At 36.3% G+C, this 72,089-nt stretch overlaps 3 protein-coding genes and 2 pseudogenes across 3 annotated transcripts; 1 reads left to right on the forward strand and 4 right to left on the reverse strand.

Moving 5' to 3' along the window:
• Nucleotides 1-10,865: 10,865 nt before the first annotated feature.
• Nucleotides 10,866-12,341, reverse strand: LOC126720223 (uncharacterized). Its single transcript, XM_050422544.1, has one exon. It carries the CDS (start codon nucleotides 12,339-12,341, stop codon nucleotides 10,866-10,868), a length of 1,476 nt encoding a protein of 491 aa, XP_050278501.1.
• A 7,792-nt stretch (nucleotides 12,342-20,133) lies between these two features.
• On the reverse strand, nucleotides 20,134-23,528 carry LOC126720313 (probable serine/threonine-protein kinase PIX13; annotated as a pseudogene).
• Nucleotides 23,529-25,318: 1,790 nt separating this feature from the next.
• On the reverse strand, nucleotides 25,319-33,833 carry LOC126720224 (probable serine/threonine-protein kinase PIX13; annotated as a pseudogene).
• A 4,542-nt stretch (nucleotides 33,834-38,375) lies between these two features.
• Nucleotides 38,376-44,252, reverse strand: LOC126720315 (acetyl-coenzyme A carboxylase carboxyl transferase subunit alpha, chloroplastic-like). Its single transcript, XM_050422647.1, has 11 exons — nucleotides 43,892-44,252; nucleotides 43,715-43,789; nucleotides 42,648-42,755; nucleotides 42,367-42,527; nucleotides 42,096-42,210; nucleotides 41,840-41,994; nucleotides 40,494-40,545; nucleotides 40,354-40,422; nucleotides 39,833-39,910; nucleotides 39,579-39,746; nucleotides 38,376-39,538 (listed from the first exon to the last, which is right to left on the reverse strand). The coding sequence occupies exons 1-11, from the start codon at nucleotides 44,237-44,239 to the stop codon at nucleotides 38,642-38,644; spliced, it is 2,226 nt and encodes a 741-aa protein (XP_050278604.1). The 5' UTR covers nucleotides 44,240-44,252; the 3' UTR covers nucleotides 38,376-38,641.
• Nucleotides 44,253-62,822: 18,570 nt separating this feature from the next.
• LOC126720318 (uncharacterized acetyltransferase At3g50280-like) lies at nucleotides 62,823-64,688 on the forward strand. The gene has a single exon (XM_050422649.1). It carries the CDS (start codon nucleotides 62,997-62,999, stop codon nucleotides 64,320-64,322), a length of 1,326 nt encoding a protein of 441 aa, XP_050278606.1. The 5' UTR covers nucleotides 62,823-62,996; the 3' UTR covers nucleotides 64,323-64,688.
• Nucleotides 64,689-72,089: the final 7,401 nt, after the last annotated feature.

Here is a 72,089-nt window from a genome sequence, read left to right on the forward strand (position 1 = left end):
TCGTAGTCAGTATACGGGTAGGAGACTATAATACCTACAGGGTGCTGATAGACAACGGAAGCTCCGCAGATATTTTGTACTATTCGGCCTTTCAGCAAATGAGAATAGAGAAGGAACAATTGATCCCAGTAAGCGCCTTGCTCGTAGGTTTTGGAGGAACAAGGATGTACCCACTAGGTGCGGTCATCCTACCGATAACAGTTGGAGATTGCCTTTAGCAAATCACGAGGGACGTAACCTTCCTAGTCGTTGATTGCTCATTCGCGTACAATGCCATACTGGGCATCCTATTTTGAATTCATGGAAGGCTGTAACATCAACCTATCATCTAATGATCAAGTTCCCCATTGAGTATGTGGTAGGAGAAGTAAAAGGCGATCAGGTAGCAGTGCGTGAATGCTACATTGTGATGCTAGAAATGGATGACCACTAGCAAACCATGTGCATAGAGGAATAACAAGCAGCAGAGCCTGTAGAAGAACTAGAGGAAGTAACCCTTGATGACTCCAAACCTGAGCGGACGACTAGAGTGGGCACGTTGGCTAGACAATCAGTTCGTAACGAGCTCATGACATTTCTAAGGGAGAATCAAGATGTATTTGCCTAGAGTCACGAGGACATGCCAGGGATTAACACTTCAGTCATAGTTCACAAATTGAATGTGTCACCCTCATCCTCTCCTATTTGATAGAAGAAGCACGTGTTCGCTCAAGAGCGAGACAAAGCGATAGCAGAGGAGGTTCGGAAGTTGTTAGAAGCAAATTTTATTCAAGATGTATACTACCCAGACTGGTTGGCAAATGTGGCTATGGTAAAAAAGGCTAATGGAAAGTGGAAGATGTGCGTAGACTTCACGGACCTCAATAGAGCCTGCCCCAAGGACAGTTACCCGCTTCCACGAATAGATACCTTGGAAGACTCGACCGTGAGACATCAGCTGCTGAGCTTCATGGATGTATTCTCTGGATATAACCAGATCAGAATGGATGAGGCTGACCAAAAGGATGCACAGGCTTATGTCAAAGCTTGCAACAAATGCCGAAGATTTGGTAACATCGTTAGACAACTGCCAGAAGAACTTACCCCTATGACGGCCCCGTGGCCATTCGCTCAATGGGGATTAGATATCATGGGCCCCTTTCTGATAGCAGTCAGGCAGTTAAAGTTTCTAGTAGTTGGCATTGACTACTTCACCAAATGGGTGGAGGCAGAAGTCCTAGCCATTATCACAAAAAAAAAAAAAAATTCGAAATTTTGTCTGGAAGAACATCATTTATAGGTATGGGATACCTAGGGTGCTTGTCTTTGACAATGGAAGGAAATTCGACAACAACGCATTCAGGGATTTTTGCTCAGAGCTAGGGATTAAGAACCACTACTCGTCATTTGCTCATCCACAAGCCAATGGACAAGTTGAAGTTACGAACCGTTCCTTGCTCAAAATCATCAAGACTCGGCTTGAGAGGGCAAAAGGCATATGGCCGGAGGAACTACCAAGTGTCCTGTGGGCATACCAGATAACAATAAGGACACCTATAGAGGAGACGCCATTTTGACTAGCATACGGGAGCGAGGCAGTCATCCTAGTAGAGGTAGGGGCTCACAAGCTACCAAGTGGATAATTATGATGAAAGTAAGAACGATAAAGCCCTTCGCTTGCAACTAGACCTGATAGACGAAGTGCGAGCAATAGCAGAGCAAAGACTGGGGCGATACCAGAACCTTATGGTAAAGAACTACAACTCCAAAGTCAAGCACAGAGACTTCCAGGTTGGAGACTTAGTCTTGAGGAAGGTAATGGGCGTAGCCAAAGATCCTACCCAAGGAAAGCTCGGCCCCAACTAGGAGGGACCCTACAGAGTCACATCATGGCAAAGGAAAGGAACTTGCCATCTAGAGACATTAGACGAGCAACAGCTGCAACATCCATGGAACGCTGAGCATCTATGAAAGTAGTACCATTAAAAATGACGATGTGGAAAGCAACATTCGACGGATCCTTATTTTATTCACATTTTAATTATTGCAACATTCTCCAGTTTCCTAGTTTTAACTACATAGATAGTTTATTTTTGCTACAATACTTTAAGCATTATTTTTAAGCTTCTTTTCCCTTTAAAGAGCTACTTTTGGTTTAATAATAAGAGGAATATTCAGATATGACTGATATGTTTTCTACAAAAGTGGATGGCCCATCCAAGAAGGGTGGAAATTTTATTAAGTCCATAAAGTGGACGGCCCATCCAAGAAGGGTGGAAATTTTATTAAGTCTATAAAGTGGACAACCCATCCAAGAAGGGTAGAAGTTTATGGTCCATAAAGTGGACGGTCCATCTAATAAGGATGGAAATTTTAGTCCATAAAATGGATGGTCCATCCAAGGAGGACGGAAACTTTCTAAGAAGGATGGAAATTTGTCCATAAAGAGGACGGTCCATCCAAGATGGGTGGAAATTTTATGTAGTCCATAAAGTGGACGGTCCACCCAATAAGGACAAAAATTTTATAAAGTCCGATGGTTCATCCAAGTAGGATAAAAACTTTATAGAGTCCACAAAGTGGATGATTCATCCAAGAAGGATGGAAACTTTATTTAATCCACAAAATGGACGGTTTGTCCCTAGAGGATTGAAATTTGTCCATAAAATAGACGGATGAAAGTGTTATTATTTACAAGGTGGATGGATCATCCACCCAAAAAATGAACGGATCCAACTTAAGGACAGGCCCAACTCAATAAATATTCACTGCCAATGGGTGGACGAACTCATCCTAAAATGAATAATAAAAAACTGAAATCCATATAATGGATGGATCCAACTTGTGGTTTAATCAAAAACTTCCAAGACCACGAATGGACAGACCTGTCTTATCATGTGAATACATCCATATAATATAAAGTAAAAATAAAAGCCCGTCATAGAGGACAGATCTAAATCAACTGAATCAAATTTGATCATTGTGCAGACAGGTTCATCTTAGAGGACAGATCCCCAGTGAAAATAGTTATAAGAAGTTGTTATAACAGGCTCGAAGGAATATTAAAATTAACAATTCACATTTCACCAGAAGACGGATACATCTAAAAAGATTGTCTTTAAATCACTAGCTACATACTCAAAGTAATTTTTTTACATGCCACAAAGTGACGACTAAAAATTAAATGATTGTTCCCAAAATCGTTACAATCCAAGAAACGTTAATATTTTACTGCTGAGGGGAGGTGATTTCAATGTTCTCTTCAACATTTACAATCTGACGGACGTCACCATCAATGGGCTAGGCCTGGTTTCCAAGAGGAACTAACTCCCCGTTGCTAAGGGCTGCATTATCAGCAACTAAGTCCTCCGTGCTCTGAGGTGACGAGTTGGACAGTAGCTTAGGGTTGTGTATCTATGCTAAGTTGAGAAAAATCAAGGTCAGGATAAGCCCTCTTTGCCTGGCAGATAGCATCGTCAAAACTGTTCACATAAGAGGTCCCAAGCTTCTTTAGGAGGGCGCCGGAGTCGTAATATTCACGAATCTTTGCCTCTTTTGACTGATGGATTTGGTCATTGGCATCCTTTATTTCTTTCTCTTTACCCTCCAAGACCTTCCTCAATGTTTCAACTTGCTGATCAAGCTCCTTCCTGACCTTCTCCGAGTGACAGAGTTTTTTCTACATACTAACTCTCCAAGTCTTAAGACCGTTCAATTCCTCCTCTTTCTCATTGGCCTTCACCCTAACACAGTCCAGCACTGTCTCATGATTCAGATACCGTCCCCTCAACCCTTTCATCATCACCATAGCCTGAAAATAAAGGTTATTAGTGACGGAAGTAAGTGAATGGAAAAATAGGAAGTGGACGGCATAACATACCCGGGCAATACTAAACAGCCCCGTTTCCCCCATGGCCTCCATAGCATGATTGCCTAAGTCCTCATAGTCGTCAGATGACATGATGGACGTAAGCTTCTTAAGAGCATATTTGGAGTCCCCTCGGAGGAGGATGGGTGGCTTTTCTTGGGTTATGGACGAGCCCTTCATTAAACCTTTCCGAACTCCATGCTTGGCAGGAGTAACGGGCTCTAAAACTGTTTTGGGTTTCTTAGGTAGACGACTTTGCTTCTTTGCTTCATTAAACCTCCATGCTTCATTAAACCTTTCTTTTTGACGGATTGGACGCACCCGTCTCCTTAAGTTAGCCTTTAACCTCTTTCTTTTTTGTTGCCTGTTGCTTGATGATGACTTTTCTTTTAGCTGCATCCATTTTTTCAAAATAGTGGACGGACTTTGAATTTTGAGCAAGTATAACAAAAACTCAAAGTGACAAACTTATGTGCTCTAACTTGGGCTTTGCATCGAAGGGTGGCTCTGGTTGGCTCTGGTTCATCATAGTACCAATGCAGTGTGTTGAGATTGATCAATTTAGCCCACATCCTCTCTTTAAGTTAGGTTTTGTTAAAAAATTTCTCCAAAAAACTGAATTGTTCAAGCATGACTAGAGGACAGTCCCGAGTTGCAAAGAAAGACGGACCGTTATGCATTAAAGAAAAGTTGAAACATAAAAAAGTATTGACTGACGGAGGCATACCCAACAGTGGAATTATGCCCATGTTTTGTCAACAAGCATGAATTTGGTGTCATTAGGGTGACACATCCACTCATCACCCTCAAAAAAGAAATAACGACTCTTTCAATCTCTGTTGGAGTCAGGATTGTCACAAATAAGCCTTAGCAATGGGCCCCTAGGCGTGAAGTTGTACATGCCCACGGGCCCTTAGGCGCGAAGTTGTACATGCCCTTGGACTAGGTAATCTCGAAAGGACGGTAGTAGTGGAAAAATTCTTCCATCATCAACCTTCGTGCCCCATCCGACATAGCACCATATAGGACCTCCACACTAAGGAAGACCCTCCAAGCATTTGGTGAGATCTGGTTGACGGATAGTCCAAGATATTGGAGGAGGCGACGGTGGAGGGTGCTTAAGGAAAATCTAAGCCCTGCCTTCAACATTTGCTCATAAATCCCTAGGTCTTCAAGACCCTCGTAGTAACACTTCTCTAATTTATAATGTAGACGCATGGGTATATTGTCAAGTATTTGATACTTATCCCTAAGTGTTTTGAAGTGTGTTTCTTTGATTTTGGAGATAAAATAATTGACCGTCCATAAGGGGAGAAGGATGAACTCCCTAAGCCCATTAGGTCTTATGACAGATTGGATTGGGGGGTCAACATCCATTAAACTGTCACTAGAGTCACCGTTTAACTCCTCTGTCCCTGGATCCTTGTATATTGAAGAGGAAGCTGACAGACTCCTCTCTTCACTAGGACTGTCAGGGTCTTTATGACCTGACGGGTACACTTTATCGTAACCCACTCTATCGTGGACAAATGACTGGTTACTTGACGCACTAGACATGACCTACACGTGACGGTAAAACCTAAGACTAACAGTGCTATAATGGTTGATGGATGCGTAAAGGTCTAAAGAAGTAAAAGTGCATGAAAATTTAACGTAAAAAGAGGAGGATGCTTAGACGCGGAAGACAAAGGGGCGTTTCGATTCCCGTGATCAACCATTCAGCAAACGGCATGCGTCCATCATTAATTACCCTGGGCCAGCTTGTCCATGCTAGGGGGCATTCGTCAAAAGTTCAAATTAAACCGTCACCCCGCGTGTCCATCCACTCACAGAGAATGGACTCACGGGGTGAGGGGGCAACTGAAGAGGAAGAATATTGAGATGATGGATCAAAATATATAGATGACGAGTCCATTTGGATGGGCATAACAGAGTGGACGGGCCAAAAGGCCATGTGGCACTAACTTGGTCATTATGTGGTCTCCAAGGAATCTTAAATGGAAACGACTTGCGTCTCACGATTAACCCTAGCCCATAGAATCCCAACATGAATAGAATTCTAATACGAAGAAGATTCTGGAAAATACGCCCATTAATGAGTATCTTCCCTATATGGAAAAGGCTTGTTGTGCAAGCATAGGAGTTTGGTTCTACACTACTATAAAAACCCAAAGGCTCTCAGAAAATAGGTACGCATAATTTACCCCTCTCTAGCACTCTAGAGTTGTGAAAATAGTTCTAACTTGACCTTCGGAGAGTATTTGGCCGACACCACACCGGTGCTCTCTGTTAGGTCTTCTCTGTTTATTGTGCAGGTATTGTTTCGAGCGTATGAGGACTGTGTAGTTCACTAGTGATTTTTCAGCATCATCAGGCCAGCAATTTTAAATAAGTGAGAATCTCTTAGTGGAATGGTAGACAAATGACGTGGTCTACCATGAGTACTATATAATTTTTCAGGGCTTTTACATCAATTGAGTTGTTCCGTTCGTACCATAGATTGACTCCAATGGCTTGGGTAACTCACATGCTAGTCCAAGAAATCCAACTTAGTCAATTTGTATATGCAATCTCTAAAATGTGGATAAAGGAATTACAATGTTTTTTTTAGTTGCTTTGGCTGCTAATTTATCTGTTTTTAAGAAAGTTATCCATAAATTTTTAACTATTTATAAAAAAAAACTCTCCATGTTTTCCCATTTTCTAATGATTTTCTGCCATTTATTATTTCCCATCAACTTTTGGTACCTCTTTAAGGCTCCTCTGGACCCCGGGTTTGTGCAAATAGAAAGCTTATAAGATCATCTTTACAACAGTACCAAAGTTTTTTTTTTTTTTGAAAAGAGTAACTTCATTCATGAATATAAAAGAGCCCAAAAAGGCATTACAACAGAGGAGACCAGCAAAGACAAAGAAACTAATAGTCTAAGTGGGATCTGGAAAAAGAATAGAATGAGACAATGGAGGTAAAGTTCCTTTCCAGACTTGAGCAAAGCCAGTCGATTTGGCTAATTTGGCTAGCTCGTGCGCTGCTCTGTTGTGATCTCGTTTCAGGTGGTGAAGATGCCAGCTGCAAAAATGGAGCAGAGAGCTACGGATTCCACTGATGATATGGCCAAGCGAACCTCCAGATTCCATAGAAACCACAGATTGCATCGTTGCAAGGGAGTCTGATTCAAAAATTACCCGGGTAGTATTCATTTCATGCGCCAAGGCAACACCATTTTCCAAAGCAAGAATTTCGGCAATTTCAGGGGAGTAAGGGGCTGATAGAGGTTTGCTCAAAGCTGCAATGACTTGCCCAAATGAGTCGCGCATGATGACTCCAATACATGAATTTGAGCCATTTGGACAGGTAGCACCATCTACACTTACTTTATGAAAACCCGGCGGAGGAAGAGACCAATAAGAGGCACGGTCACCTTGCTGGTAGTTATGTGGAGTTAATGCACCCTTAAAATCCTTACCAAGTCTCAAAGCTGAGTTCCATATCTGACCAGGAGGAGTGGAGAGGGATTCGTGCACAACCTGATTTCGGTTGAACCAAATGTACCAGGCAGTGACGAAAAGGGTCTCTAAATCCTTTTGACTGCCAATTTGAATTACATGGAGAGCCATATCAATAACATCCAAAGCCCCACCATCCAAGGCAGCAGGTCTTCCAACCCAAAAATTCCAAACCAACTTTGAGCTATCACAATTAAAGAGGGCGTGCATAGTATTTTCAGGGCCTTGACCACACAAAGGACAGTAACCATCTGTATTGACCCCCTTACCTTTAGGTTCTGCATTGTAGGAAGGGCGTTCATACAAGCCCGCCAAGCGAAAATTCTAATCTTCTCAGGAAGGTTGAGATGCCACACCTTATTCCATAGTAAAGACCGGGAGTCACCAACTGAAGATTCACCCTCATTGCATGTCTCATACAACGAGAGGGCCACATAATAAGCGCTCCTAACCGTGAAAACTCCCCTCGTGTTTCCCAACCAAATGAGCTTGTCATCCGGGAGGGAGTAGCTAAGGGGAATGCTGAGAATGGTGTTCGCTTCAAAAGGGAGGAAAATTTTCTTAACAAGATCAGCTTTCTAACGCTTTGTATCCTGATCAATGAGGGCAGATACCATGGGGAAGTCGTCAAAGTAGCAGGGTGGGCTGATTCTCTTATAGGTGGTGGGTGTAGGGAGCCATTTGTCCTCCCAAATGTGAATCGTTTTGCCATTTCCAACACGCCACCTTGTGCCCTTTCTAATGACTTCAAGGCTACTATGGATACTACGCCAAGCATAGGAGGGATTGCAGCCCAATTGGGCATTGATTACATCCGAATATGGGAAATATTTTGCCTTGTAAATTCTTGAAATCAAAGAGTCCGGTCTAGTGAAAAGTCTCCACGCTTGCTTAGCTAGCATGGCCAAATTGAAAGCATGAAGATTTCGAAAACCCATACCCCCTTGAGATTTGGATTTGCACATCTTTTTCCAAGCGACCCAAGCTATTTTATTCTCTTGTTTCCTCTGCCCCCACCAGAAGTTGCATTCCATGCTTTCAAGATCATCACATAGGCCCTTTGGAAGAAGAAAACAGCTCATAGTATATGTGGGCACGGCTTGAGCGACTGCTTTGATAAGAATCTCTTTTCCTCCCATAGATAGCATTTTTTCCTTCCACCCCGAAAGCTTTTTCCCCACCTTCTCCTTAACATCCGCAAAAACCTCATTTTTGGATTTGCCAATGATGGATGGGAGACCGAGGTACTTGGAATGCCTAGAGTCTTGCATTGGGTCAAGAATGTCAAAAACCACCCCTTTTGTCTCTTGAGATGCATTAAGGTTGAAAAACATGGATGATTTATCCGTATTTATTTTTTGACCCGATGCAGCTTCATACATGGCCAGAATCTCTGTAAGCTTATGGCTTTCTTGGCTATTTGCATGGCAGAAGAGCAAACTATCATCAGCAAAGAACAAATGGCTCACTTGAGGACATCCTCGGCTGATAGAAATACCATTTAACTCCCTGTTTTGAGCAGCCCGAGTGATGAGAGAGGAGAGACCCTCAGCACAGAGAATAAAGAGGTAAGGGGAGAGAGGGTCCCCCTGTCTAAGGCCCCTAGTAGGACTGATACAGCCGTAAGCCTTGCCATTAATGAGAACCGAGTATGTGACCGTAGTAATACAATGCATGATTAGGCTGATCCACCTCCTATGAAACCCAAGCTTTTCCATTACCGCTTCAATGAACCCCCACTCAACACGGTCAAAAGCTTTGCTCATATCCAACTTTACAGCCATTAAACTCTCATTCCTCTTATTCTTGTTTTTGAGATAGTGCATTATTTCATAAGCCACCAAAATGTTATCAGTAATGAGGCGCTCAGAGAGGAAAGCACTTTGATTTTCAGAAATAATCTGAGGAAGAATAGCCTTAAGCCTGTTTGAGAGAACTTTAGCAATGATTTTATAGGCAGCATTGCTTAAACTGATCGGTCTAAAATCAGCCATATGAGTTGGAGACTTTTTCTTTGGAATTAGAGCAATGTTTGTTTTGTTCAACTCAGCAATAGGCATATTAGAATTTAGCACATTTAGAACCATATCAGTAACACTGCTGCCTACAATATCCCAATATTTAAGGAAAAATATTGCAGACATACCATCGGGTCCAGGGGCCTTAGTTGGATGCATTTGCTTTAGTGCAATGAGGATTTCATCTCCGGAGAACTCTTTAATCAGCTTGCTGTTTATTTCATCAGTAACCTGAGTTGGTATTGCTGTTGTAACATCATCAAAGCTTGCTGGCTGGGACGATGTATATAAATTTCTGAAATACTGTACAGCAACATCAGCAATAGTGTCGTTTGTATCATACCAATTTCCGTTATCATCCCGGAGTCCCAAAATAGCATTCTTCTTATTCCTTTCAGATGTTCTAAAGTGGAAGAATTTTGTGTTGCGATCCCCTTCCTTTAGCCATTGAACTCTTGACCTTTGGTTTCAGTAAATTTCCTCGCTGTCAAGGAGTTCGTTTAAATCCTTCCTCAAACTATTTATTTCAGCCCCAAGATTACCATCAGAATCACGGAGTACAAGAGATTGGAGAGCTGTCCTTTTTGCTTGTATCTGTTTAGGAATATGGCCAAAGACTGAGTGACTCCAGCTTGAAAGGTCCGCAGCACACTTCCTAAGGCTAAGTGCAAGCCCCACTGGGGTACTTGTGTCTAGACAGGCATTCCAAGTCTCTTGGATAACTTCCTTACATTCCTCTCTGTGCGTCCACATCGCCTCAAAATGGAAACGGCACCTCTGTGGAGGCTGCACCACCACCATATTGGAAACAAGCAAGGCACAATGATCAGAGGTGGAGTCGATGAGATGATGAACCCTCGTATTTTGGAAAAAGCTTTTCCAGTCATCCGTTGCAAGCACCCGATCAAGACGCATATAAATCCTATCAACCCCCTCTCTCATGTTACACCATGTGAAATCAGATCCATTGTAACCCAGGTCCCTAAAGTTGCGTAGATTAATCACATTTCTGAAACTGTCCATTTGATTTTGGGACCTTTGAGCACCCCCCTGTTTTTCACTCATTGAAACTATTTCATTAAAATCTCCCAGGCAAAGCCAAGGAAGCTGGTATTGACGATGAAGGGAGGTTAAAAGCTTCCATGATTCATGTCTTTGGTGTGTTTCCAGGTGACCATAAAAACCGGTGACTCTCCATTTAAAACCGGATTCAGGCTCAGTGACAATGGCATCAATGTGATGAGGGCTGTAGGATACTATGTCAAGGGAAGTATCCTTAGTCCAAATCATTGCAAGACCACCACTCTGACCCTTGCTAGGAACAAAAAGGCAATTTAAGTGAGACATAGATCTTCTTTTCTTGTTTGATTCTCTTTTATTCAGTTTTGTCTCCGCAAGGAAGACAGTTTTGGGAGTCCAACGCTGCATAAATTCACGTAGCACTCTAACTGTCTGGGGGTTCCCAAGCCCTCGGCAGTTCCATCCAAGGGCAATCATTGCTCCCGGCGGTGCTGCAAGGCAGCCACCGCCGATATATTATCAAGGGGGGAAGAGTGAGGGGGAGAGAGAGCAGTGAATAAACGTTTTTGAGCTCTGTTTTCTTCAACTTCTAAATATTCAAACGTACCTAGCCTTTTGGATCCCAGTCTCACATCTGAATTAAACATTTCTGTGTCTAAGGCCTGTGTTTGATGCTGGGCCACTTGTCTAGCTATTTTCTTCATATTGGGCTTTTTCTTTTGTTGGGTATCTTTAGTAGGGCCTTGCACAGAAGGAGTGGCCACACCTTTGCACTTGCGGTCCAATTTTTGCCTTAGTGGGCTAGTAGCTTCATGGGCTTTTCCTTTTATCTCTTGCGCTTGGCCCACAGCAGAGTGCTCATCTTGCTTTTCTTCTTTTGGGTTCAGAGAGCTTTGTGGTATTTCCTTAATGCTACTGTCACATGAAATCCCTTTAGCTTTCTCCCTACGCTTCAAATTCAAATTTTCAGTCTTGTCCCATCCATCCTGAGAATCCGCCGTCTGTAGGAGCAGAGAGGACAGATTTTTTGCAGGGGAAACCCCTTGGGCGGACCCCAAAGCTGGGTTTGTGTTTGACCCATTTGTTTCACTGAGGCTGTTAGGCTCAACCATGCCCAGGATGTTTGCAGAGGCGCGCATTCTAGCAACATCAGTGCCGTCTGCCGCTGCGGTTCTACCTTCACTACTGGTGGTCCGGGATCTGCTTGGTCCCCATTTTGAATCCCAGCCCGCTCTCATCCAGTCACCGTATTGGTTGCCTGTCTCATGCTCTACCGTCGCTTCCAAGCAATGCTTAACATCATGCCCGATCTTACCACACCTGAAACAAAGCATAGGAATCCTCTCATACTTATAATAAACCCAATGCTTCCCACTCTCTGGACTGGAAACGAAACCTCCTCTACGAAGAGGTTTGTCCAGCTGAACTTCGACTTTAATGCGCATGTACTTTGCTTGATCGGACTGCCAGGATCGTTTATCCACCTCAAGGAAATTTCCTATTGTGCCTCCTATATCTTTGCCTACTTCCTCATTCATAAACTCAAAGGGAAGGCCCCATACTTGGACCCAGAAAGGAGAGTGAGTAAAGATAATGTTTGTTGAGGTAAGGCCCGCTCTCCAGCGACATAAAAGGAGCAAATTGTTTTCAAAATTCCACGGGCCACTCTTTTCGACCCATTCCATTTGAAATCTAGAGCTGAACTTAAACTGCCAAATACCATTACCTACATCCACTATCCGTAGATCAGATCCCAACTTCCATGCCATTCTGAGAGTATTCTTGAGAGCACGGCTATTCTGGTGGCGATCTGAAAGAAGCTTTCCAAAAAGGCTTAAAGAACATTCTTCAAGGAGGTTACTTTGGGTTTTGCTTGTGATGCAGATTTCTTCTCCTTCTTCTTTGGTTAGTTTGAGTTTTTGGAGGTCATTTAGGACTGTTTCGTCCATGGTAGTGATGGAAAAAAGGTTTTTTGACAAGAGTGATGGAAGATGGTTTTTTGATATGGCGATGGAAAATGGTTACTGTACATAGAAGAGAAACTGAAAATGGGTAAGAAAGACCCTAGTGAAGGGAGGAAAGACTCGTGTCAGCCGAGAGGAAAAGCTCCTACTGGGGAGAACAACGGTACCAAAGTTGCATCAATTGGATGTCCAAATTAAAATTATTGACGATTTAGAAAGAACTATGTATATATGATGATTAAATGCACTAGTCTTTAATTTCTATATATGTTAATTGTCAAAACTTAGAAAAAATCCGATTAGATTTTAATTAGATTCTAAATTTTGCGTTATATGTCCATGTAAAAAGTTTTTTATTTTTGTGGTAAGTAAATTATTAGGTGCAAAAACCAAAGAGTTTAAAACCAATTAAATTTGAAATCATATATATATATATATATATATATATATAAATTATGAGAAACCGTTATATATTTCAAAAATATATGGTTTTAATAAAGTGTATGTTAATACTAAATATAATTTGAACCTCTTCCCAAAAGACAAAAAAAGTATAATCTAAACCATATAAGTGTGATTTAAAAAAAAAAAATTTGTACTCGTGCATATTCACAAGGCTACACATTAGTGGAAAATAAAATACTAGTTAAAAAGTTTAATTTTTTATTACAAAATTGAAGTGCGGGTATTTATTTATTGAACAAAACAAAAATACAAGGATCATATTGGCACTCACTTTAAACTCAAGAGTGACATTTGTATAAAGCCCCGTTATTTATTTATTTGTTGAAATAAACCCCCTTATTTGAATAGGGGTAAACCTCAAACAAGAATGCTAGAGAAGCTATAGCTTGTGTTCTAGAGATGGTCTATTGGTCTCTAAAATCTAATTCCAAATGTGTAGATGGGCCATTCAATCCTACGAATATGTTCCCCTTCTGGTAAAAAAAAAAAACAAAAAGGTTCCATTATGGTCTGACAAGATATGTAAACAATTTCTTTAAGTGTTCCCATAGCACTACGGCCTTGAATTTCCTTTCGTGACTATTTTTCTGAGGCCTAGAATTAAAATTTAATTTCCTTGTTTGATGAATAGCATGATCATACTACAAATACCAACAAGCAAACAGCAGAGAATTGGCTTGACTAAAACACCTGATATGCAAATTTTTACTAGCAACAAATAAATAGATTTATTTATAACCATTAATTTTAGGCAGCCAATGACTCTCTTATACTGAAATATTCCCGAACAAAAACAGCCCAAAAAACGCTACATAATATCCAAAAACTGTAAAACTTGCAATTATTTTTAAGCAGACAATAACTCTCTCTACTTTTCTTCTTTGTTGACCTTCTCAGTTCTCACATATGGGTTCCTACCCAATGTTTCTCTTCTCGGAGCAGCAATATACTGGTCATTCGCGTAAGTCTTTCTGCAGCAATTCTCCAAGGTCTTCTGCCAGTCCTCTCGATTTACTTTCCCCATCATCTGATTGATTTACAATTTCAAGTTCAAAACAGTCATGATGTGTTATAAGAATTTAACCACGCCTAATCATTAATGTTTAGGTTAACGAATGTTAACCTAATCATTAAGTGAACACTATTCAGGATCCGGATCCACACTTGCATCCAATTCCAAGGCTCTTTGTACGCTATTTACAATCTCAGTCATTGAGGGACGATCTGGACCATTTAGACGTACACAATCAAAAGCTAGGGACCCAACATGTACCACTGCCTTTCTTTCAACCAAGCAATTTTATTTATATCAATTGCATTGTGCAATTTAAGATGACGTGTGTACCATGTAATCCAAGGCGCCCATCTCTACCAGATCAGAAAAATGCTCCATCTCGTCTACCACGAAGTGCTTCACAAAATGGCCGATTTCAGACATCTGGGCAATGCCTTTTGCTGCATCTAGTGCCACTTCAATCCGGGTAGCCCATGATGACATATGTGGTTTAACAGGAGTGTCGTAGACCCATGGACAACTTTGAAGCTTATGAAGATGGTCATGAAGGCTACCATTTTTCATGTACTCGTAGACCCATATGGGCTTGATACTATCCTCACAAAATCTCAATAAGCAAACAAGATTATTGTGACTATGGCAAGACAAAGCTTTCGAGTTAATTTCGCAAGCACAGGCACCGTTCTCGCACTTAATAGCCACTTCTCGGCCATCATCTAAACTGGTATGGTAGACTAAGAAAAAGCTACCTGTTCCAATCTTGTGATCATTTGAGAAATTGTTAGTCGCTTCAAATAGCATTTTGAAAGGAAATTCTTTCTTAACTTCAAATTTCATCAAGACTTCAAATCCTGTCTTAAGGATTGTGAGTCTAGGTCTTTTGGAACTATTTGTTAGTAACTTGGCTGCGGAGAAGAATGATAGTACGAAATGAGAGAATTTTGGAGGTGTTCTATTAGATTTTTAACTATTATTGCTCTTTGGCCTTGTTGATATAGGTGGAGTTTGGATAGCGTCTGCGTTGTGCATTTGCGCATTTGTGTTGTTTTTCTGTGGGTCCCGTGCATTGTTCACGGGACCCACAAGTATTTTATTCAACAAAAACAACTTTAAAATTGGGTTCCACGGTATTATTCACATTTTTTTAAAATTATTTTGTTACAATGTTTTCAGTTTTCAGCAATAAACGGGATCCAAACAGACCCATATAAGGATTAGTAATTGGACACTAGATATTACACTGGACCCCGGTCAAATTCCATTGTGAATTTATTTAGTAGGATCCGTTGTTACACATTTATTTATTAATTATTATATTCTATAATTACCAAAACACCTAGTGTACAACTTACTTGCCAAAGTTTTCATTCAATACTATTGTGCACCTTGCACTGAATGGGAGAATAGCCTAATTAAGTGATCATTTTAGGATATATTTCATGCCCGTGTCACTTTTTAGGATATATTTCATGCCTGCATCACTTTACAGAACATTGGATGAGAGAATAGCCAATAAGTTATCGGTTTAGGACGCGTCATTTCCATGTGGCTTTACAGAGCACTAGAGTCAAGAAAAACTCTTTAGTTTATTACAATAATTGGTGTAAATAGAAAAAATATCCAATATTTCAAATGCATGCAACATCACACTAATTTTGTTGATCAGATGAATTCTAACTCAAATTATTTTACTCACTTTACTAATTGAACTAATACTTAATAAGAACTCACAAATTGACAATGTATCTTGAATATGGAATCCATGTTTAAGTGAAGGGATGTATAGGTACATTGAATATATAAAATAATTTTTCTTTTAGGCCTACATGGAGGACTTATTCTTATATGAGTTGAAATATAATAATACACCAAATTACAAACTGAATTGATGTTTAATGCTATGGATACTACAAATTCTACTATACAAGATAATGTGTCAATGTTTTAAAGACAACATAGGAAAAAAAGGAGGGGGGGGGGTGGGGAATATACAATTTAAATATAAGGTGTAGCAAATTAATCTATAAGAGCATAATTTTAGAAGTAATGAATTAAATTTAATGTTTCAAAAGTAACAAGTTAAATCTTAACTCATTTAAGTATAGCCACATTGTGTTTTGAGTTTAATTAAAATAGACTATGCATTTTTATTTATTATCTTTCCAAGTTTCAAGATTTAATTTTTTTACTTTTAGAACTTAAATCCAAATTGTTTGAGGTGTGTTACTGACTTACTGTTAGATCCATATGGTTTCTTTCCTATACGATTCCTATCCCAGAAACATGTTTGTACACATGGAGCTTATCCAATAAAGAATACAAAGCAAAGGAGGGAGGTATATCTTTTGTTTATAATGAAAAAGTTGTTGGTGTTTTGTAATTAAACTTCATTTATGATTTCTCCGTAAGTAAACTAGTTATGTATTGGATTTGGTTTGTTTGGTTATCCAATTGGTATTCTATTTCTATCTATTGAGACTATCAAGTCACATAAGAATAGTTGAGAGGAGAAATATGAACTCGGAAATTTACAATTGACAATTGAGCTATAAAACTCTTTACAATTCATGTATATATTTAGTCATAAAGAATAATGAAATGCTTAATAATCTTTAGCCTTTGCTACCACCATATCATGAATCATGAATAAGTTTGATCTTTGTAAATCAATATTAGGCTGCACAAGTTCATTAGATTGCTATTGTTTATATAAAAACCGAAAAAAGGTTCATCATACTATACAATTTTAGGGTCATGTTTCCTAGGAGCAAATCAACTTCACATCACATCACATAAAACACTAATTTTAACATGAGATATTAATACTTTGTAAAGGGAAATAATTTGATGTTATTTTATAGGGTCAAGCGTATCCAATTATTTTATTTTTCCATGACAATGATATGTGAACCAATCTTATATATATATATATATATATATATATATATATATATATATATATATATATATTGATTAAAAAGTTTTTGGCAAGACGAATGGGGAACAAGAGATTCAAAGTAATGTGTTCTATTTCATAATAAGTGATCTTCAATCAATTTTGCTATCTCTTGAGAGTGAAATTGTGAAAACTATTATGTATTTATCGTAATTATTGCAAAAACAACTATAGGTATACAACCTATATATTCAAATAATATATTATAATTATTTTAAAAATTCCTGTAAATAAATGTTTTTTATGATCCAATCATAGGGAGGATAGAATAAAGTTTATTTGGCAATGTGTTTTTACGGATGCACTAAACTCCTCTTCTTCTTCTTCTTCTTCTTCTTCTTTTTTTTCTTTTTTTTTTTTGGATAACTCATATTTTTTAATGTGTACCCAATTTGCAGTTTTTAAGAGGACTTGGCTTACCTCCAGTACTTTTTAAATTGAACATGTCATTTTGTTTTAAATACACAATGGCAATTGATAGTGGATTTTAACCCCCACATTTTATTTATTTAGTGAGTGATGTGGCAATATTTCGTTAAAACAAAAGGAGATTCCTCTTTAAAAAAATATTGGAGATAAGCCAAAACTTTTTTAAGAAAACTTTTGAAGATGCCTATCATGGGCTAATACTTCCCAAATGTATATCTAGCAATGATATCCATGTCTATAATAGTTGCACTGGCTAAATGACTAATGAGTTCAAAGAGCTACTATTCAGTAGTATATGATGTGTCCTTCTAGAAGTACACAGCATATACTAGTTTGCTTAAGAATATGTTCAAGCGTCATATATGTGTTATGGATAATAATGATCATGAAGTAAATGAAAATGCTGCTTGGGGGCAATTGAGTTGTTCTTTTCAAGTAATCTTTTCTAGTTATTCCATAACTTGTTTTGATATTGTTTGTAATGGGCTCTGAATTGGATAGCAGAAAGTATTGAAGAAAGTGATAAAGATATCACAGCAATAGACATATATGTGTGAAGCTTAGAGAAGGAATTGAGTTGCCATGCAAACCCAACATATGCTACATGGAAATGTTCAATTGCAAGTTATTAATTTTCAATGGAGTTCTTTGTTATGCTACTCAAGCTTCCAAAGATGAATTTGATTTTTGGCTCTTGAGGGATTGGATTAAACCTATTTGGATTAAGAAAATTCTGAAGAGTTTATCAGTGATGATTTTTTACCTCTTGCACTATACCAAAGTGACAAGTCCTGTCCAGTAGAAATCATGATACTACGTTGTCACAAGTTGTTTATTTACAATGTGAAGAGCCAAGAGTTGAGGAGCAATGTAGTTAGAGAATAATGATCAATAGAGGATGCGCACCCTCTCTTCCTCATTTTTCAAGGTTCACTTTTATCAATAGATCATGTTTGTTGGAACTAATAATATTATTATTATTAAGCTCGCTCTTAGTTATTTTATGATTCTTTTGGATAGATGGTTTTAAGAGAAAATTTTGAATTTCAATTTGTAGTTTAAGTAACTTGTAGAGTATGGAGTTTTTTTTTTTTTTTTTTTTTTAACTATTTTTTTTTTTATTAATGAACTTTTTGGATATGGATATAAGTTTTATAAATACTAGTTGCAAACTCATGTGATGCACATGGAAAGATGTAATATAATTATTTTATATAAGAATATAATGTAAATTTTGTAAATTAAATAGTGCACATGTTATTTAAAAGTATTTTCTATTTTATAATTTTTATGTAACGGAATATATAATGTACTTTGTATTCAATAACAATATATAGTAATATATAGTAATATATATATATATATATATATATAAAACATAACTTAATAAAAATATTTAAATTATACAATTATAATATTGTTTTATATAATTGGAGAAGATGTTTTTTAAAAGGAATTTTTCAAAAATATTACATAATCAGTTGATTAATTTTTTGAACATATCCAAGCATGTTAAAAAAATGTACACCACCATTCCATAGAACACATGTAAAATGTTACGTTAATCTAAATATAAGTATAATACCTAAATTATTTTAACTTGAATTTTAAGGCTATCTTTTGAATATCTGTCATTTTTATTACTTTTTTAGGACTCATATCTCTAAGTTTTAATGTCTATTTTGTTTGTATTTTTTATCCCAATACTAAAGAGTTTAGCCCAAATAGAATAAAATTTCATACTTTTCAACCCAAAAATGAAACCTACAAAAAAAAAAAAAATCAATTTAATTCGCAATTAGTCCAAAATGGACTAAAGTGGACTGGAGGGACCAAACTGGACCAAATGGACTAAAGTCAACTGAATGGACTTAGATGCTACACATATGTGGTTTAACAAGAGTGTCGCAACAATAAATGAAACACTTAAACTTTTAGATATCATATAAAAATACAAATTTAGAATTTAAGATAAGTAGGTGTATAATGGCATTTTAAATCCATAATATCACAACTCACAAGTGCTTTTGCTTGAAATTTTTTTTCTAAACTCAAATCTTTTATGTGTTGTTGAATTATAGTAGCAATTATTATTAAAAAAAAAAAAAAAATTCCTCAATTCCAAATGCAACCTCAATTTCAAGGCTATGCCTGCATCCCATGTATTGGGTTCTTTGAATTGTTTAGCCCATGATATTGCTGATAGCATATAAGAAACATACCTCTATCCGATATAAGAATCCATTAAATAAGACTACTCTGTGATGCTCTTCAATTTAAACACAGGAGTAATGATATCAGATGGTTTTTACTAGTTTATCAACTCAAAATTCAGATGCATGACATGCACTTAGAAAGAATGAGATCTTGATGTCTCTTTGACAAAAATGAATCATCACCAGAACCAAAAAGGTCCACAAGCACAACACAGCTCCTCAATCCTCCACATGGTTGTATGAAAAGATTATATAACCATACAAGTATATTTTTCACACTACTGATAAGATGATGCTAATCAAGTTTTTTTCTTCACTACTTTAATAATTACAAGCTAGAAAATGCAAAAACTCACTAGAATGAGAAACTTGAGAAGAAAGAATTCTTGATATTCAAACTAATGGATCCCAATATATAATATGCAGGCTTCAGGAACAAAACTAACAACTTTATAACACATCCTCAAGTTGTTAAGCACAACTCACCACCTTCTAGATAATTACAGTCCCGCTGCTAAATACTCATTCAGTACATACAAGTCACCAGTAAAATAATAATACTCATTGTTACTTACAAAAGATCACATTAATCAAAATTAAAAAATAAAGTGGGAATTGTTGTTTTTCATGAGTAACAATTAGCATACAAGTGAAGAATTATGCTTGCATGTAGCAGATGTAGCAGATGTATCAAAGTCACCTTACTCGGGAGGAATTTTGGTAGGCTGGATTTCCATCCAGTCTAGGATGAAGTGGAGATCGATGGTGCAAAGGCTGCTGGCCTTGTTGATGAACCATAGGATGACTAGCATGATTTCTAGGCTCCCTTGGTTTTTCATTGGCAGCTTCAAACCATTCCAATTTTTCTAAAAATTCTTTCATTGATGGTCGGTGCTTAGGTTCAGCTGCAAGGCACTTTAGAGCAAGCTGAGATATATGGAATGCAGCCTTGGATGGATATTTTCCCCCCAATCAGGAGTCCATGATTTGTTTCAACTTTCTTATTTTTGATAGATATGGTTTGATCCAAAACACCAAATTATGTTTCCCACTTGGACGAGTTGTATCAACTGCCCGTAAACCTATTAGTATCTTAACTAAAACAACACCGAAACTATACACGTCGCTCTTGACGTACAGATGCCCTGTATAATCAGCATAACATATTGTCATGGCACAGCTTTTAAAACATTCAAGGTTAAATAGCTGAAGTTTTGCCAAAATTTAGGTCAAGCTTAAGCCTCACCCTCATTTAGCCTTAAGAGCACCAAAAGTCCAAAAGTTTTGGCAGAAATAATACCTGTGGCAACATACTCTGGAGCTGCATAACCATACGTGCCCATTACTCGTGTTGTCACATGTGACTGACTAGCTGATGGACCCAACTTTGCCAAGCCAAAGTCTAATATCTTGGCAGTATAGGACTGCAATAAAACCAAAAGTTAGACAAGTTCAAAATTTATTTGTGAGACATTCTTTTTGTGACCAAGGAATTTTTAATTTTTTAATTCCATGACATGGTGGATCAATTGTGAGAGGTGGATTCACAAAGGGAAAAATGGGTGTGCATAAAGGTTGGAAATGTGAACAAGATGAAAAGATGATATAATAATCAATGGGCTAGGGACAGTAGCAATATATCATTCCTTTGTGCATCTCTTGTAGTTTGATAGTTATTCACTTTTCAATAGAAATTTACCCCATCCAACAGTATATTGGAGGATTTAATATTTCTATGAATAATTTGCCGATCAGATGTGTGCAAAAATGCCAGGCCCTGAGCTGCTCCAATTGCAATCTTAAGCCGTATATCCCATGGAAGTGGCTGCAGAGCTAACCACCCTGCATAAATAAAAGATGTGTGTGGTGAACCAAATGAACTTCTATATTTGAATTACATTCACAGAACATTCCCTGCACATATGGATAGTAATAGAATTCATTATGTTTTAAGCTCTTTCTTCCAAACAGATGGTTTTCTAGGCTGCCTTTTTGCATGAATTCATAAATGAGGAGTAGCTCTCTATCCTGCTTGCAGTAGCCTAACAGCTTGATTAGGTTAGGATGAGAGAGCCTTCCTAAGAAATTCACCTCTGACTGCACCAATAAATTAGCACTGAGATATGCATACATATTTAAAATGGTTTGAATGTAATGTTAAAAAGAAAATTACTGAAACATCTAACCAAACTCCAAATTACTGAATGCATGTGTGTGTATTTGTTCTAAACCAGAATAGTATTGTGTACCCCAGACTTAGTAGCAATAAGGAAGCTGCAGTTCAGCCAAAGTAAACCAAATCACAACTGAATACATTGTTTCCTCTCTGTTTTTTTTTCTCTGCAATTGTTTACAGTATTTAAGACACTGCAAAATAACAGATCCAAAGGTTTCTTATGGATATAATATATCAAAGGGTTCATTATAGTTATCATCATAAAATATATCAAAAGGTTAATTAGCAATGTTTACCAAACCATCCAAATTAGTGTTAAAAATCTAACAAATTAGTGAGTTGGTTAGGGTGGACATTGCAAGTTAATGAAATTTCACACAAAGAGCATCCCACCACCTAATAAGCACACTACTTTGCTAAGTTTGATACTAATTTTAAATAGCATAGTAAACATTAAAAATTGATCTCAAATCAGCCCACTAATTTTAAATAGCGTAGTGAACATTACAAATTGATCTCGAATCAGGGTGTTGATTGCAAGAAAAATAAAAAATGATGATAAACATTGCAATGAGCTTATAGTTTTGGGTGGATAGCTGCAATTAACCCAAACAAGACAGAGAAGTTGTGAATAAGATCTTACATGACTACAATTGAAAGTGGTTTATACTATTTGCAACTACGTTTCCTGTCCAATTACCTTTTGCATGATCTTTTTCTAGAAGTGGAGAAGGGTACATTAAAAAGAAACAAGCAATAATGAATATAGCAACAAGAAGCACAGTAAAAGTGCAACTGAGAGGCCTAAAGGTATTCACAAGAAGCACAATAAAAGAGCAACTGAATGGATTAAAGGAATTCAAAACACATGAACTTCACAACTATATATTATTCCCTAGCAAGTTGGGTAGAATTACCTGCCACTCCCGAAATCCTTCCAAGCTCTCGGGACTCAATTTTTTGACAGCAATTACCATCCTATCACTGCACCAAAATAAGTCTATTACATCAAGTGTTAATACAACAAAATTAGTATAGTGGTATTAGACATAATATCACATCTAAAAATTAAAAGTCGTTGCAATAGTAACTTAAAAATAGTAAATTATTACATTAATAATAATTAGTTGTAATAATTTATAATTTTCAGTTGCAATAGAGATTTTAATACTAAATTGAATTTAGAAATTTTTTTGCAATAACTTAAATTGAAGAAATCAATTTTTTTTGCAATATATTATAATAGATCGAAATTTCAAAGAGATGGCTTATTGCAACAAATTTAATATTGCAATAACTAAAATATCAATTATTTTACAATTTATTGCAATGACAAACATGAAGCTGCAATGAATATATTATTACAATGATCCAATACCAATTATTTTACAATCTATTGTAAGAAAAAATATGAAAAATTTAACTATTACAATAAATATACCGTTGCAATTATTTGGACCCCAATTATTTTTGTCAATTCTTTACAATCTATTGCAATGACAAACATGAAGCTGCAATGAATATATTATTACAATGATCTAATTCCAATTATTTTACAATCTGTTGTAGGAAAAAATATGAAAAATTTAACTATTACAATAAATATACCATTGCAATAATTTGAACCCAAATTATTTTTGTCAATTCTTTACAATCTATTGTAATAAAATTCATGAAATAATAGCCTATTGCTATGAGATATTCGAAGTAATAAATTGTTTATTGCAATAGCAAATATATTATTATATCAAAATTTTTATTAAAATATTTAAGGTTTATTGCAACAAAATTTTTTTGTAGCACAAATTTATTACCTCAAATTTTATTGCAACACTTTGCATAAACTATTGCAATGATTTCGATGTTATTGCAATGATTTTTTTTTTGTTGTAATAAACATTTTTTGTTGTAGTGTATTTCCACTCTTGGATTGCCTCTTATGCTTGAGCCAACCCTTAAAAACCTGCCAAATCCTCCCTCACCAAGTACTGTATTAGGACTAAAATTCTTGGTTGCAACCTTTAATTCTGTAAAACTGAAGATCCTCAAGTTTGGGGTGGGCAAGATTTGACCAAGTATTATTTCATCATTTTTGGAGCTATTACTGTCTGTTTCAGACTCGGCTGGTAGGAAGAGTGATGAACAAGAGAATTGTGCACGAGGTGGTTGGTTAGACTCTGAACAACTATCATTGGTCTCAGTCTTAGAAATGGTGGGTGGGAATATTAATGGAATGGAAAAACTTGTAATTATTATCCCATAATTTTCAGGACTATCTGTAGCAGACCTGGCTGGTGGGAATAATGACACTATGGAATTGGAATTATGAGAGAATCTTGGAGATGTTTCGTTGGATTTTGAATTACCATCATTTTCACTATCTGTGTTAATGGTTGGGAAGATTGATGGAATGGAAATAGGGGAGTCCAGATTTGTTCCATTCCTTATCAAACTAAAACTGCCGAACTCTAAGTTGGCTGATGGGAAAACAGAGTACTCTACTAGTGATTCACTTCTTTCTTCCTTTACTGTACTACCACGGTGCGAGTTGTTGGCAACAAATTCTGCAACCAAAAATTACGAAATACAAAAATATTTAAAGTTGAAATAATATAGTATTCAGACACTAAAATTTTCTTGTCTGACTCAAAATTCTTTGAAACTTACCTGAATCAACATGGTGCTTCCTCATACTGATATTGGATAGAAAATTTTTGGGAGATTGAGAGCGAAAGAATTACATATGAAAAATTTGAAAGCTTCAGCTAAGGTATTTTCTCATGGACTTTTGCGTTCCTTTCCGCTTGACTAACTAGACCAAGGGCCAAGTTCACTTTCCAGAAGAGGTAGTTTCCTTGTGTTAAACAGTTCTTTAGTAGCGACAAAGTGCATTTGGTAGCTCTATTTGTAAAAACTGTGACTTTGAGTCTTTGGCTCATCTACTTCCCAAGAGCATTCATATCTTGCTATGGCTTAATTGCTATACAATAGGGCCTTACATCATTCGGGTTGTTCTGAGTTCTTTGTGGGTTTTAGCTCATTTGGATTGACTTTGGCACTGAGCTTTTGTGGGGCTTATCCTCGACTTTGCTAATGTACTGAATCAGCCCAAGTTCATAAGCTTTACTAGCTAGGTCCATGGGATTTATTAAAAATACTGAATGATTGTATATTGTATTTCACAATAAAAGAATACACACGAGTACCTTTATATAGGAGGCATATGAGTGCAGTACAAGTAAGAGTGTAGTACAAGAATGTGTGCTATATAAGTAATCTAGTTTGGCCTAAAGCCCACAACACTATACACATTAACAGCCCCCCTCAAACTCAAGGTGGATGTGAGACCAACTTGAGGTTGTCAACCAAAGTACGAAGGCATCCCTTAGGATGTGACTTGGTGAAGATATCTGCAAGTTGATCTTTAGAGGAGACTGAGATAAGCTTGAGAGCACCATGGACAAGATGATAACGGATAAAATTACAATCGATCTCGATGTGTTTAGTCCGTACATGGAAGACATCATTGTGAGCAATATGAATGACACTCTAGTTGTCATAATAAAGAGGAGTAGTAGAGGATGTAGACACACCTAAATCTTTGAGAAGCCATCGTAGCCAAAAGAGCTCAGATATGGTATTAGCAAGGGCACGATATTCTACTTCAGTATTGGAGCGGACCACATGAGTTTGTTTCTTACTTCGCTAAGAACTTAGAGAAGAACCAAGAAGAAAGCAATAACTAGTGGTGGACCTACGATCAGTAGGATCTCCTGCCCAATCAACATCAAAAAAATGCAAGGAGAATAAGAGGAGACTGAGTAGAGTAGAAAAGACCATGGAAGAGAGTCCCCTTTAGGCATCAAAGAATGCGCAGAATAGATGCATAGTGAGTCGATCGTGGAACAAATAGATACTGGCTCACCTGGTGAACAACATAGGAAATGTCTGGATAAGTAACAATGAGATAAACTAAGTTGCCAACCAAGCATCTATAAAGAGAGGGATTAGACAATGGTTTCCCCCCTCAGAGAGTCAGATGTGCATTAAGGTCAACTGGAGTGTCAACAGTCTTGCTATCAGTGAGTCCAGCTCAAGACAAGAGTTCAGAGACATACTTAGCTTGAGTAATGTAAAGCCCATCTGTAGAATGGGTGATTTTAAGACCCAAGAAGTAACTGAGATGTCCAAGATCTTTCATCTCAAACCGCTGACTGAGAAAATCCTTGAGTTCTTGAATGTCACTAAGGTCATCACCAGTTATGATCATATCATCCACATACAAGAGAAGTAAAATAGTGCCTTTGTTAGTGCGATGAAGAAATAAGGCAGAATCATAATGACTGGCCATGTAACCCAAGCGAGAGATGGTAGAGCTGAATTTGGCAAACCAAGCTCATTGAGCTTGTTTAAGGCCATAAAGTGCATGTCGAATGTGACAAACCTTACTTGATTCAACAGAGAGACCAGGAAGAGGTTGCATATAAACTTCTTCACTTAAATTCCCATTAAGGAATGCATTTTTGACATCCATCTGAAAAAAGTCCATTTACTGGCAGCAACAACAGCTAAGAGGGCACGAACAGATGAAATATGAGCAACGGGAGCAAAGGTCTCTTCGTAATCAATCCCATGCCCCTGTGTAAAACCTTTTGCAACAAGACGAGTTTTGTAGCACTCAATGGACCCATCAGAGCGAGTCTTAATCTTATAGATCCACTTACAACCAACCACAGATTTCCCAAGAGGGAGAGTCACCAAGTCCCAAGTATGGTTTTTAGGTAATGCATCAAGTTCCTCTTTCATTGCAATCTGCCATAAAGGGTCAGTGGAAGCCTCACGATAGGTGTAAGGCTCGTACAGTGTAGCAAGGGTAATGTAACAATGATAGTCAAGTAAATGTGCAATAATGGATCTTACCCGAGTTAAGTGACGAGGTGGAATGTCTTGTGCATGATCTTCAGGTGGAGCAGGAGTAAGGGACCTAAGCTCAAGGTTAGGTAGTTCATCTTCGACCTGCTCATTAAAGGGTGAACTAGGAAAGGGATCAAGGATATCTGGTGGTTGGACAGAGAAGTCTACAGGAGAATAAGAGCAATTATAGGAGAATCAGGAGCAGCTATAGAAGGAATATGTGCCTCATCTGGAAAAAGATCTAAGACAGAGGAGAAAGATAGGGAGGCACGAAAGTGAAAGAGCTCAACAAAGAGGCGATGTTCCCAAAACACAACATTTCAAGAGATACAAAGATGATGAGAAACAGGATCATAACATCGATTCCCCTTTTGAGTTTCGCCATAGCCAAGAAAACAAAAAAGCCTTAACCGAGGCTCAAGTTTGTTATGCTCATGTGATTGAAGAAGAACGAAACAAGCAGAACCGAAGGAACGAAGATGGTGATAGTCTGGAGGTGACCAAAAAAGGTGCTCATATAGAGCTTGATTTTAGATGACAGGACTTGGAATGCGATTAATAGCATGAGCGGCATGAAGAGGAGCTTCGCCCCAAAAAGAGTAGGAACTTTGGCAGAGAGAAGGAGAGCACGAACAGTGTCAAGAATATGACGAAGTTTTCATTCGACTCTACCATTTTGTTAAGAGGTACCTGGACAAGTTAGTTGATGAACAGTGCTATAGGAATGCAAAACAGCTTGGAAAGCAGATTGAGTGTACTCAAGAGCATTATCAGATCGAAAAATTTTGATATGTTTGGAAAATTGAGTTTCAACCATTTTTACAAAATTAGAATATACTTGCAATAATTCAGAACAATGTTTCATATTAAAAATCCAACTATAGCGAGAGTAATCATCAACAAAGACAACAAAATAACGAAATCCACCAATACTAGAGACAGAGGAAGGCCTCCAAACATCAAAATGAATAAGGTCAAAGATATCAATGGATATTGATTCACTAATATTGAAAGGCAAAGCTGGTTGTTTTCCTAACTGACATGAAACACAATCAAAATTTTCTGTAGACACTGAACCTAACAAACCTCTAGAAGCCAATTGTTGTACTCGAGAAGAAGATGCATGACCAAGTCGAGCATGCCAAAGTGCAAGGGAAGGAATAGAAGGAACTACAGCAGCTGCAGCAACAGAAACAGGAGCAACAAGTGGAAGACGAAGGTTGTCCATGGGAAACATTCGCTCAACTCTAGGATCGATCCCAAGCTCCTGTCCCATCCTTGGATCCTGCACAATATACCAAGAATAATCAAAGATAATGTGATAACCTAACTCAGCATAGCAAATGGCTCCACAATGTCTGGTCATAATATAGGTTCCATTTCGACCTCCAACCTCTCGGTTCCTAGGGTCTTTAATGTTCCTGACCTTTCTTACAATTTATTTTCTATGGAAAAATTAGCTGTGCAAATATTAAGATGGTGTGGTGCAGGTTTAAGTTCAGAAAATAAGGACGAGTAAGGTGTGGTGCAGGTTTAAGATGTGATTGCAACAAGCAGAATCCATAAGCCAAGAGGAAGGAGACATACCAGATAAAGCTGAGAGAGAAGAGGAATAAGATGCATTACCAACCATACGAATGACATTAGCGATGATGTTTTTAAGGTCATTTGTGGTCATGGTGAAAGTGCAACTTGAAGACTTAGACTATGCAGAGACGGGAGCCATTGGTTGGACACTCTCAGTGTTAGCAACAGTAGTAGTAGAAATTGAAATAGCTGATTTGTTGCGATGATAGCAAGTCTCAATATTGTGGCAAAAACATTTGCAAAAATTGCAAAAACGTTTGCTAGATTGTCGACGACGATTATTGCAACAAGAAGAAGACCTATCCTTATTCTTCATTTAGAAGCAAAATATGCAAAAATGAAATCTACGTGAAAAACTGGGTAAGGAGCACCTGGATTGCAAAAAGTCAACTTTGAGAAAAAAGTCAATGGTCAACGGTACAGTCAACTCCCAGTGATGACGTCAGCAAAATGAAGTAAGCTGATGACGTCAGTTAGGGCTTATGTGGATGCTGACATGGTAGTGATGACATCAGCAAGTGACCCAGCGGCGTGTGGAACGCGTGGTTCAATCTTTGCCGAAGCTTGGATGCCGCATGAGGGCGAGTGGAGAGTTTGATAAGGCCGATTCTTTTCTGACGATATAGATTGGAGAAAGAATATTCCATTGACGATAGCGGTGAGATGATCGGAGCAATACTAAAGGCACGTCAGGTGTGTGGAAAAACTACCGAATCTTTGACTGACACGTGGCAGCGTATGTAGGGTCAAATGATGATGATTCTAGCGTAGTAGTGTAGATCGGTTGAAAACATACACGGTGATATGTCTTATGTCTTAATAGGAGGTTCGATGTGGAAGATCCGACGAAGGCAGTGATCTTGGTGGTAGTGTTCAAGCTTCTAGTGGTGAAGATTCAACCTTAGGCACCTCTAACGGCGGTGGAGCAGTCAGGAGAGGGCACGAAAAAGGTTTATTGACAGAAGAAGTCTAGGCAGCAGAAAATACCAACAAAGACAAGATTGCAAGACACAAGAAAGTTACAGCAATGACTCTGATACCATGTTAGAAATACTTAATGATTGTATATTGTATTTCACAGTAAAAGAATAAACACGAGTGCCTTTATATAGGAGGCATATGAGTGCAGTATAAGTAAGAGTGTAGTACAAGAATGTGTGTTGTACAAGTAATCTAGTTGAGCCTAAAGCCCACAACACTATACACATTAACAAATTTTACATCTCACTTTCTAGTGGCCTTCGACTAACATGTGACAATGTTAGTGGCTTTCCATGGGCTGGTTTTCTTGAACCATTTTACTCACAAGTGGGTGTAATAAGCTTGGGTCAAATATGTATGGGTCAAAATTGGATTCTTTTAAATAGAAAAATTCATGGGCCTTAGGGATAAATTTGGTGGGCTGTACATAACAATTTCTGGTATTTTATCTCACGGTTAATGGGTCGGAGTGATGGGCTTTGGGCTAAATTTGTAACACATCCTTAAGTTGTTAGGCACAACTCACCAGACCTTCTAGATAATTACAGTCCCACTACTAAATACTCATTCAGTACATACAAGTCACCAGTAAAATAATAATACTCATTGTAACTTACAAAAGATCACATTAATCGAAATTAAAAAATAAAGTGGGAATTCTTGTTTTTCATGAGTAACAATCAGCATACAAGTGAAGAATTATGCTTGCATGCAGCAGATGTATCAAAGTCACCTTACTCGAGAGGAATTTTGGTAGGCTAGATTTCCATCCAGTCTAGGATGAAGTGGAGAATGACGGTGCAAAGGCTGCTAGCCTTGTCGATGCACCACAGGATGACTAGCATGATTTTTAGGCTCCTTTGGTCTTTCATTGGTAGCTTCAAATCGTTCCAATTTTTCTAAAACTTCTTTCATTGATGGTCAGAGAGTAGGTTCAGTTTCAAGGCACTTTAAAGCTATGAAGCACGGACGTGGCTGGGAGGGTGCCGCATCGGAGTTCGACGTGGGGTGTGGCGTTCGACACGGCTGCCCGCTCGTCAATGCTGTGTCTGAGCTTTTTTTTTTTTTTTTCCTCAAATTCCCATCGACTCAACTCTATTCCTGCTGACTCGACTTTGATTCGCACCGATTCGGCCAGAATCGGGCCGTATCGGCCGAATCAGGTCGTATCGGCCAGAGACCGAAACGACCAAAACGGCCGAAATCGGCCTTGATTCATGCCGCTGAGGATTCGCCAGAGTTAGGGTATGAAGTGAAGGTCCTGAAGGAGTAGTTTTCCATAGGCATTTTTAGTGAAGGATGAGGATGGAACTTTAAAGGAGGCATTGAAAACATTTCTTTCCTCGTAGAGTGGAAGATTTTTCTTTTTTGTTTTGGAAAGAGGAGAGGAGAGGAGAGTGATGTCAGATGTGGAGAGGGTGTGCATTTTGTTATGAGTTATGGGAAGGACTTTTTGAGGAGAGTGGGTCCTACTCAACATTCATTGATGAGGTGCATGTAAGAACTATAGAAGCACTATGGCTTTATTTAGTTTAGTGTACAAATAAAACACAAGTGTGAAGTTGTGCCCTATAAAACAATTGAGATTTTAATATAGATTAATTATTGTTGTATATAATTAGTTACACACAGTCTTGCATATATTTTGTGAAGTTGTATTTTAAAAATATAATTTCAATTATAATTGTAAAATCATAAAATTATATTTTCAAAACATAATTTTATAATTTATACTTAGTAATATATAAAACATATAAATAAAAATATTGTTAATAATTTTTTAATCGCCGCACCCACACCCTACTTTTTCAAAAATTGCCGAGTCTCGCACCCGTACCCACACCCGCACCCGAATCTCGAAATGCACCCGTGCTTCATAGTTTAGAGCAAGCTGAGATATATGGAATGCAGCCTTGGATGGATATTTTCCCCCCAACCAGGAGTCCATGATTTGTTTCAACTTTATTATATTTGATAGATATGGTTTGATCCAATCCACCAAATTTTGTTTCCCACTTGGACGATTTGAATCAAATACTTGTAAACCTGTTAGTATATCAACTAAAACAACACCAAAAGCATATATGTCACTCTTGACACTCAGATACCCTGTATAATCAGCATAACATATTGTCATGGCAAAACTTTTAAAACATTCAAGGTGAAGTAGCTGAAGTTTGCCAAAATTTAGGTCAAGCTTAAGCCTCACCCTCATTTGGCCTTAAGAGCACCAAAAGTCCAAAAGTTTTGGCAGAAATAATACCTGTAGCAACATACTCTGGAGCTACATAACCATACGTGCCCATTATTCATGTTGTCACATGTGATTGACTAGCTGATAGACCCAACTTCGCCAAGCCAAAGTCTGATATCTTGGCAATATAGGATTGCAATAAAACCAAAAGTTAGACTAGTTCAAACTTTATTTGTGAGACATTCTTTTTGTGACCAAGGAATTTTTAAACTTTTCAATTCCATGACATGGTGGATCAATTGTGAGAGGTGGGTTAACAAAGGGAAAAATAGGTGTGCATAAAGGTTGGAAATGTGAACAAGATGAAAAGATGATATAATAATCAATGGGCTAGGGACAGTAGTAATATATCATTCCTTTGTGCATCTCTTGTAGTTTGATAGTTATTCACTTTTCAATAGAAATTTACCCCATCCAGCAGTATATCGGAGGATTTAAAACCTCTATGAATAACTTGCTTATCAAATGTGTGCAAAAATGCCAGGCCCCGAGCTGCTCCAATTGCAATCTTAAGTCGTATATCCCATGGAAATGGCCCAATAGCTGACCCCCTTGCATAAATAAAAGATGTGTATAGGAAACCAAATGAACGTTTATATTTGAATCACATTCACAGCACATTCCCTGCACATATGGACAGTAATAGAATTCATTATTTTTTAAGCTCTTACTTCCAAACAGATGGTTTTCTAGGCTGCCATTTCACATGAATTCATAAATGAGGAGGAATTGTTTGTCCTCCTAGCAGTAGCCTATCAGCTTGATTAGGTTAGGATGCGAGAGCCTTCCAAAGAAAGTCACCTCTAACTGCGCCTATAAATTAGCACTGAGATAAGCATACATATTTAACATGGTTTGAATGTAATGTTAAAAAGAAAATTACTAAAACATCTAACCAAACTCCAAATAATGCATCTGTGTGTGTGTTGTTGTTGGGGGGGGCGGGGGGGGGGGGGGGGGGGGAAGCCCTTATGTAGTTTAGAGAAAAAAGAACTGTGCCTTAATTTAATACAGAACAAGCATTCACAACATCATGTAATTAATTGCCTATAAAGCCTTGGTCTCCACTAAAACTAGTTATGTTAGGCACCATTTGCACTAATGATTCTAACCAGAATAGTATTGTGTACCCCAGACTTAGTAGCAATGAGGAAGTTGTAGTTCAGCCAAAGTAAACCAAATCACAACTGAATACATTGTTTCCTCTCTTTTCTTTCTCTGTAATTGTTTACATTATTTAAGACACAAAAAAATAACATATCCAAAGGTTTCTTTTGGATATAATATATCGAAGGGTTCATTATAGTTATCATCACAAAATATGGGATTGTTTGCAATGTCCGCTCTAAATCTCAAATCTTTGAAATCAACGTGCTAATTTGAACTTAATTAGCAATGTACATTAAAAAGTGCAACAAGTAATGATGACAGCAGTTACCATCCTATTTCCCATCAGTGGAGAAGGGTACATTAAAAAGAAACAAGCAATGATGAATATAGCAACAACAAGCACAGTAAAAGTGCAACTGAGAGGCCTAAATGGGTTCACAAGAAGCACAGTAAAAGTGCAACCGAAAGGACTTAAGGAATTCAAAACACATGAACTTCACAACTATATATTATTCCCAAGCAAGTTGGGTAGAATTACCTGCCACTTTTGAAATCCATGCACGCTCTCGAGGCTCAATTTTTTGACAGCAGTTACCGTCCTATTTCCATTCTTGGATTGCCCCTTTATCCTTGAGCCAACCCTTAAAAACCTACCCAAATCCTCCTTCACCAAGTACTGTATCAGGACTAAAATTCTTGGTTGCAACCTTTAATTCTGTAAAACTAAAGATCCTCAAGTTTGGGGTGGGCAAGATTTGACCAATTATTATTTCATAATTTTTGGAGCTACTAATGTCTGTTTCAAACCTGGATGGTGGGAATAGTGACACTATGGGATAATAGAATTGTGCTATTGCACAAGGTGATTGGTTAGATTCTGAACAACTACCATCTGTCTCAGTTTCAGAAATGGTGGGTGGAAATATTAATGGAATGGAAAAACAGGTTATGGTAATGGAAGGATTTGTAATTGCTATCTCATAATTTTCGGGACTGTTTTTTGCAGACCTGGCTAGTGGGTATAATGACACTATGGAATTGGAATTATGAGAGAATCTTGGAGATGTTTCGTTGGATTCTGAACAACTATCATTTTCACTATCTGAGTTTGGATTTGTTCCATTCCTTATCCAACTAAAACTGCAGGACTCTGAGTTGGCTGATGGGAAAACAGAGTACTCTACTAGTAATTCACTTCTTTCTTCTTTTACTATACTACCACGGTGCGAGTTGTTGGCAACAAATTCTGCAACCAAAAATTACGAAATACAAAAATGTTTAAAGTTGAAATTATATAGTATTCGATCACTAAATTTTTCTTTTCTGTCTCAAAATTCTTTGAAACTTACCTGAATCAACTTGGTGCTTCCTCATACTGATATTGGACAGAAAAATTTTGGGAGATTGAGAGCGAAAGAATTACATCTGAAAAATGGTGTGTCAGTGTTCATAGTTTATAACAACTTTGAAGCTTTAGCGAAGATACTTTCTCATGGACTCTCGCATTCCTTTCCACGTGACTGACTAGACCAAGTGCCAAAGTTCACTTTCCAGAAGAGGCTTCCTTGCGCTGAGCAATTGTTTAGTAGTGAAGAAAGTGCGTTTGGTAGCTCTATTTGTCAAAAATGTGACTCTGAGTTTTCGACTCATCTGCTTCCCGAGAGCATTCATATCTTGCTATGGCTTAATTGCATAGGGCCTTACATCATTTGGGTTGTTCTGAGTTCTTTGTGGGTCTTAGCAAATCTATCTCAACAATTGGTCTGGTAGTCCTAATACTCATTTCGATTGACTTCGGCACTCAGCTTTCATGGGGCTTATCCTTAACTTTTTCCCATGTACTGAATTACCATAGTTCATAGGCTTTGCTAGCTAGGTCCATGGGATTTAATTTTAGGGGAAACTACAATGCCAGTCCCTTAAGTTTACTTGCTGAGTACTTCTGGTCCCTAAAGTTTCAAGCGAGTATTATTAGGGAGAATCTAGCCTTTTGCCCTTGTTTGGCAAAATATTTGGCAATATGCCCCTGTTTGCAAATTATATAGGGACATGCCCCTGTTGTGATACTCGATGACACTAAAATCGAGTTACTTAAAGAACTCGGTTACCTTAAAATCGATTTATGCCCGATCAAACTTAAAAAAAAAAAAAGTAAAGAAAAAAACAATTGCATAGAACTCGATTTTAGGGAGATCGAGTTCCAAAATGCCACTATAGGGCTTTAAAACACCAATATAGTACTAAAAAATGCCACTATAGGGCTCCCTCAACCTGCCATGGGACAATCACACTTAAGGAAAAAAAAATTACAGGAAAACGCCGTTATAGGGCTTTAAAACGTCACTATAGGGCTAAAAAACGCCACCATAGTGCTCCCTTAACTTGCCATGGGACAATCACGCTTAGGAAAAAAAAATTGCAGGAAAACGCAGCTATAGGGCTTAAAAACGTCACTATAGGGCTTAAAAACGCCACTATAGGGCTCCCTAATCCTGGTATGAGGTAATCACACTTATTAAAAAAAAAATTGCAGAAAAACATTGCTATAAGGCTTAAAAACGCCACTATAGGACTTAAAAACGCCACTATAGGGCTCCCTAAACCTTGTATGGGACGATTGCACTAAATTTTTTTTTGCATGGAACTCGATTTCCAGGAACTCGAGTTCCATGCTTTTTTTTATTTTTTTAAGTTTGATGGGGCATAACTCGATTTTCTACAAATTGAGTATTTAATTGAAACTCAATTTTAAGGTAATCGAGTATCGAAACAGGGGCACGCCCCTATATAGTTTGGAAACAGGGGCATATTGCTAAATTTTTTTTAAAAAAGGGGTAAAATGCCAAAATCTCCGTATTATAAGTCTCTGAAGTTTTAAATATGAGTGTTATTAGTCTCTCTGTTAGCTTCCATTAGTTTGTTTGTCTATGTATCTAATGGAACAATGATGTGGCATGTTTTAAATGATGTGGTAACCTATTTGTTATTAAAAAATTATACATCATATTATAAACATAGAACCGAGTAAACTCAAATAATGAGTCTTCAACACATCAAACTCATTAAAATTGGATCTTTCTCCAAATTCAAATAACCTGGATTATTTTTTTCATTTTCCTTCATTTTCTCGAAATCCAAACAGGTTCTAGAAATATGTTCAATTCATAATCAAATAACTAATATATATATATATATATATATATTAAAGGATTTTGCCACTGCAGAACTCCACCGCTGCAGTAACAGCACTAAAAGAAGATGGAGACGACGAGTTCGTCAAGGCCTATGCCACTCATCTCAAACACTCTAGTCAGATCTCTCATCATGCATGAACATTTATTTTACATGTAGATACATATATTCGTTGAATCGGAAACTTTGTATTCTTTAGTTTCATTAATCCTTTGGGTCAAAAATGAAAGTGACCATTGTATTGAGTATTTGTAGTTAACCATTTGATCAAATACATATTGAAATTATTATACCGTGAGCATTTAAGTTGAGGGTCTAAGGATTTTTTAGTGTTCAATTTGAAAGATGGGTATTTTTTTTTTTTTTTTTTCTTTAGAGATTTCTGCTTGGTTGTGTATAGATGCAATTATGTAGATATCTCTAGCCTTGTATCTAGACATGAAGCCCAATTTGAGTCTACAAAACCTTTAACATGTAATTCTACAGTGGAAGAGAAGAAAACTCCTTTTCCAGGCTCATCTTCAAGTATTGTAAAATGCTATGTGCTACACTCAAGTGAGGCTTTCTTGCTTTTGCCATATACCCGCAAGAGTATGGGTGTTTAAGTGTTGGTCGAACAGAGGATCTAGCAGGTGTGATGTGGGTGTTTGGCAACTGGCCTACCCGTGAGAACATGGGTGTTTTAAGTGTTGGTCAGACAGTGGCTTTGGTGGGTGTGTTGCGGGTGTCTTGCTACTGGGTTACCCATAAGTTTAACATTTCATAAAATTCAATTTTCTGAATATTGAGTTCCACGTGGCATTTTTATTAAGAAAAGACATGTCAGCAAGTGCCACCATGGCCACTAGCTCGTAGAACTCGATAACAGTGAAATTGAGATCTATGTGGAACTCGATTTTCAAAAAATTGAATTCCAAAAGTGTGGTATTTCCCTATGTAACTCACAAACAATGCTATTTTGCTAAATATTTCACAAATTAGTACTATTTTGCAATTTCACCCTAAGTCCAATTATCTAATAGCTTGGTTAAAAGAGTCTAACTCTACCACTATCTAGTAGTTTCTACTTATTTATACTAAGTATGGTTAGAACCTTATGATACCATTCTGATGCATGCTTTCTTGAGTTTATTACATTTCCTAATTTTGTGTTTGTAACAAGTGGGGGGTTGTTAGAGTGGATTATGTTTCAAACACTTAGGCTTGTGCTTTGTGTCCCACATTGGTTAGAGGTGATTCTTCTTATGTGCTTATTAACCATTGCACAACTAAAGTGACAACTTAAAATATAAAGGGTTAGGTGTTGGACTTGGGCTTGTTCCTATCTCTCGTGGGCCTTACCTTTTTTCCTTTCTTTCTTTTTAACCCAAATTTTATGAGCAGTCCGTTGGGCATTCATTGTAGTTAGTAGCTATTGGGGTCTTTTCCTTTCTTTCTTTTTAGCCCAAATTTTATGAGCAGTCTGTTGGGCATTCATTGTGGTTAGTAGCTATTGGGCTCTTGGTCTGATGGTGTGCACAATGATTGTTGGAGGCCTACCCCTTAGACAAGCCACTAGTCCTCTTTTTTTTTTTTTTTTTTTTTTGGCATATAAAACCCTAAGGCTCTTTTTCTATATTTTTGAGTTCTTTTATTCTCATAACCACACCTCTCTCTCTATTCTTGCAGTTTTTGAGCTTAAGGAAAGGCAAAAATAAAAGGTTGTTCTTGGTTCTTTGTGATTGGAAGTATGTCAATTACAAAGGGCATTGTTGTAGTCTAATTCTAGGGGGTTGTTCCGCCAAGAAAACCTAATGCACTGAGTTCTACTCTAAGTGACACAAATCAACCTTTAAGGACCGCTATTTGCATGATTTTATAATTCATGAGATCTTTCTAACTCTATCTATTATTATTATTATTTTTTTTTTTATCATTGCTAATTTTTTAGGGTTTGTTCCCCTCCCCCCCCCCCCCCCCCCCACACACACACACACACACACACACACAAAAGATATGATACAACATTTTACAACCAATTTACTAGGTGCCTAGGAAGCACCTGCCCAGATACGGGTGTGAGGGTGCGGATGCGGTGCGCCGACGAGATAATTTTTGAAAAAGTAGGAAACGGCTATGGCAGAGATACGTTTATCAATTAATTATTAAATATATTTTTATCTATATTTTCTATATATTGTTAAGCTTTTTTTATATAATGTTAAATATACATAAATTTTAGAGAAATAATGGACAATAAAGTGAATATATAGTTACTAAATTATGTTTAGAAATTAGAACATAAAATTGAAAAAAGGTACAAGCTAAAACAATAATATAGACTTGAAAATGATATAAAAGATGTGTGTCTCATTCATATATCAAATTGGAATTGGGAGAAGGGTTTAAGACTTAATAAGTCTAAGAGTTCCCCAGATCATTTACATGCCCAAGCCCACAAAATTAAAATGAATAGATAAGTGTAAACACTATACAAGCGGAGAAAAGAAAACAAGAGCAACCTTTCATTAAAAAAAAAAAAAAAAGTAACGAAAGAGAAAAGTCAAAAAAGAACAAAAGAAAGATGAAAAACCAAAGGCGTAGAAGAGGAAGATCCGCGTCTATAATGAAGAAGAAGATCTGTGAAAACGAAGAACTGTGAAAAAGAAGAACATCTGTGAAGAAGAATAGAAGATCTACGATGAGCTGGGGTTGTTCTTCAGGTGTCCAGTTGGATTTAAAAAAAAAAAAAAAAATCGTGTGGGATGCACGTGCAGCTGCGTCCAGACCATATCCATATGGCTACAATTTAACCGCACCCATGCTTCTTAACTAGATACAACCCATTTACCCACTTAATTTATCATTCAGATCATTTCAAGAAAAGGCACTATACATACATGAATTAATAAACCATGGGTGGGAAAAAAGGAGACACAAAACACACAGTGAAAACAGATGATCTCACATTAAGCAAAGGTGCGATTCGCACCCACATTGATCTCTACTCCTTATTCATCATACGTAGAACCGTCTTCTTTTGGATTTTGGTTTTCCAAAGATTCGATGGCTTTAGAAATTTCTGCCTGGAGCTCTTCATGCTTCTCTTTGAGGTTTGAAGAATTCATGGCCTCCACAAGGCCCCCCTTAATTTGTTGCTCCAAAGCTGCAATTCTATTTTTGGACCCCACATTAGGTGTCTTTCCTGCCTTTGCAACCTCCAACTTCAGTGCCTCAATCTTGTCCTTCAAATCTGTTGACTTGATAACATTTTCAATTTCTCCCTTAATTTCTTCATTCAGCTCTTTTTCCTTTACTTTGACATCAATTGGAATCTGTTCACTGATCTCCTTTGCTTTTGGCCTCACAGCCGCAACATCCAAACCCAGGGCTTTTATAGCATCAACCATTTCCAACTCTATCTCTTTCTTCCTCTGCACAATTTTCTCCTTCAGCTCAGGGTCCAAATCCTGACCCGCAGACACCCCAGAACTTTCAATTTCATTCTCAAGTGCCTTGTTTTTTTCTTTCATATCCGGCCTATTCATGATTTCGACAAAAATTTTACTGACTTGCTGCTTTAATCTGGCATACCTTTTTTTATTTGCAGAATCAGTCTTGATTTTTGATAATTCCATCAACATGTCAAGTCTAGACTTCAAGGTTTCATAATTAGGAGCTGCAGAGACGCCCTGGGCAAACTCGTCCTTAAGTTTTTCAATCTTTTCCTTTAGGACCGGAGGCATGAGTTGGTCCTGCAACTTTAGTTTCGAAAATTCCTGTCGCAACATCACAAGCCTGTCCTTCAAACCAATGGCCTTAACAGCCTCAGAGTATTCGCGGTCAACCTCTCTTTCCAGCTTTTCTATCATCTCATTTAGAGCTGACTCTGGAAGTTCCACAGAGGTCTCTTTGGCATTCAATCTTCGCTGCATAAGTTTTTTTGACCTCATCCTCTATATTTAGATTGGAAGTCCTCACGATGGGTTCTTCTTTCATTTTCATGTTGACTTTCTTCTTAGAATCTACGGGGTGTCCTTCTTGGAACATACCAATTTTTCGAAACTTATTCATGCGATGCTTCAGAAGCTCTTCTGTGTCCATCTTCATAAGCTCCTATTGAAAAAGAAAGATTGTTGTTAGGAGAAAAACTGGTTATATTCAATTCTTGTTTAAGAATTAAAGGGGAGAAAGGCACGTACATCCATTGATTCATTAATTGCATATTTTATCTGTTGTGAGGTCCAAGACGGATCTGCATGTGCTCCACCAAGAGGCTCCTAGTATAAAATTTCTTCTAATTGTCACAAAATAGAACCAAAAAAATAAATAAATAAATAAAAAATAATTGTAAAAGAAGTTATGAAATGGAAGTTGTTATGGAGGTCTAGTCAATAGAAAAATAATTAAAATATGTGGCTGAGGGTATAGGCAAATGCTACACTTCTAACTATTTGATCCAGTTGTGGGGGGGGGGGGGGGGGGGGGGGGTGCGCGTTGTGGGGTGGGGTGGGGGGGGAGCACGATTCTAAGGTCTCTTTTGCCCCATAGAGGAGTACAAAGGAGTCTTGTCATTTATGCACGCAAGCAACCATGTTTCATCCCATTTTATTGTTTGGAGAATGTGCCAATTGGTCATGGTTTCCACACGACAGATGAAAGTTGCTGAAAGAAAAAAAATAAAAGAGAAACAGTGGCATAGAATCAAGAAGGGATCATTTACAGGGACAACACCATCTGCAATCTGCAGCTTCAACAACTCAGTAGCAGTAATCCTTAGTTTCTCAGCTGCCTGCACCAAAGAAACTTTTAATAGATTAAAATTAAATTAACCGGTAGACCAAGAGTGAATGCTGTATGGACCTGTGGAGCAGCTTTGGCATTCTTCCACAAGATTGATGCAGCCGCTTCTGGACTGAAAAATGACAAGAATAGAGCCAAAATAAAAGAAACAGATGAGAACGTAGGGTTTTGACATATTAAAACAATTTGCAGAAACTGAGTTAGGAAGGACTTGTATCCATGACAGGAAAGAAAAAGAGAAAAATGCATCACATAATCCAAAGCATGGGTGTGTGATCACATAAAGCTAAAGATGAAAGTATTTTTTTATAAGGCAGGACCAATTAAACAACATAAACATAACCTCATTTAGCAAAACTGGATGGCTCTTTGTCCATCTCAATGTCAATCAAAATGGAAAACTGTGCTAGTAACTTCTACTGCTTATAAGGAGACTCTTAACTCATTTTGCAACTGACTATATTATCAATAGCAAAATGATATATCCAGCAGCCTCACAAGCAATTATTGCAGATGACACTTTCTGAATCTATGTACATTTTTGAACGGCATTAATATATAGTGATTAATTTTAATGTTAAGGTTAATGTACACTTCATGAAAACAAGGAAGTAGTCATTTAAATGTCCAGTTGCCCATATCTGCAATCAAAATTTTAACTCAGATGGAAGGTCTTATCCCCATTACCCACATACTCAAAAGGTGAATTTTCCATCCTACAGAAAGTTTTATAAGTTTGTAATGCATCAATATGATGCATTTACACCATGCCATAACTATACCAAGTTAATACTTTCAGGTCAGACATAAACAAAGCTCCCCGTCCTCTTATCATATATATTTTCCAAACTGATTAAAATGAATCACTCCTTCCATATATCCGTTACTCATAACCATTTTAACCCAAAAAAACATAGAAACCCAACAACAACAACACTTTGACAAAACTTATCTGATGCTCAACGATGTTTGAAATCACCGAGGCTGCCATGAGGAGAAAAAAATGGTAAAATGAAAACCGACACGGATATCACCAAAACCTAAAAAGTTAAAAATAAAATGATTGGATTGCTCATCTGTTTGAATAAATGACAACAACAGATGAGGAGAGGAAACACGTGGAACAGGTCTGGCAAGTGGGAACTACTAATCTACTCTAACATAGGACTTGGTAAACTTCTGAATTAACAAAGACAATGTTAATATTCTTAACACATGGTCAAATCCACCCCTTCCTGCCTTCCAAGTCATTTTTGATTTGCATTAATAAACTATAAAGCCAGCATATTGCATACCATCTCTTTGAGACTTATCTAATAAGCGCTAGAAAAGCAGGCACTTGTCCAACATTATATTTGCACAATCTTTAAAGAGTTGCAATGTGAGGAAAGCCAAACTCAAATCACCTGGCAACATAGAAAACTGCATTTTCAAGCATTATCAATTTATTAGCACAACCAATGGCAAGGGCACCACCAGAACCACCTTCCCCGATGACAATAGAAACAATGGGTACCTTCAGGCCAAACATGGTCCTTAAATTGTGAGCAATGGCTTCACCCTGCACGTACGTAAGGTATATATATCAGTTGAGCCGTTATTAAAAGACAATAATGTAAATTTCACATGGTAATGTAAAAGACAATAGAGTTGTCCACATACTTGTCCTAGTTCTTCAGATTTGAGGTCTGCATAAGCTCCCGGGGTGTCAATGAAAGTAATTATAGGAAACCCATGGTGATCTGCATAATGCATCATGCGTAAAGCTTTCCGGTAACTGTTTGGATATAAATTGTCATTAGTGTCAGAAACTGAAACTTTGACTGGCCAGGAACTTGGCATGATAAGTTGCAACAAATATTACATTCCATTTTACTGCTAATGAAATTTCATGAGACCAATAGAACATACAAGTCTTTATAATTTGACATACCCATGGGGAGTAGGCATCCCAAAGTTCCGACTGATGTTTTCTTTTGTGTTTCTACCTTTTTGGTGACCCATGAACATGTACCTCCTACCATCTATGGTTCCTATACCAGTAACAATAGCAGGATCATTGTACCCACTCCGATCTCCATGAAGCTCCACAAACTGTGCATATGGGGTATATCCAAAGACATTAATCAATGTAATTAATTCAGCATTCATAACCTAAAGGTAAACTATCTAGAATACAATATGCACCAAGTTCACGAGTTTCCGATACTGCACCTTTTCAGTAATGCTAAACACATGATCAAGGAAAGTTGGCCTGTTAGGATGCCGTGCAATAGACACCCGCTGTATTGGAGTTAGATGCGTATATAAATCCTTTAGAGCCTGAAATACAAATGATAAATTGTAGCAATTCAGAACCAGAAACCCTTTTTTTTTTAAATGCTGAATTCCAAATCTGTAATAGAGCATCATTTTCCCAGAACATTTCCTAAGCAGAAAGCAAAAGACATGTCCATCATATTGCATTATTCCTTCCTATACTTACTTCTCCTAATAATATGTATTTATAAGTGGCTGGCAACAAAAATTTTAGTTGAGACTTTCCCCAAATTCATTATAAGATATATCTATTTTTTTGGTTCACTAAACATACTTCCACATTGAGGCTTACAACTCAGAATCTTAGGGGATACAAGAGCCAAGCTTCACTCCCCAATATTTTGCATGCTTAAACAAATTTTTAAGGTTCGACAAAATAAGCGAAGAAAAATAAGCTAAACTCCATTACTCCTAAGGAACTCAGTGTCTGGATAACTTTGAAAATGGCATTGGAAGTCTGTGAACAAGCAATAGGATCCTATAACAATGAGTGTAGAGATGAATAGCAGGCCTACCCAGTGCAAAATTAATAAAACCTTCTAATGTTTTCTATATCTCCAGATCAATAGTTGGAAAAAATAACATAAGCATGCAATTCAAGGTCTCTAATATAAGCCACTTTCATCACTGTATGGCTTCATACTAAAGCCATTTAAAATTAAAAATTATAGGTCATGTTTTTGAATCTAAGTAATTGAGGTCCTCAACAGCATATGTGGTCAATGGTTTTTGTTTGTTTGGTATTCATTGAGTTATGCCGCATAAGGTTATTGAGATGTTCGATTGCTGGTTTGTGCCTCATTGTTTGTGTTGAGTATTATCAACTGTCTTTTCTTCCTTACTCTCATTGGGTGGAGTCTAGTTTTGCTCCCAGTGTACTTGAGTGACCTTTTATTTTAATAAAAAAATTTCTTGTTACTTATCAAATAAAAAAAGTTTCTCATCAGCATAACATATCAAACCTGCTGATAATTACTCTCCAATGTAAATAACTGATCACTGAAGTCCAGACCAGTTTTGTTTGCCATATTCCGCACCTGCACTCGAATACAAAAACACAATTGGACCAAACCCTGAATATTTTTTTCACTCAAATAAAGAGACTACAATCACCCAAAAAAAAAAAAAAAATGATTTACATCAGTGATTTTCTTCTCTAGACTGAGAAGCCGCTTTTCGAATTCCAAAGTTACGGGCTTCGGCTTCTGGTTCTCTGGCAAGGGCTTGAAATGTGAGAGATGGGTTAGGACCCCACCTTTCACATTAGGATCCGGATCATCTGGCCATGGATGGTCCTGCTTCTTCACCTTCCTAATCTTCGCCGCCACCACCAAATCCCTCCTGGTCGTGCTGCCAAATCTCGCCCTCCCTAGAGTTCTCAGAGGAATGCCATTGACACCATTGCTTGAGCTCCGGAGAAATTCTGAAGCTGAAGTTCCCACTGGAGAATGTGATATTGAAGCCATCCCAATCCCGATTTCTCCCATTCCCTAGCACAGAATCAATATTATTCAGTTAGCTGAGCTGAGTTTTCGCAGGCCTAGAACGCAATAATTCTAAACAAATTGAAAAAAAAAAAGTCAATATTCATTTTCCAGTTGCTTCTATCATTTTCTTTGCAACGAAACAGAATAACAACAGTGAACATGCATCAAAATATGAGCTCAAGATCGCCATAATAGAAACTCCTCAATGAGAAATAGAAATTACCCGTACATGATAGAGAAATGCTACGTGTACAAAATTTTAACAATAAATTCTAAATAAAAAATTATTATAGGTGAAAAAAAAAAAAATTTAAGTTTACGATTCAAATTATCGATTGTGAAGTGTGTGTTAATGAGCCAGCTTTTTTCGGTTTGGCCGTTGGGAAGGGATCCAGATTTTGCCTTTTTTGGTTTTGTGAAATAGGCACGTGTGCAGCTTCGAAACCTTTAACTTTGTCTACTTCCGCGATGCCTTCTATGATCGTCTTCTTTGGTTTGAACAAAACTTCGACTAGTTTGAAGGAGTTTTATTTTTCTTTTTATTAGAGTGGGGATTCCAACTAAAGTTCTATTTTTGTAAGAGTTGGATAATGTTGTTAAATTATGAGATTATGGGTTATTTTAGGCCTTGTCTAATTGTATCCATTTGAAAAATAGACTCAGGATTATTTGAGTAAATTACACTTTACTCTTTTAAACTATACTTCATTTTATACTTACTCTCAAAATTATGTAAATGCACAGTTACCCCCTAAATTATACTTTATTTTACATTTACCCCATACACTATGAGAATATACACTTTACCCCATATACTATACCCCTTTTACATATATCCCCCTAAAGTATACCTCATTTTACACTTACTCCCCTAACTTATGAAAATACACACTTTCTTCCCTAAACAATTACCTATGGAATGGGTGAAAAGCGTTATACTGGTAATATTTTGAAAGGGTTAAGTGTAAAAGAGGGTAAAGTATAATTTTCCTAGATTATTTCAAATAGTTGGTAACTTATGCAATTCACGCAAAAGTTTAAACTATTATGATTTTTTAAAAATAATATTAATTTGACATTTGATAATTATTGTGGTTGTTGGTATTATGTTTTTAGTTATTATGATTGGTTTGTAAATGGAAATAGATATTGCATTAGGCCCTTATTATAATGGTGTTTGTATATGAAATTATACATCCTAGTGTTGATATTGTATTTTTTCTAGCTCTTAATTTTGATAGAAGTTCTAGCCCTAAAGTAAAGGATTGCATGGTTAAAGTCCATGTTACAATTATTTAAGGGCTGCATTTCATGTTTAACCCTTTGAACAGGTGCATTAAGGTCTGTCACAGTTGCTACAAAATTATCATGACCTCACAGGGTGACATCACTCGTGGTGTGTCACCATTCTTATCCACAAGTGATTACTGCTCTTATCACAGTCTTAAAAACCCTAGGAGAACCTCATTTATTATGTAAGAGATATAGTAAATATTAGCATAGATGTGTATACTGGTTGATCCACTTGTATAATTTTGAAGATTTGGATTTGTTTCATTTTTTATTTAAATTGGTGTTTATTTAGTGAGTAAAGTAGTAAATAAAGAGTCCTTATCTTTATGAAAGAGTTAAAAAATCTTGAAACAATGAACCAAAGAAAACAAAAGGTCCATATCTTCAAATGTGAGAGAATACTAAAGGAGAGCTCACTCAACTTGTCAAATCCCAATATATTTGTATAACCCCCTTATTTTATTTTTAATTATAGTAAACCTCACAAATAGGCTATAGCTTGTGTTCTAACCTATGAAGAGGGAGTAATAAAGATGGTTGTAATATGTAATTCCAAATTAACAAATGGGCAATTTAATTCTTAAAATTTGTCCCCCCCCCCCCCCCCCCCCCCTTATCAGAATGATTGACCCTATTATATCGAACTTCTAATTGCTTCATAATAAAAAAGAGAAATGGCATCAAACCAAAGATAACAGTTCCATTAACGTCTGACAAGAGATTTTTTTTATAAGTAACGTCTGACATGATATGTAAACAATTTTGTTAGTTTCCAAGAGCAATTTGGCCTTGAACCTCCTTCATGAATCATGACTAATATCCAACACCTATAAAGAATAATTTCTTAGTGCGATAAATAATATTATCAACCAACAAATACCAACAAGCAAACAGCAGAAAATTGAATTTAACTATAATTTGGATATAACTAACTTTTTTTTTTTTTTTTTTTTTTTTTTGGGTAGAGGAAATGGATTTAACAAATCTGATATGCAAAATTTGAACAGTAACAATAAATAGATTCATAAACCAAAAAAAAAAAATACTAAATTAATTTAACTATAACTATTATTCCTATGCAGCCAATCACTCTGCACCGAAATAAACAAATTCGGCTAAGGAAAAGCTTCCTAACATCCAAAAACATTGAAACATTCCGATATCCCTAAGTAGGAAATCACTCCCCTGTCTAGGAGCCTACTTTTTTCTTTTAGTGATTTCTTTAGACTTACAGTATCAAAGGAATCACTACAAAAAAATGGGTCTAAAGCTGCGTTTGAAAAACGCAGCTTAAAACCCCAAAAACGCGGCTATAGGCTTTGAGCCGCGTTTCCTATGGCCGCGTTTATAACGCGGCCTAAAGACCGCAGCTCAAAGACTATAGCCGCGTTTTTCAAAAACGCGGCTAAAGGTCTTACCTATAGCCGCGTTTTCTAACCGCGGCTCTAGGATTCGGCCTATAGCCGCGTTTTTGGAAACGCGGCTATATACCAGCTTTAAGCCGCGTCTGAAACGCAGCTATAGGTTTTTAAAAAAAGAAAAAAAAATTCTGGGTTTTTTTTTCCCCAGAAAATTCAAAATTGAAAAATCAAATATAAAAAATTCAAAATTAAACACAAATACAAAAAATTCAAAAACAAATACAAATCTAGAAAATTCAAAATCAAATACAACATACTCACAATACAAACACACCCAGAAAATTTTAAATTAAACAAAATATACTCACGATACAAACACATGCACCCAAAAAATTAAAAATCAAACATAAACCCAGAAAATTCAAAATCAAACACAAACCCGGAAAATTAAAAGCAAACACAACATTCTCACAATACAAACACAACGAAAAAATTCAAAATCAAACAAAACGTGTTCCAAAATATAAAACAAACCCATGAATCTCCTCTCATTCAACAAAACCAACCAAATCTAACACTAATTCCATTCAATAAAACAAAAGCACAAGCTCAGAATAAAAAAAGAACACAAGCCTGTGAAGAAGGAAGAAAGAAAAAGGAACAAAAAAAAAAAAAAAAAACGCAGTACCCAGATGTGAAGGAAGAAAGAAAAAGGAAAAAAAAAGAAAAGAAAAGAGAAAAGAGTTACCTGGATGTGGAGAAGGAAGGAAAAAAAAAAAAGATGAAGAAGACTTACCCAGACGTGAAGAAGGAAGAAAGAAAAAGAAAAAAAAAAAAAAAGAAGAAAGAAGGAACCATTTGAAGAATGAAGAAAGAAAGGGAAAAGGTAGAAAAGAGAGCAAGTGGGGGTAGGTGGGAAAGTGGGGTGCAGGTGTGAAAGGTAGTGTACGTGGGAAGCTTCAGGAAAAAAAAATTTTTTTTTTTAAGCGCTACCTATAGCCGCGTTTTTAAAAAGAAAAAACACAGCTACAGGTTACCTATAGCCGCGTTTTTTAAAAAACGCGGCTATAGGTCGGCGCCTAAGTACGATTTTTTACAGGACCTATAGCCGCGTTTTTAGAAAACGCGACTATAGGTAACCTGTAGCTGTGTTTTAAACGCAGCTCCAGACTTGTAAAGTCCATTTCATTTATTTTTGAAGCTGCGTTTTTTAAACGCAGCTCAAGCTATAATTTTAAAAAAAAAATCCGGACGGGACTGAAGCCGCGTTTTCCAAAAACGCGGCTCCAGCCTTCCCTTTGAGCCGCGTTTTTAGAAAAATGCGGCTCCAGCCTTTCCTTTGAGCCGCGTTCATGAAAAACGCGGCTCAAAGGAAAAGCTGTAGCCGCGTTTTCCAAAAACGCGGCTTAAAGTCGCGTTTTTTGTAGTGAATGGGCAATTCTTAGGTAGTCTCGGAACAGTGCTACTGCCTAAGTTTTTTACTTGAAGAATAAATTAACAAATAGATATCAGTAAAGATGAAAATGTATTGATTGTGATGTTGCCAAAAAGGAGTAGAAAACCCACCAGCCAGAGAGCATACTTTTTCCTTTAAGAGAGTGAATTACTATCTGCAAATCTAATTCAATTCAAGTCTTTGAAGCTTGCTGTAAGGATTGTGTTATTTCTATATGTTCTGCTTGAAAGAATGATACTATGGATTTTTTTTTCCGTCGGATGAGAGCAATTTAGGAAGCCTCCACATTGTCAATGATATCACAATTTATATCCCCTGCTTCTCCCTCGGATTCCCAAGTTCAAATCCTCGGAAAATTCCTCTCCCTCTCTCCTTCAATGCATTCGTCTGTATCAAGACCATGACAAACAGATATCAAGTATGAGACAATTTGAACAAGCAGTGATTAAAAAAAAGCAATCAAAGCAAGCATCAGTGGTTGAACGAAGGAAATACGACTAGAAGATAAACGGCAGTAGCATAACTCTGAATTGACAGAAACGACATGTAGTTTTAGCTCATTTAGTGTTTACACGTTCCACACGTATCAGAGTTAGTTAGACTTTTCTGTTATTTCTGTTTTGGTAGTTTTGTTAGTTATGTTAGTTGATCTGTTTACTGGGCTTAGTTTAGGATTAATGTACAATATCATAATCCTGACTCAGTGTCGAAGGAGGAGCCAGACAACACTTTATGCGGCGATAGGTAAGTGAAATTTTGAAGAAAAGATGAAATCGCAACAAAGATTTTGATGGAAATTGGAAAGGAACCACAACAAAAACTTCAATGATAACTGAATAGGGAGAGGTCATTTTAACTTGACAAGTACCTTGCTGAGAAAGAGAAATCTGAGTTTGGCTCTGGCTAATTGAGGGTTAGCCAAGGAAGGCTCCAATAGTTAAGTCGTAAATTGGTGGAGAGAGTGTGGAAGTGAGAATAGAAAAGTAACATTTTAAAGACTTGTTGGCTTCGTGTCGACGCCCGGCCTCGATTGGAACGGGGGTGGAAAAAGCCGCCGCCATCATCACGGGCCTTCATTCGACCATTCGCTGTGGCGACAGCTCCCGCGCGCGTGGGGCCCCATTGGAGGGCCCCTCTCAATAGTGATGAAGGCATTGTTCGCACGGGGCTTTGGGTGCTCTCTCTCTCTCAGTAGACGAAGGTAGGTCTACCCTTTGGTTTTACGGTAGGAATCTAGGTCAAATTTTAAGGGTTACCAAAGATAAGTGAAATCGCCACTAATCATTGGGTTTTTCTAAAGTGTGCTTGGTCACCTGTTTCTAGTCTATATATATATATATATATATATATAGCCGAAACTTTTGAAACTCTCACAATTTTTCACGTCATCATTATTTTAAAAAAAAATTAAAACTTAAGTATTATTAAAACATCAGTATTATTAAAAAAAATTTCCCAGTCCACGTCATCATTATTTTTAAAATATCAATATTATTAAAAAAAAAATTAGCTAGAAAAAACTATTTCTATTTCCCAGTGAAGAATCAAACCCAATACCTATTACCCAAAAATTTTCTTCTCCTTCCCCAAAACCCAACTTTGAACGCCATTCCCCTTCTCCTATTTGTTCTCTATTTCTCTCCCTCATCTCTCTTCTCTACCCTTTCAGCATCCTCTGATTTGTTTTTCAATCAAACCGGATAAAACCCTAAACTTCTTCAAGAACTGACCACCACCGACACTCACCGTTACAGTTTGCATACCCAGGCCAGGCCAGGCCCCAATACGTGTAAAGACATTCTCTCTGATTTGATACCCAAAAGTGAGTGTTGCCCTAAAATCTCCCGGTTCAATTTCTCAAGAACTCCTTGGTAAGATCATCTTGAATCCTCAATCTTCCCTTTCTTCTTCCTTTTTTGTTGCTGTTGTCCTAATCTATTTGCTTATGAATAATTTGTGGTTTTTGTTTCCATAGTATCTGAACTGATTGAACATTCTTGAATTAGGACAAAATCAAAATGACTTTAAGGCTCAAGGACATTGGGAAAACTACTAAATTTTTTATTTGGGGTTTTTATTAGTTTTGGAATTTTGGGGTTCCTAATTAGGGTTTGCTGCAATTATAGATTTCAATTGCTAATATTTTCCCTCTCTGTTCTTTTTTGTTTTTCCCAGGGAAACACCATAAAAGATCAAATTCTACCTAGGCTTTGTCTCTTGGCATTTTAAGGAATGGTTAGTAATGTTTTTAATTTAATTTAGGATTTCCTCCCTAACTTTTTCTCTTTATTTATTTGTTAGTAGGAGTGAAATTGTGGTTTTTGGGTCCAGTTTAGCATTTTGGTTTACTAATTTGTGTTGTTTGATAAGTGATATGTATTTCTATATATAAATATATGTGTAAAGCATGATATTACTAGGAAGAATATCCTCCTAACAGAAAATTTAAACTCTTTGTAGCAAGATGCTGTTGTTTACTGGTACACACAAAAGTCATAGCTTCCCCTAGTGTGGTGGTTTTGGTACATGTATGCTTGCTTTTCATTGCAAGATATTTTGGTCTTCCTCAATGATACAAGGTTGCTTATTCTATTCTCTCCATCATGGAGATATTATCTCATTTGATAAGAATATCATTCCATATTTTTATATATGATTAATGTTACTGATGAGGTAGATATTTACTATTTAAATTTAAAAAAAAAAAAAAAAAAAGGTTTGGGAGAGGTGGGTTAGGCTGATTTCAAGACTCAAACTTGGAACACTTTGCTTGAGGCGGACATAACTTGCTATCGCAATGTCTTTTATTTTAATTTTCTTTATAATTTGTAGGACTGGTCTTGATTCTGTAGGTTCCTTGAATAAATTGAATTTGAGGAATTGTTACCCTTAAAACATATATTCTAATGCTTTCAATTGATCATGTTTGACAACCTACATAGTTATTAACCTTTTTGTCTCCTTCAACTTATAACTTGCATTTGTGTTTGCATTTGTGTACAAAGAAGTTCTTGCGTCCACACCGATGCAAGATGGTGCAATTTTAAAAAGAAAAGAAGGTATATTCTTGATGATGTGTTATTCTATTTAATGGTATTTTGTTGTATATTTGCTTCTCATAGTGCTTATTACAAGTGGCTGTATTGGATATTGCATGATAGTGGTAATGTTTTTTAGAAACTTTTAATTATTGATTTCGTCCTTTTAAATGTTGGGCTTTTCTAGGTTTTGCATGTAATGCTATTCTTAAAATTTTAGTTGATAATCTGTTTGAGTGATGAAGGGTAAAATTAAATGCCTTGATTTGAATTATATGGAGTAGCAAGTATGGTTAAGCTATATATAGGTAAATCATTCCAAATTTTTGTAACATTCCCTGTTATAATGTTTTGAAGATTAAATGTTAACTATAGTCTTTTTTTTTTTTATAAAAAAAATATTATGCAGAGGGTTGTAATTTAGTGCTTGAGTTTTCTAATCACATTTATGATGAGTATTTTTGCTATATGTTATGTATATTAAGCAATTATTGGGGTGATATTGTCAAATTTACATCTTGAGAACTTTGAAATCTTTGTGAACATGTACTTTTTTTTTTTTGTTCTGCCTCTTATCCATGGTTGTGGCATGTTCATTTTGATTTTAGGGTAATTCTATAGATTTCTTAGAGTAATGCAGGATGGAGGTTGTCTAATCTTGGCTTGTGAGTAAAATTTGATGGCCAAAATTGCACCATATTTGTCACAAATAAAAAGATATATGTTGCAAGTAACAATGGCAAAATTGCTAATTGATATGCAGTCATTAAAATGTTGAATTTTGGTTAAAAGGTTGGTATCAACCTAATTTTTAGCATCTTTCACATTTTAAGTGAATACATGTAAATTTCGTCAAATGTTAATTTTTATGCCTTATACAGCTTTGAGGAGTACATAAATTTGATTTTGGAAGATGTTGGAAAAGTCAACATCAAGAGGGAGAGCAAAAACCTTTAGTTGGGTTCATTTTTTCATTTTCCTTTACTTTTAATCTCCCAAATGTGCATACTCTAAATGTGGTACATCTATTTTGTTATTTGTCGATTACATAAAAAAAAAATAAAAAAAAAAAAACAATGTACAGGGTAGATTCTTCTTAAGAGATGCAACACAACAGCCACCTCTCTCTCTCTCTCTCTCTCTCTCTCTCTCAATAGTGGAGATAATGATTTCAGAAATTGTGTAAATTGCCATTATGTTGCCTTTTCAATCCCATTGAGGTCTAGCATCTTTGTTTACTGGTAATGTTATAATTTAGATACATCTTGGACATCAAGAACGATTAATGTAATTTATGAAGGATATTTGATTGAATGAGTATGAAATTAACTATATTTGTGTAAGTATTGGAGTGTACCTATATTAGTTATATTTTCTAAATATGATCTCAAGCTCTTGGTTATCATGATATCTCATTATATGTGATAAATTTTATTGGTTTGGTATATAATTTATACCATGATATTATTTTATTTTTTTTCATATTAGGGAAGTTACTAATAGCTTTCCCGTACATCGCACAGGTTAGCGACTAGTTGATTTTATTACCAATCCTATGTTAAGAAAAATGGCATTTTTCCTAATCTAATGTGGATGGCAAAAAAATCTTGATTCTTAGGTCCGAAAGTTTGATTACGTGTGGGGAAGGTGTTAGGCACCCCACAATGCCTATCCAAGGACAGTTCTTTGTTTTGATAAAACCTTAATTTTCCAAAATTGGCAATAAAAAACATGATTTTGGCATTGGCTTTTGAGGCTTTGCACGCATAGGGGCTTTGAAGTTTGGCTTTTGAGTAGGTGTGGTTCCAATCTATACTTTCCTAAGGCATTCGGACAAAATGCCAGATTTCCACAGCAAAAATTCTGTGACATGTCACCTTACTTTCGCTGCAAAAATTAGGCATAGCTTGGCCTTAGGTGACACTGATTGTAACAATCACACTGAAAGGGGCGAGCAGGTGTGTATATATATATATATATATATATTTATTTATTTATTTATACATACATCATGCACAATGCAAGCACACAGAGCAAGAAAGTCAATGCCTACATCCCTAAAGCATGGCCCAAAATATAAGTGCAGGAAAATAAACGGGGTCGCCATACTCTAGAGATGAGGATGAATGGTACACGGCATGATATACCTAATACAAACCATCTAAGGGAGAAAGGGAGGAGGAAGGAAAGGGGTTTTAAAGAGTACATAACCAAAGGGAAAGGCTAAACTTCTAAACCTACTGATCACAGCCGCTTGGCTTATATCTGCATGCTTGCATCCTCACCCTTTTTGCTTACGCCTAGGAGACCATGCCTTAGCTCCATGCATCCTCGCTCCATGTGTCTACATGCAAAGGCAAAGATAAGAAATCAGCAAACAAGCAAATGGAAGGAAAAGATGCGAAGAACATATGGAAAGGCATAAAACAAACAAACATGATAGACATGGCAAGCATAGAAACAAGGACGCGAGCAAACAAGTGAGAAGTCATACAAGCAAGATAACAAGCAAACAAGCAAAAAGGGAAACAAACAAGAAAGCAAACAAAAGGTGTTGTTCGTGAGGGACAAATGTAGGTTTGGATTGGATGTCTATAGCTTCATTGTATTGAAGTATGGACGACACACTAGCAAGCAAGACTCATGCATGGACATGTAAGCAAGCGTGTAAAGATGCAAAGAAAGCCAACAGGTGGCACAAACAATCATGGTAAGCATATCATCGCGCGGAGCAAAAAAAGGGAAGGGTATGCACGGAGCGACCCAGCATCCAAACAAGGCCTCATGGGCGTCAGATATAAGCACACAAGGTCAAGCCCGAGGAGGGCGCCAAATATGACAAAGCCTAGAACTAGAGAGGCTAAAACAAGCATAAAGCATAAAAGCAGGCAAGCATAGACATGCAAAATGGGAATGATCCAAACCCTTTGATATGGGTCGAGGTGTATGGACAATGACAAAGATCATAGGGTCTAGATCAGGTCCTAACCATTAGGCCAAAACACAAGAAAGAAAAACAAAGCAACAAAAGGGCTACAATAGCACATGGCATGACAAATATAGCCTAGGTCTAGGCACACAAATATGGCATAGCGCACAAGCACATGGAAGATAGCATACAGCATGTAAAGAACATAGATCCAAGCACATAAGCATGTGAAAACATAGATCTAGGCATAGGCATGGCAATACGCATGTAAGCATGTAGAAACTTAGCACATAGTCATGGTAGAACATGAATCCAAGCATATAAGCATGCGAAGACAAAGATCTAAACACATAGCATGGAAATAAACACGTGAACACATAGATCTAAGCAAGGCGCAGCAAGCATGTGACTCATGTGAGCATGTGAGCATATGACCCTAACATCAACATAGAGCAAAAAGAAGAATGAAACATAGGAAAACATGACACAAAACCCTAAACATGTAGATCTAAACATATAAAGCATGTAAAAAAGTAGAATTGAGCATAAAACATGGCACAAGGCATAAAAACATAGAGATTCAAGCTAGAAACACAAATAAAGCAAGGAACATGCTAAATAAAGCAATAAATCATGTTATTCAAGCAAAAAAAGCAAGATAAAATGCTAAAAAAAGATTTAGAAGGTTAGGGGTGTGGATAATAGCTAAAAAGGCTACATCTACACCCTTAAACCCCAAATCCAAAGTGTAGAACCAAGGAAGATTGGCTACAAGAACAGTACATTTTTCTTTTTCTTTTTTGGGGAAAGAGAGAAGAATCAAGAGACTTTGATGTGTTTTTTATGTGTTTTTTGGTGTTTGGAAGAGAGAAAAACATGTAGAGAAACTAGGTAGGGAGCAAAACATAGAAAAAATGTCTTTTTTTTTTTTCCCCCTTTTTGAGGGGTGCCTGGGGCTATTTATAACCCCAGCACGCATTACGAGGCAACAGCCCTTGGAGGGCTACCCACCTCAAAAGTCCTAAAAATGGGTTGATCTGGCCACCCTTGGAAAGATCTTGACATCCTGTTTCTGAAAAGGTATGGATCTTGAAAATCCAACGGTCGGATCAAAAGTTATAGTTCTCGGAAGTTAGTGGTGCATTAATTGGTGTGTTATCTCGGTTTTCGTGATATCTTAGTCATTCTAACTCCGATTTCGACCCATGAATAGTCGTTGGAATGAGAATTTGATAATCTTTGCAATGGCATTGGTTTCAACCCATTCTGGCAGCTGGATTAAAATTAGGGTTTTCGAGCCCATCCAAGATCGACTTCAAGTCAAACTTGGTCAAAGTTATTAAAAATCTCCGAAAAGCTCGGTTTTTATGTTAAACTATGAAAAATGTTGTTTTGTGAGGGTTTTGACCTCGTTTGACCTTTGGTCCAACCTAGGGTTGACTAGGGGCATTTTGGTCATTTTAGCCAAAGGATACACTTCGGGTACCCTAATGCCCGAATGGGTTATGCCACATCATTTTGGATGTTCTCGCGACCCCATAGAGTGAAAATAATATTTTGAAATTTTTCGGGATCCGGTACGCAAATTGAGGGCGGACAAAATACGGTATCAACACTTTGTTTGAGGAACAATAACTACTTATGTGAAGGGTGTCAAAGGATATTTCTTTTAAGAATGATCATATTGGTCGATCAACTGAAAGGAAAGGATCCATAAGCTAGCAGCCATATTATCTTGAGATAGGTACGTAATTGTTGCATTCCTCCATACTCGGCTACTTGGTCATTGTAATTGGACATGGTCCTTGGTATTTGGTCAGTTGTTTGGCCATTGCGATTTTAGCCTGTACCGACACTCCCGTCGGTCAGTGACAAGTTTTCACGCCTAATACCCGACACCGGCGGGTCAAGTGGTAGGTTTTCTTCTCCAAAACTTGAGCCACCCGACTTGACCGATGATATATACAAATCCAGCCAACTCCGGCAAGATCAAGCTCAGATTTGAGGAGATCCAGCGAGATCTCGACCATATTTGGTGAGATTTGACGAGATTCAAGGAGATCCAAGCTAATTTTGGTGAGATCTCAACCATTCTTGGTGAGATCCAAGCTGATTTTCGGCGATTTCGGTGCAAATAGAGTGAGTTTTTGTAGATTCTGACGAAGTTTTTGCAGATTCCGACTAAATTTTTGCATATTTCAGTGAAGTTTTTGCAGGATCCATCGACTCTCTCCACCAACCGAACTGACCCGTGCATCACTTGAACCCGAAATTGACTCAACCGATTGACGTCGAAGGTCGGTTTCAGGTCCTTTCGCCTTCCACCCAACGCCGACAGGTTGGGTCTGGGTTAAGTCTAGAACCGACCCAGCCCGACCCGTGGACAGCCTTAGCCACTATATTCGGCCGCAGTCCTCGTACAATTTGTATTCTTTATGGGATAAAGGCCCATCCCCACCCCCCCTCCCCCATCCCCACCTCAAACTGTGGCATTTCTTCTTTCTTACTTAATAAAAATATAAAAATTGTTAGGCGGGCTTGTGGATTGACTATATGACTATATATTGCTTCAATAAGAGTTAATATATACATTTTAAGATGAACTTAAAATTACTATATAAACTTCATTGTCTTCTCTTTTTAGCTTCACCACACAATCGATGGGAGGGTCGACCTCTCTCTCATAAGGGAGAAAATATCTTATGCATCTAACCTTCATTTTTGTTGAGAAGATCATCTAATTTACGGGAGTCATTACCATACTGGAGGCTATTTTGGTTTGATTAGGGAAACAAAATATTTTGATACCGATTAATACCAGTGTATCATTTCAGGTTTATAGCTAAGTATTAAATATATATATTAGTTGTATATCCATAAGTCAAAGCTTATATAACTTGTCTCCACGAGAGAGAGAGAAAAAAAAAAGAAAAAAGAAAAAAGGGAGGCCTATATAACTTGTTTACAATATTTAAAATTATCAACTCGTATACTATTTAATAATTTAAACTCTAGTTAAAATGCTAATTCATTATACTTATAATATATAATATATAATATATAATATTCTTAGCAAAAAAAATATAATAAATAACATTTATAATAGTATTGATATTTACTGTAGTATTAAATAAGGGTCATGCTAACGGATGCCTTTAGAGTTAGGAAAATGATTACAATTCATTTTAGGAAATTTTTGACATTACTTTTATGGAAAATGGAAAAAATTGTCAAAATGTTAATTGTTTTTTTTCTTTTCCTATAAAAAAATTTTTAAATGGCTTATTAACCATTATTTTAAGAGCATCCGTTAGCATTTCTCATTAAATAATAATACTAAAATAAAGTCTCAGTCATTGTAGTGTTCTCAGCAAAAAAGATAGTCATTGTAGTGTTCACATGTGTGGAAAATACACACAAAATGAAAAAAAAAAAAGTCTTAAATAGTTATATTTAGGCAAAAATCCAAAACTAATCCTTTAACTTTCAGTTTTTTTAATTTCAGTCCTCTAATTTTTAGTTTTGTCATTATAGTCCTCTACTTTTAATTGTTATCAATTAAGTATTCTATTAACCAGTTGTTAAGTGTCTCCGTTAAATGAGCAAAATGATGCCGTTTTGGCTTCTTCTCTTTTTTTTTTTTTTTCTTTTTTTTTATAATTTTTGTAATTAAAAGAAATTAAGAAAACTGTTATTAAAAAAATAAAAAAAAATAAAATAAAAAACATTTAGGGGAACGATGTCGTTCCCGGCAACAACGATGAGGTGAGATTGAGAGAGAGAGAAACCGAGGTGAGGTTTTTTTTGTCTTTCCCTTCCAATTTCCTCTGTCTTTCTTCGTATCAATTAATTTTCCCCAACCCAACAATTTCAACGCCACCATTTTCTCCATACCCATCATCGATCCTCCTTCTCAAAACTTCAGAATCAGTGGTTTTTTATTCATGAAATTTTAGGTATAATTATTACAATTACTGTTCCATTTCTTACTTTTATATATGTAAAATTTGATCTCAATTTATGTATAGATTTTATTATTATTATTATTATTGCCAAACCGAGTGCCTTACCATCCATCCAACGACCAATTGGTGAAGGATAAGGGGGCACAAATCTTTTATAGCATTCAATCACAAACGAAGCCCATTGGTATTAAAGCGAATTGTGAAATCCCTCACAACCACTTGTTGGACCGTGTGCCTTACCGATCCATCCAACAACCAATTGGTGAAGGATAAGGGGGCACAAATCTTTTATAGCGTTCGATCGCAAACCAAGCCCATTGGTATTGGAGCGAATTGTGAAATCCCTCACAATTATGTATTTGGAATTTAGTTATGATATGCAGGTAGGTGTGATTATTTAGTTAGTTGAAGGTTGAAGATTGAAGAAGATGTATCATGCAAAGGAATTCTCTATGACGAGCTTAGTGCCTCACAAAACACAAGGTGTTGAGCTTGCAACTGTTCCTCCTATGAAAAACACTACTTCTTCTCATGCTGTTGCTTCTGGCTCTGGCTCTGTTGGAGTTGGGAAGCAACGTTTGCGATGGACTTCTCACCTTCTTGACCATTTTGTTGATGCTATCACCTAGCTTGGTGGACCAGATAGTGGGTATTTTCTTTTTTATTGTATTGTATTGTATTGTATTCTACTTTTTGTTATAAAAAAAATGGGGGAATAATTACATAAGAAAGTCCCCACACACTCTCTCTCTCTCTCTCTCTCATCGATGCTGCTGTTGCCGACCCAGATGGACTCTCCCTAAATTATTATTTTTTTATATTTTTTTTAAAAAAAGCAGCCAAAACAATGTCGTTTTGCTCATTTAACGGAGACACTTAATAGTTGGTTAACAGAATACTGAATTGACAACAATTGAAAATTAGAGAACTAAAATGACAAAATTGAAAGTTATAGAACTGAAATGAAAAATATTGAAAATTAGATGGTCAATTTTCGATTTTTGCCTTATATTTAAAAAACTGAAAAAAAGTGGTAGAGTTTTAATTTTGAATGATGCTCATTTGGGTTATCACTACCTGTTAGGCACACAAAACAACAAAAAGTTAGATTAAAATAAAAAGAAACATAAAAAGCAGAAGAAAAAATGCATGGTAAGAGCAATAGCACCCGAAGATGGCATTAGCACGATCTTTAACTCTACTTTATCTATTTTATCAATTCATTTTATAATTCATTCTATATCTTCGTTTTTATTTTTACATATAACCTAATAAAATAATGAAAAAAATATTATTATCTCTCTCTTTCATCCCACTATCTTTTTCTCTTCATACACAACCACAAGATATATATATATATATATATATATATATTTTACAACCTATGAAACTTTACTTTTCGTAGGTTGCTAATTTTTTCAGGTGTACAAACTTGAATAGAGTAGGTTTTTACTGTCTTGGATTGTAAAAGAAGAAGAAGGAGCAGCTAAAGCTAAGGAGAAGAGTTTGTATTACAATTATAAGATGAACATTTTTAATTATGAATATTGTCAAAGTACGTTTTGCAAAAATTTGAAGAATATTTTTTGATGAAATGTTTTATTTTGTGAAAATCTTTATAATATATATTTGACTGAAGAAGGTAGAATCTTTATAATATTTAATACACATGATTTTCAGATTTAAGAAAAAGGTTGAGCTCCATTTAATATATTATACAGTAGAAGATTGAGATTAAAAATTTGAAAAATAAATGTTTTGATTTTTTACTTATTTATATTTAATTAATACTGAACATAGATACTTTAATATTTCATTTATTTATCTTTTTTTGAAATACAGTTTTTTTTTTTTTTTTTTTTTTTTTTTCGCCCCTTCCAAATAAAGAATCCTGCTTTTATCCTTTGTCGTAGCTCCAACCGAGAACCGACAAAGCTTCGTCACAATCGGCAAAAGACAAGCCCCAATTATAGACCGTATAATAAACAAACAAACTCAGCTTTATTAAAAAGCTAGCAACAACGGTCCCACCACAGATAATACACAAACCAACACTCAAGAACCTATTGTTTCTATTAAAAAAATATATAAAAAATAAAAAAACACTCAAGAACGCACAACAACCAAATAAAAAATTTGGAACATCATTATTCTCTCTTTAAAAAAATTTGGAACATTATTATTGGACTCTTTTGGCTAAATATTGCAAAAAACGGAGTTTATTGTTATTATAGACACTATTCAAAGTTATTTAGCAAAATGAGAAAAGAGATTGAATTTCGACAACACTGTTACCGAAATTGTAAGGAAAAAATATGAATTGAGGAGAGAGAAAATATGAATTGTGGCAACTAGGTTGCCGAAAATGGGAGGAAAAAAAAAAGAATTGAGGTTGCCGATCGGGGAGGAATTAAAAAAAAAGTGCTACGTTCACAATATTTTTACAATATTTTCACAACAAATCATAGGTGATTAGTTGTTATTAGTTCAAATTTGAATTTAACACTGAAATTACTTTTTTAATCTAATAATAACAACTAGTAACAATCTACCATTTAAAATTTGTTGTAAAAATGTTTTAAAAATAGTGTGCAAATATCATTTCTCAAAAAAAAAAAAAAAAAAGGTGGCCATTGATTTGTAGCAATGACATTATCAAAATAGAAGAAAAAAAATTGTTGTAATTGGTTTATGAGAAAAAAAAAAAAATTGTTTGATTTTTGATAATGGCATTGCCAAAATAAAAGTGAGATCATACGCCATTAAGCATTTAAGACATTCCCTACCATAGACACGTACGGTTCAAAATGAATATCTTTTCTTCTTGAATGTGCAATTATTCATGTCAGGGGAGGGGTCCAATTGGGTCCTACTGAGCTCAAAAGTTTGACAATGTACCATGCTTGTTACAATTTTTTCGGCAATGCAAATGCCATTGCCAAAAAAAAAAAAAAAAAAAATTTTCACTATTTCGGCAATGTTATTGTCACAAACTAATTGTAATAATTTTTTTTCCTTCCATTTCAGTAATGTTATTGTCACAAATTAATTGCAACAATTTTTTTTCCTCTTATTTTAGTAATGTCATTGTCACAAATCAATGGCCACTTTTTTATTTTGAGAAATAATATGTGCACATTATTTTTACAACAAATCTTAAATGATAGGTTGTTACTAGTTGTTATGGTTGGATTAAAAAAATAATTTCAGTATTAAATTCAAATTTGAACTAATAACAATTAATCACCTGTGATTTGTTGTCAAAATGTTGAAAAAATATTGTGAACGTAGCACTTTTTATTATTATTTTAATTTCTCCCCAGATTTCGGCAACAACAATTCCTTTGTTTTTTTTTTTTTTTTTTTTTTTTTTTTTTTTTTCATTTTCGGCAACTTGGTTGCCACAATTCATATTTTCTCTCTTCTCAATTCCTTACAATTTCGGCAACTTTATTGCCACAATTGGTAAATCTTATTCGGGCATTCCCACTGGAGCACTTCACGGGTAGTGCTTGGGCAGTGGAATGAATTTTGGTAATACCATTACCAAAATTCATTTTTTCTCCCTCCCAATCTCTCTTATACTTTTTCTTACAATTTTGACAACGGTGTTGCCAAAATTCAGTTTCTCTCCTCATTTTGCTAAATAACTTTGAACAGTGCCTTTAACAACAATAAACTCTGTTTTTTGCAATATTTAGCCAAAAGACTTATTATTATTATTATTATTATTTAATTTAGCTTCAAAATTAGTTGCAACTTAACACTACAACCTTACTCAATAAAATAAACATTATTATATATCTTGAAAATTTAACTGTTGAATTGCATTTTCTTTACGCTCATAATACACATGTCAAATTTTTTATCAATCGAATATTATTTACTATATAATTTATAAGCTTATATTTTATGTATAACTTTAAACTACAAAAACTTGCAATTAAAACAAATTATTGATAACATAACTATTGATTTTTAATTTTATAGAAATTTTGCAAGTATGGAAAATGGAAGAAAAAATGTAATTTAATGGTGAATTTGTCAAAATTCATCTCTAATGAAAAGATATTGAATAAGGCTGTAACCAAATACTACAACTAATTTTGTAACTAAATTTTATTATTTTTTTAAATTCACCAACAAACCCTCCTAGTGTCATTACTCAATTACCATGTCAGTGACCACTAGTGACTCCCATGGATAGTTAATCGCATTTTAGTATAAGAATTTATGTTTTTTATTTTGCAAAAGATATGTTTTTAATATATTCTATATCAAATTATCTATTTTTATTATATTTTATTAAAATATTTTTACCAATAATATTTTTTTTACATAGTTTTGTATGACCATCTAATGTGGATAAATTTTAAATTTGATTAACTAAAATATAATTTTTTATATTAAATCATTTTAATTTTAAGTTGCAATGTCTCGCTGTCTATTAAATTTATATAAATTCACTGCTCACTTTCTGGTAGAAGGTCGTGTCAAAAATTATTGTACTAGAATTATTTATTTATTTATTATGACCACATGCTGAATTGCTAGAAGGCCTCGTCATCCTGTCAACCCCATCTGCGCATCTTAGCTCGATCTTAGGCCATAAATGGCAACCTGTGCATGATCATACGCTAGTGTTGGATGAGATTCGACCTACAGTGTTTCTTAGCAAAGTCCTACACTTCTGTGCGTAGAAATCAAATTTCAACATGGTTCACTTCCTTTCCACCAGTACTATCCGACCCACCAGTAACAATTACTCAACCAGAAGAATCGAGTTAACTCCATGGGATCTCCGCCTCCTCACATACGGTCCTATTCAAAGGGGCCTCATCTTTCTCAAACCTGCAACTTCACAGGAGCAACAACTTGAAGAAAACAATGTGATTCATCACCTACAATCCTCTCTCTCCCGCACACTGGATATATTCTATCCCCTTGCTGGGCGTCTTGCCATGATTGAGAACAGTGAAGATAACACCACCTCCTTCTTCATTGACTGCAATAACCATGGAGCCCAGTTCGTCCATGCAACTGCAGAGGGTACTACTATGGCTGATATCCTTGAGCCTATCTATCTTCCCCAGATTGTCGATTCCTTCTTTCTTATGAACGGTGTTCTGAACTGCGAGGGCATTTCCAAGCCGTTGCTGTCAGTGCAAGTAACTGAGCTTGTTGACTGCATCTTCATCGGTTGCACTCTAAACCATGCGGTTTGTGATGGAACCACGTTCTGGCATTTCTTTAATACTTGGTCTGAGATTTCTCGAGGCACTTGCGAGAAATTGCAACCGCATCCCATATTTGAACGTAGCCATTTTGACGGAATCATCAACTTTCCAGTTCATATACCAAATATCCTTGAAGAAAAGACTCAGAAGTTGGTCCCCCCTCCGCTGAAACAAAGGTATTTTCACTTTACAAAAGAAAAAATTGCTGAACTTAAAGCAAAGGCCAACAATGAAATGGGCACCGATAGGATCTCATCTCTGCAAGCACTCTTGGGTCATTTTTGGCGATCTGTGACTCGCAGTCGGTGTCTGGAGGCCGATGAAGAGGTTAAGCGCAGGATTGCTATAGGTACAAGGCAAAGGATGCAGCCTCCATTGCCAAAACAGCACTTTGGGAATGCGGTGGAATCGGAGATTGTCACAAGCACTGCAGGGGAACTGATAGAACATGGACTCGGCTGGGCGGCTTGGCGCATAAACAATGTGCTTGCTTCAAAGACGCCACATGAGGTGAGAAAGTTCTTAGATGAATGGGTGAAAAATCCTAGGATGGTGAACTATAGTGGCCCCATATGTAACACCTTGCTCTTAGGAAGCTCCCCACGGCACAACGTGTATGGTAATGACTTTGGTTGGGGAAAACCCGTGGCATTGCGAAGCGGTGCTGGGACTAAATTTGATGGGCGGTTACTTGTGTTTCCTGGTAAGGAAGAGGGTAGCATTGATTTTGAAGTTTGCCTTTTGCCTGAGACTCTAGAGGCTATGGGAGAGGATGCAGAGTTTATGGAGGCTGTGGCTACATGAACTTATAATTACTTATGGCCAACTATGGTGGCTTTACTTGGGTTAGTCCAAATTGGTTCATTCCAAGAACTGGATGCTTCTCTTAATTTTTTGTCGTCTCACTACCACTGTCAATTTACTTTCTTGGGATCTTTTGCTCAACATTTTATTGTTTTGTGTTTGCATTTATTTCTTGCAGATTTCTTAACCATCATTTTTGTCAAACTTATTCAGTTCAATGGATCATTCCCTTGTACTGATTAGAACAAAGAAATTTGTTGTAAACGGCGACTATCTATAGACTTTCTTAGGTCTTCTAGATTCTCAGTTTAGAATAATGAAAAGGTGTTTTGGCAACTTGCTCTCAATAAAGATTTCCCTTGATTATCCACCAAGAAAAAAGAAGAAAAGTTGCTTAATTCGTTCATGGATATGCAACTAGTCCCGGTAACTTTTGTCACATATATGTACAATGCTTTTCGAAACAGCGAACAGGTGACAAGAATATGTGCATCCCTAATTTAGCAAAACTGATTGCTTCATTAAACTGTTTTGGGAATGTCAACTTGTTAGCAGCAGCAGCAGATCAAAGAAGAAAACTATTGGGGAATAGAAAACTTATTTTTTTGGTTTAGAAAAAAATAAATAATAAAAGGATAGAAAATATAGTTTGTATAAATTTACTTTTATGCCTTTAATATATAATATATAAGATAGATATATATATATATATTTTATAGAAGTATGTAAGAAATAATTTTTTTGAGAAAATATAAATGAAATAATTTGACACATTATAAAAGTGACACAACACAATTCTTTTACTTTATTTTAACTTTCTCTATCTATATATTTTTATATATAAAAGATGTGATTTTTTGAATTGGTTAAAAGAACATAATAAAAAAGAAAAAAAATACCGGATTAAAAAAAATTTGTGATACTGATATATATATATATATATATATATATATATATATATATATATATATATAAATACGTAGACATCATGTAGCACAATAGACAAGCTTGGCATTCAACATGTCAACCCAAGCTTTGTCTAGATTTGTTGCTAGTGACTAGCCAATCTTGGATAGTAAAGCTCTATTAAAGTCTTCCATTCTTAGCCTCAATCCACCATACTCTTTTTGGTTTAAAATGCTGCCCCCCCCCCCCCCCCCCCCCCCCCCCGAAAACACAAAACCTCCTCTTTTTGGTTTAAAATGCTGCCGCCGCACCCCCCCCCCCCCCCCCCCCCCCCCCCAAAACACAAAACCTCCCCCATGTAAATTTTCTCAAACATGCAGTGATTGATTCATAGAAAGGTATAATAACATGTGAGCTCATGTAAATTTTCTCAAACATGCAATAATATGAAAGTGGGTTTTGTCATATGATTATTTAACACACAATCCCAACTCCCAATAGTATGAATCAAGGAAAACTATATTCATACAAAGCTACCCATATAGGAAATCAATGAAGCACAATAATGCTTATACAGTTGAGATTCACACCATTGTCATTATCTAAACAAACCAAAGTTTCTGAATTATTTTATCACACTATATCCACTTCTCTTAACAACCTTGAAATTCCAGTACTTGGGGACTTTTAACCATGAATTTAAAACTTATCAAAAGGATGGGGAAAAAAAGAAAAAACAGAGAAGAAAAGATATATGCCTCAAGACAGAATGCAGTAGGGTGATATTCAAAGTATTTAGAACAGAAAATTATATGTGCTGAATTCACTAATTGAACCTATAGTCTCATGATATCAAGTGAAGTAATAATACTTACAAGAAGGATGCCACAAAAATCAACGTAAAATGGCTTTATTTATTTTTTTTTTTTTAAAGGCTATTTTCCAAGATGGTACCTCAATCACCCAATTCAAACCATTTGAACCTCAAAACTCATAACATTGAGCAGTATGAATAAAGAATGTGTTTGAGTAAACCAAAATAGAGCTCCAAAGAGCAAATTGATCCAACTGACCAATAAGCTAGGTATCTCCTCAATCAATCCACAATGAACTAATTGAACCCTGATGATGCCAAAATCGTCAGTTGGGTTACTTGTCCAATCCGAAGCATTAGACGATCTTATAAGACCTGCAAGATGAAAGAGAGATAGATCAAAGAGACCACCGAGTTGTGCCCGGTGGGGGAGCCTCCGATGCTTAAGTTAGTATTAGCTCATATATTATGTATATAGGTAGTGTTTTGTACTATTTTGTACTAGTTTTTGACATACCTTAGCTAATGAGACAAATTGTCCCTTTTATAGGTGACTTAGGTAGCCGTTGTACATAAATTAGGGTGATTATTACCTTGATTGTAACATTCTTTGTCTTAATGAGAGTTTAAGACCTTTGATGGTCGTTATTGAATGTGTTGAGTGGTTACCTTTGATGGCCTACTAATGATGCAAGGTCGTCCATATTAATGGACAACCTTAATGATTTTTCTGGACTCATCAGTTGCCCCCCATTCCCAAGTCTGATTTTGCTTTATGCTGGTCAGGCTTAGGGAATATTCTTGACTTGTTTAGATTCAGGCTTCTTTATCTTCAACTACCTTCTTCTTCAAGAATGGTAGTATTTTTGTGACAACTTCTTAGTATCTGCCTTTTGAAGGTCTTTTTGGATGTTCGAGGGATCATAACTTGATCTTGAAAGTGAGCTAATTTCTTTTGAAGATCATTTTTTATCACTGCTAAAGAGCAAGCTAATTTCTTTTGACGACCATTTTTTATCACTGCTAAAAAGCGAGGTGATTTCTTTGGACAACCGTCTTTGATCACTTCAATGCTTATTCTTTTATTCATTTTCTGGTTGTCACATTTGATATTCTTGATTTGCGTGTGACTTGCGCTTGTGTAAGAATCCTTGTCTGCTTACACTCGTCTAAGGGTATTTAGTCACTTAGCCACTTTTAGGTGACTTACATCCAGTTACGGAGATTTGTCATTTAGACTTCGTCAACGATTTACATCGTTTTAGCAGAATCTTGTCCATTTTTTTTGGTGACTTACATCCATTTATGGAATCTTGTCACTTAGACTTCGTCAGTAATTTACATCCGTCTTGACGGAATCTTATCACTTAACCATTTTTTGGTGACTTACATCCATTTAAGGAATCTTGTCACTTGGGCTTCGTCAGTGATTTACATCCGTCCTAGTGGAATCTGATGACTTAGCCATTTTTTTGGTGACTTACATTCATTTAAGAAATCTTGTCACTTGGGCTTCGTTAGTGATTTACATCCGTCCTGGCGAAATCTTATCACTTAGCCAGTTTTTTGGTGACTTACATCCATTTAAGGAATCTTGTCACTTGGGCTTCGTCAGTGATTTACATCCGTCTTGGCGGAATCTTATCACTTAAGGAATCTTGTCACTTGTTGTTAGAAAGATTCCTTGACACTATGTCGTTTTAGACCTTTTTAAGGCCATGTTGATATCTGCATTAATTAGCACATGCACTTGCCAGGACTTGGTTAAACAAGAATTTTAGAACAATTCATATATAAATAATAAGTTACCAATAGCCTAGGTGGACCTTTTTCTTATTTTCTTGTAATCCTAGAGTTTTACCTCTTTTGTGATCTGTCTAGTAATGCATACAGTTTTGCATGAAACCTTACTAGGTGTAATTTTTATAGACAAATATAAAAGAGACAGAGATAAATGTGTTACTTTAAATGACAATATTATTTTGTCACATAGCTCGATCTTTTATTGCTGGGATCTTCTTGAAAACCTCTTCCCTTTTTAAGATGATGAGCTCTTCTCTTTTCAAGATTTTTTTAAGCTCAACATGATACTTCATGTTTAAGGCCTAGATCTCTTTTGCTTCAATTTTTTTGAAGGCGTAAGAACTAGGCCACGTTTTTGCCCCTGTTCAAACGTGAAAAGTACAATTCTCGTTTGTTGATGACTAGAGGAATGGTCTATCACGAATGGAACTTCTTTTTTTTTTTTTTTTTTTTTTTTTTTGGCGTGCTTTGATCACTATGGTCATTGCCATTTGTAATAGCAGTTTCCTCTTCCTTCTTCTTTAATTGTATGCTTAAGTCACTTCAATAGTGCTAGCTGCATGACAATGTACAAATGTGCAATTGCATACTATACAGGACGAAGTGTATTCTATATGAATCATAGAGAAGTATAAAAATTGAAGCTATTTGATTATATGCTTCTTTAAACTGGTCTTTGTTAGGTGCTTGCACCGTATATGATTTTTAAAGCAATTTAAGAAGATCTTGGTGAGTTGATGGAGATAGTGGAAATTCATTGAGACTTAAATTCATGAGTATATTGTGAACATGATCATCTAGCATTTTAAGTTTAGGAAACTTAATAGAACTTCTCAGATTCATGACGATGAAACATATGCTACTAATAATATAGTCATATTGGTTGTGATAATTGTAACAATTTTATTGCAATATTTTCAACATGTTCCATATTTGCATACTTGTAATGATCATGCAAGCTTGATATGCACTTAGTTCTAATAAGATAATATTTGGCATGGCTAATTAAAGAGAAAGAAATAAATGAGTTATCTCAACAAGAGACCTTAAATCGCGATACTATTATGTACGTACCTCGATGTTTTCATTGTTGTAGTCTTCTTAACAAGCTCTCCCTCTTTTAAGATCTCTTTTGTTAAGCTTAACATGCTATTTCATGTTTGAGGCTTAGATCTCTTTTGCTTCATTCTTTTGAAGGTACAAGTACTAGGACACTTTGTTCATTCAAGGTTATATCTCCTTCCTTTAGGGATGAAGGTTATGCCATGTGCTTCTATTATTACATGCCTAATTGGTTACGCATATACTACAATTTAAAGAGAGTATTTATGCTTGACATGTGATCTATTATCATACTTTCACATTCAATAAATATTTAAGCTAATGTTTTAACATCATGCCTCATATATACCATTGTGTGAGCCATTATGTAATAGACATATAGTAGTGTCAACAATTATAGACATATAGTAGTGCCCTTATGAAAGAAATATTCGTGATACTATGGAAAGAGTCTAGGCCTTTCCATGATTTTTGGCCTTGGTACAAAATTACCTTATAACAGTGTCAAGAATTATATATAGATAGAGATGTGGTGGTATGATGCTATCATGTCACATACCTCTAATCTTCTTTTTAGCAAGCTCTTCTTGATGAGTCCTCATCCTTAATCCTGTGGACTTGACAGTATATGTACAATCGAGATAGTCTAGTTGCTCTATTCTAGTGGTTGTACTACATGTACTCCCTTTTGTGCAAAGTGTTAGACTAGGAGCAACAATATCGATAAAGAAATTCACAATTAATTAAAAAAATTTCTAACTTAAGGGTGATATATGTTGATGCATCTATGACATAGCATAATATCCATTAAAGTGTTTACATAACACAAATATGTTTTGGAATTCCTTCTCAAAATTAAAGCAACCAATATCATTTAGAAAGGTTTGGAATAGTGGGTCACAATTATTATTTGTGAATTCATAATCAATCATATGCTCATAGGATTTCTCCTAAAAGGTATCTATTTTTTGACAAACTATAACATATGAGATATATATCAAAAGAAAACGATGTTTTGCACATGTAATTAATTAGTTGCGCACGAGCATATGCAAAATTCAGAGAAATAATTTGGCATGCCATGTTTCAATTTTAAAGGGAGCAAGAAGGATCTCAAGCCCAATAATTATATCTGGCTCCATGCTTTTAGATACCCAAAATTGGGATCTTGAAACTTGGAATGTCAATGAGCAACATTTCTTATTTTTAAGCCTATAAGGCAAATGTAAAATTTGCAATTTTGCTTGAAACTTTCTTTTTAAGTTTTTTTTTTTTTTTTTTTTTTTTTTTTTGGGCTTTTGATGGAATAATAAAAGAGACTATCTTAAAATTATTTAAGATTGACGGTCAAAAATAATTGTCATGTTATCCAGAGTAAATGTCACATGCATATGTATGCTTATAATTCAATATGTTACCCTATTTATAAAATGAAAACCAAATAATCTCCGGTTTTAATTCTTGGATTTGGGGTTTTTAAACTTGGAAGCAAAATAAGAATTGCCCCTCCTCTTTAATATCTGAAGCTATAATCTTGTACAGTAATAAATTTTTGCTTCATTTTCTTTAACGACTAAAAATTGAGATTTATTATTTTGGGCAAAGCAATAATACTGGATTAGTGGATTTCGTCTTTCCTATTTTAGCAAGACATATTGGGAAAGAAGAGCGGTGATAAAACATCTCCCCGGTTACTATGAGAAGAGGGCAAGCACATTGCAGGCACGGAGCAGGGATGAAGGTAGCTCTCATAATGTGGGTCTCGTTCATTCAGGCACTACAACTCCGGCGGACACAGAACCAATAGTGGCGGAGAAAGGGGAGGAGGAAAATCAGACCATGGAGGCAGTTATAGAAGTAATTGTACAGCAAAGTTTGAGGGAGGAGACAGAAACGTTTGGGGCCATAAATGATAATCACTCAATGCCGAAAAATAAGGAAGTGATTATGACTAATGTAAGGTACAATGATTCTGATTTCCTTTCCAAAAAGGATGAATTTGATATGGTTTTTAACCACTCCAACTCAGCTAATTGATACAGAATTAATGGGGGCAATATTAGTGGGGAATAGCATTGAAGTGTCCAACATAAATGCTAATTCCATTAAGGCAGCAGAATTGGAATGCAACCAAACTTCTATGATACCAACCCTAGCCGCCTTCATGCAAAATCTTCACATATTTAATGCCCAAAATTACGATATATAATTTTGGTAAGATGGTAGATTTTTGGCTTCATTTTTCTTCAATACTCAAAATTAGTATCTTTAAATTTGGTAGAATAACGAAAGTTGAGAGCCCTTACCTTAAATGGTCCTTATACTTAAATACCGTAGCACTGCAAATTCATAACCTCAAACGACAATCTTAACACAAGCATTATTATAAAATAAGGTGCATGAGAGGTAGGTATTGGGTATATTAACTGATGGGCCACTAGGTAGATATAAGCATCATAGAAACTCATTTACCATGTGTAAGGACACGATTTTGTAACGAACCGTAACAGTGTTGGGTTCGCACGTAAAAAGGCCCAAACAATATCATTTGTAGAGCATGGGTTTGAAAGGCTAGGCCTTGGTTACCAGGCGGTGGGTTTTTCGTGATATCCATACATGGTTAAGTCGTCTTCGCCCCTGGAGTCTTTCTCCTGGAGGCGGGTTGGGAGGCTCTGATTTTTGGCCATTTTTCCCAGCCCCTGCTATGAATTACTTACTTTTCCTTTTATACTAGCCTGTGTTTTTTTATCCTTCATCCACGTGTAGGATCGACATTCCAAGACTGATACTTGTCCCATCAGCCCATATCCGGAGTGGTTGGGGGTGGTTGTAAAACCTAGAGAGTATGGCTCTGTCAGGTGCAGAGTATTGAATGGCAGTAAGGGCAGCTTTCCCTGGTCGTTACACTTTCCAGCATACCCTTTTCTATTGGCACAGATATTTTAGATTTTTTCCCAAGTTGTTTCTATACCATTTTTGCCCTTTCTTCTTATGAGATCTCGGACATGCCGAAGACTGAATCGTCCTCGGCTGTGTCCTAAGGCTATTTCGTACTTGTATTGCCGAGCCCGGGCCATCACCTTCCTCGGCTTGGGCCTTTGGACCCCAACGAATAAATGGGCCTGGCCCACGAATTATTGGGCCCCACACCATGTAAAGAAGATATCATAGTTTGTAACCGA

The sequence above is a fragment of the Quercus robur genome, chromosome 4, assembly GCF_932294415.1.
Source record: "Quercus robur chromosome 4, dhQueRobu3.1, whole genome shotgun sequence".
In the NCBI taxonomy this organism is placed as follows: domain Eukaryota; kingdom Viridiplantae; phylum Streptophyta; class Magnoliopsida; order Fagales; family Fagaceae; genus Quercus; species Quercus robur.

Excerpts from the sequence above, each read along its gene's own strand:
- LOC126720318 (XM_050422649.1), top strand. The coding sequence starts at position 62,997 with ATGGTTCACTTCCTTTCCACCAGTACTATCCGACCCACCAGTAACAAT.
- LOC126720223 (XM_050422544.1), bottom strand. The coding sequence starts at position 12,341 with ATGGACGAAACAGTCCTAAATGACCTCCAAAAACTCAAACTAACCAAA.
- LOC126720315 (XM_050422647.1), bottom strand. The coding sequence starts at position 44,239 with ATGGGAGAAATCGGGATTGGGATGGCTTCAATATCACATTCTCCAGTG. Across the intron at positions 41,995-42,095 it reads AATCTGAAGAACTAGGACAA|GGTGAAGCCATTGCTCACAA; the intron begins GTATGTGGACAA and ends ACGTACGTGCAG. Across the intron at positions 40,546-41,839 it reads GCAGTTTTCTATGTTGCCAG|TCCAGAAGCGGCTGCATCAA; the intron begins GTGATTTGAGTT and ends GTCATTTTTCAG.